This window comes from Cyanistes caeruleus, chromosome 16, assembly GCF_971803275.1.
Source record: "Cyanistes caeruleus chromosome 16, bCyaCae1.hap1.1, whole genome shotgun sequence".
Taxonomy (NCBI): Eukaryota; Metazoa; Chordata; class Aves; order Passeriformes; family Paridae; genus Cyanistes; species Cyanistes caeruleus.
The window spans coordinates 15,605,869-15,675,880 of record NC_141716.1 but is presented as its reverse complement, the minus strand read 5'-3'; the positions used below and the strand labels follow the sequence as shown (position 1 = coordinate 15,675,880).

At 50.6% G+C, this 70,012-nt stretch overlaps 1 protein-coding gene across 2 annotated transcripts; it reads right to left on the bottom strand.

Moving 5' to 3' along the window:
- Window positions 1–34,188: 34,188 nt before the first annotated feature.
- On the bottom strand, window positions 34,189–58,566 carry LOC111943896 (uncharacterized). Of its 2 annotated transcripts, XM_086853510.1 has the most exons (10): window positions 58,155–58,566; window positions 56,991–57,125; window positions 56,576–56,714; window positions 39,458–39,617; window positions 38,580–38,883; window positions 37,833–37,966; window positions 36,675–36,986; window positions 36,036–36,162; window positions 35,475–35,649; window positions 34,189–35,162 (listed from the first exon to the last, which is right to left on the bottom strand). In XM_086853510.1, exons 5-8 carry the CDS (start codon window positions 38,743–38,745, stop codon window positions 36,070–36,072), a joined length of 705 nt encoding a protein of 234 aa, XP_086709636.1. In that variant the 5' UTR covers window positions 38,746–38,883; window positions 39,458–39,617; window positions 56,576–56,714; window positions 56,991–57,125; window positions 58,155–58,566; the 3' UTR covers window positions 34,189–35,162; window positions 35,475–35,649; window positions 36,036–36,069. The 2 variants fall into 2 exon arrangements, with proteins under 2 accessions (XP_086709636.1, XP_086709635.1); XM_086853509.1 differs by lacking the exons at window positions 56,576–56,714; window positions 56,991–57,125; window positions 58,155–58,566 and having other exon boundaries at window positions 34,189–36,986; window positions 39,458–39,881.
- Window positions 58,567–70,012: the final 11,446 nt, after the last annotated feature.

Sequence of the window (70,012 nt, the reverse complement as noted above, 5' to 3'; positions counted from 1 at the left end):
TTTCTGTTAATCATTCATGTCTTTATTCAGGTATTTACACATCTCTCTTTGTTTAAATCTCCCCTCCCTCTCAGGAGTTGAAAGTGCCTGAATAGCGGGTGTGGTTAAAAATATAATGAGGTGCACAAAGTCTTGGCTTCCCTGAGGAGCAGCTGTGCAGGAGGAGGGGAGAACACTGGGATCTGGGGCTGTTGTGGTGGCCATGGATGGCAGAGGGGCTTTAGGAAAAGGATTTTCACTGGGGAGAGAAATCCTCAGTCTCTGTGTCCAGCTCAGTGTATCTGGCGAAAAAGCAATGAGAAGGATCTTACCCCATTTTTTCTGTAATTCCTTTGAAAATTAACATTTCTGTTTTTCCAAATAGGCCTCTTTATTTTTATGTTTTCTCCCCCCTTTTTGATACTGGTGTTTAAAATAAAACCAGGAGCTCACCCTCTCACGCTCATGGTGTGGTTCCCTGTTTGCTGGCAGCTCCCAGCAAGATTTTCAGGGGAAACCACCTTTTTCTGAAGCTCTGAGCCCTTCTGGTGTGGTGGAGGCTTTCAATGACAATGGAGGAGTCAAGACGTGAAAAGTCTGAATCCTTCTGAAAACCAGAGCTGTGTTTGAGCCACCTGAGCCCTGCTGCTGCTCTGCTCTTTCAGAGGTTGCAGAGCTTGTGAACAACACTTTTTGCAGCCCCAAGTACTTCCAAGTTGAAAACTAACCAGAGGATTTAAAAGAAGAGAGAATCCCTGTCCTTTTGGTACCTTCCTGGCGGTAAATGCACCTGAACTGTGTTTTTATGGTGTCACCAGCAGCAGCAACAGCTGCAAATGGGGGGAATCGTGAAGCGCAAAGTCTCTGGAAATCCTGTGGCTCCAGGAGCTTCCCCAAATGTGGAGACAGGATAAATCCAGGGTGCCTTGCACTAGATGGAGCTCCAGGACAGCTGGCTCTCCTCAGTGCCCAGCTCCTGCTCCTGCCCAGCACTGGACACAGGGAGCTGCTGGACGTGAACCTGCACATCAGTGACCACCCTGCCCATCCCAGCAAAACCCTCAGGATGCCTTTAGCTGATGTTGTTTGGTGCCTCCAGGCTGGCTTGGCTGCCTGCAAAACAAAAAAAAAGTCTCAAAAATGTGAAATACCAACTCCTCTTTTCCTCTTCCATCCCTTTGGTCAGCCCCATGCTTGAGGCAGGAGCATCCCATCCCATCCTCCTGGGAATGAGGACAGAGAAGTGCTAGCAGACCTTGCCCTCAGCTCTCCTGCTGCTGGCTGAATCTGGAGACATTTACTTGAGGGTAGAGACTTCTCTGCTTCTTTAAATAAAATTTGCTGGCAAATTCTTGTGGTTCATATTTCCCTTAAATCTGGCTTAGAAGACGCCTATGGAGGTTTAATTGGAGCTAAGAGGAAGGGCTGGGTTTGGTAATTAGGGGAGAATGAATGAAAATTCAAAATTTAAAATGCAGCAGGTGAATGGTTGTGGTGGAGCTTTTCAATACTTCTGAAGTTCTTGGGCTCTCAGTGAGATCCTGCTCTCCAGGCAGGAGTGGTTTACTACAAATTCCACTTATAAATGGTACTAAAGCCTCTGTTAAGACTCCAGAATATTGACTGTGATTATTTTTGTAGCTCTTCTGAGTACAGTGCTACTGAAGGGCTCTAGAAATGGAAGCATGATATATTAGGGAAAGGTGTTGGGCTGTACAGAGGCTGCCCAGATATCTGCTGCTGGAATGGGGAATCTCTCTGGTTTAAGGAGATACTGTCTGGTATTCAGTATGGCCCCTCAGCAGGAGAGCAGGGCTGGATAAAGCAGCTTTTGTTCTCTAATTGATCAGAGACTCCCCATGGGAATTCCACAGGGAATTGTGTCTCAACCAAAGCTCTGCTTCCAGGGAAGGCTCCAAGCCCAGCTCTGGGTTATTTTTTAGATGAAACTTTGCTGAGTTTGTGGCTGTTTTTGTGGGCCACTGAAAACTTTCATGGGAACTATGCCCTGGTTGAGGATGGGGGAGGAGGGAGCTGCTCTTTGGGGTGAGGGCTGGTCACCCCTGGAGCTGGCTCTGAGCAGGGGATGGTCCCTCCGGGTGATCTCCCTTTGGCTGCTGGGGAGCAAGAGACAGAGGGGTTTTTGAATTTGGACCAAAAGCTGAGTGCCTGGGCTGGGACTTTGGCTGAGGTCCTGCTGCTCAGATCCCATCCTGCTGCAGGTGGAGGTAGGGATGAGGGAGGGCTGGAGCACCTCTGATGTGTAGAGACAGACCTGGAGAGCTGGGGAGGTTCAGCCTGGAGAAGAGAAGGTTTTGGGGAGTCCTCAGAGCCACTTCCCATGCCTGAAGTGGCCTATGAAACAGAGGAAGAGAGGCTTTTCATATGGGCAGACAGTGTCAGGACAAGGGGAATGGTTCTAAACTGAAGGAGGACAAACTTAGATTGGATAATGGCAAAGAAATCTTTTACTCTGGGTGGGCAGGCCCTGGCACAGGGTGCCCAGAGCAGCTGGGGCTGCCCCTGGATCCCTGGAAGTGTCCAAGGCCAGTCTGGACAGGGCTTGGAGCAGCTGGGACAGTGGAAGGTGTCCCTGCCATGGCAGGGGTGGGACTGGGTAACCTTTAAGGTCCCTCCCAACCCAAACCAGTCTGAGATTCCAAGAGCAGTTTCTTAATTGTGAGCACATCTGCCTTTATTGAGCTTTTGCTGGGAATTAAGTGTGAAGCTTGGCTCTGTGTCCTAAATCATCCTAGGCTTCTCTAATCCCTCCCACCTTTCTCCCCCCAGATTTAGGTCTTCAGGGTCTGTTACAAAGAGCCCCCAGCTGTCTGCCCTGCCTGAGCTTTTCTGTTCATTCTCCTGCCCTCAGCTGGGAGGAGACAGCACCTTGCAAATGCCAGATGCCCAGGATTGTGCCCTTGTGCTTTCCCACAAGCACTAAAATCTCATAAGCAACCTGCTCAGACAGGATTGCCAGCCCTGCCTCACTCACCAGAGGGGAATGGAGATTTGCATCTATTTCAGAGAGGCAGCCATGATTTTGATTCTTTTTGTGAGATTAATTGAACCATGACGAGTTTTCTGCTTCACCAGCTCCAGAGCTGTGGCTGCAGGAATTCTTCCTCCTCACCTTCTTGGAAGCAGATGGTGATTCATTCCATAGTCATGTTGGGATAATGTGTGTTTCTTTGTGTTTGGATGGTCAATAGGGAGCACTCCATCTCCATGGGATTTTAAATATCTTGGAGGACCCAAAAGCACAGAGCTGCACGTGGGGACTTTGTGTAGATTTGTGATCCTCTTTAGAGGAGCTGAGGCCATATACTAGTGACTGAAATTCAGGGGGCCATAAATAGCATATTTCCATCTGTGGCAGCTCTGACTTGGCTTGACTGTTGTTCCTGTTACTTAGAGGGAATATGGACACTTTGGGTTATTTAAACAGTCTGGAAGCTCCAAGATGGGATGGAGGAAGGAGTTCTGATAATGGAATAAACTGCCCAGAGCTTGGAAAGCAGCTGAATGTCCTCTGGAAGAAAAATAAACAGTTATTTTTAGGCTTTTCTCGTGGTTTATTTATGGAGGGAGCTCCTGCACTCTGGAGTGGGGCTTGGTTGGTGGGAAGAGCATCTCTGCCTTCATGGGAAAGTCATGTGCCATGTTTTAATGATTTTTGGTGGCGGCTGTGGGTGAAAGTCAGGTTTTCCATAGTTCAGAGCTGGAAATCTGTTTTGTGTAGTCCCAGAGATGGGAAAGAGATGGAAATCATGGGGTGGGTCTAAGATAAGCCCAGCTTTAGCACTTCCTGCTCCTCAGCAAGGTCAGCTCTCCAGTTTGGGTTTTCCAGGAGTCAAATCATACATATGAATTACTTCTTGTACAAAGTTTTCGATTGTCAACAGAGTGATTTGTGAATAAATGTTTTCATTACTTGGCTGGCTCCATGGATGGATGAATAACATCCGTCAAATAAATTATTCATCCCTTTCTCTCCTTGCCATCATCAGATAAATTCCTTGTGATTTATATTTGTTCCTTATTCATCTGGCTACGAGGAGCAGACATATTAGAGATGGGTTAGGAGCTAAATCTGCTTTATGGAACCCAAGAAGGGAGCTCTGGTTGCTGTTGTTGGGGTCTGTATCCACACAAACCTCATCCCATGGAGTGCCAGTGCCCTCTGCATGCTTGGGGTGGCTCCATGGGGAGTCCCCAAGTGCTGAGCTGAGGGCAGAGCCCTCATTCCTGACAGAATCTGTGTTTAACAGAGGGGAGGGGGGTTTTGGCCAGTCTTCAGGGCAGTTTTTGCAGCATTTTACACAGCACAGAGGCTGCAGACCTTCCATCCTTTCCCAGGCTCCCACTTTGCACCTTCCTCAGACTGCTTTTACCCCTGACAAAGCCACACCAGCCTCCTGCAGAGCACTCCAGCAGGGATGGGAGAAGATTTTCCACCGGTGCCAGAAGGGGAGTGGAGGGGAAAGGAATTAGTTTGGCTCCTCTACAGAAAGAAGCAAAGAAAAGCATCACACAGAAGATGACTGAAGGGACAGAGATCAGCTGCTCCTGCTCAGAAGTGACCTGATTTATTAATCTGATTTTCAAGTGTTTCACTTGAAACTCTTGATTGTGGTTTTTTTTTTTTTTTAAACTGGTGTTATTCCAGTTCTGAAAAATGCATCTATGCTTATTTTCCTTTCAAATCACTGGGGAAAGCATCTTTCAATTCCCAAAAAAAACCCCAAAAAAGACACAATATTCTTCAAACCATTTTCCTTCTCAAACAGTTCAGGCAGACACAAACCACAGAAGGTTTCACCTTTAAATAGTAGAAGTTGGAAATGGAAAAGGAAAAGTTCCCTGGATGTGAAAAGCAGAGGTAAGAACAGATCTTGTTTGGAGCTTTAACTCGAGGATGCTGTGTCAGACCTGGCTGATCCCTGTGAGGATCCCTTTCCTAGAACACCAGGAAAGCTTTGATTTTTCATTCCCAGTATCAAATCCAAACACAAGCACTGGGATGCAGCTGAAGAGAAGGAATGACAATGGAGGGAAAAGCCCTGTGGCTCAGGGGATGAGGAAGGAGCATCCTCTGCAGGGAGGGAGGAGGAAGGAAAGTGGCTCAGGGGTTTCTCCCAGTGCTCCCCAGCCCTTGCTGGTGTTCTCAGTGTGTTGTGCTGCAGAAATGAGCCCAGAGATGCTCTGGAACGATCCCATCCCTCCCAGAACACCTCACAGCGATGCCCCACACACATTTTGTGTCTGTTATGTGCAGGATCCACTTAAATGATCCACTCAGCTGCTGCAATCCGTGTGTTCCCTAAAGAAAGCAAATCCCAAAGAAAGAGAATACAGCACCAAGCAGGGACCTTCCTGCCTGAAGGACGTATTGGAGTATAATTTGTGGAGTGATTGATGTATTTTATTTTTAGTAATATTTTCCCCCTCTTGTCAGCTTTCTCGTTCAGGGGACACAATCTTGGAGCCCTTTCCAATTGAGAGCTGTATTTCAGCAGGAATGGTTTGCCTTGCCCACCTGGCTGGGAGGGGGAAAGGGAAGGAGCAGGGTTTGCTCTGCTTGTTTTGTTTGGCTTTGGCCTTGGAATTCAGGGTGCCAGGGAATGCAGGAGTTCTCACTCAGCCTGTGAAGAGATCTTCCCTTTGCCCCCCAAAGTAAATCCAAGCTAGCTCTGTCGAATGGAGGGGTCAGGGAGATCCTTCGAGACCAAGAAAAGACCAAAAAGGTGCTGCTTCTCCCTCCGGGGGATCGCAGGATGTTTATTCTGGCTAGCTTCCAGAAGAGAGAAGAGGCTGGGTGCCTCTTTCCCGGACTCTTTCAAACCTCGGGAGAGGGGCGGGGGGACACACAACACCAAGCCATGGGATAACGTTTCAGGGACAGGGAGGGGAGGGGAAAGACACGTCACAGAGAAACAAAGTAACTCCCAGAAATATGCACCACCACAAGCCTGGTGGGGATCCTGATGGCTGATCCACTAAAACTTGGTGCTGGAGAGGCTGTGAGAGACTTTGGCACAAAACTGAGCCTATTTCAGTGTCCTTTTTAAAGCTCAGCAGGTTTTGGGAGGAATCATGGGGGACAAGAGTGTCCTGAGCCTCAGTCACATCAACCCTTGCTTGGACATCCTCAGGTTGGCTTTTATTCTTTTATTGTTTTTCTGCATTTTCCCCCTCTATCCATAGCAAAGAAAGCCCTTTGACAGCAAGAACTTGGAGTTCTGTGTAGGATGGAGGGGTGAGGAGTGTCCCAGTGGCTGCTGTGTGTCCAGGAGTGCCCATCTCACCAGCTGCAGTCATGGCAGGCCTGGCTGTGAGTGGCTGGACTTGGGGTTCTCTTTGTGCCGCCTCCCTGCTGCCCCAGATCCATTTGACAGCTGGGATTTGCTGGAGTTGAGGCACATCCCTGCTCTTCCCAGAGGCCACCGGAGCAGAGGTGTGTTGGGAGGGAGGGAAAGCACAGGTGAAACCAACACTGGTTGTGTTTGAGGTACCTGACGTGAGCACCCCTTCACAGAATCCCAGGATCACTGAGGCTGGAAAAGATCCCCAAGGTCACTGAGCCCAACCTGTGCCCAATGCCCACCTTGTCCCCAGCCCAGAGCTCTGAGTGCCACATCCAGACCTTCCTTGGACACCTCCAGGGATGGGGACTCCACCACTGCCCTGGGCAGCCCCTGCCAGTGCCTGACAATGAAGAAATCAATTTCTTCCATGAAGAAATCCTTCCAGATCTCCCCCCTGAGCCTCCCCTGGCCCAGCCTGAGGCCATTCCCTCTCCTCCTGTGGCTGTTCCCTGGGAGCAGAGCCCGACCTCCCCGGCTGTCCCCTCCTGGCAGGGATTGTGCAGAGCCAGAAGGGCCCCCTGAGCCTCCTTTGCTCCAGGCTGAGCCCCTTTCCAGCTCCCTCAGCCCCTCCTGGGGCTCCAGACCCTTCCCCAGTTCCATTCCCACCTCTGGACATTCCAGCCCCTCGGTGCCTTTCTCGTGAGGGGCCCAGAACTGGGCCCAGCTCTGGGGGTGCCCCAGCAGTGCCAGCACAGGGGACAATCACTGTCCTGCTGCTCCTGCTCACTCTGTTTTGGATACAAGCCAGGATTGTTCTCCTTGCCCACCTGGGCTCGTGTCCAGCATCCCAGGTCCCTTCCCAGCCACTGTGCAGGGGTGGTGGCCGAGGAGCAGGGACCCTTCCTGCTGTCCCTGTCAGCGATCCCACGCGGCAGAGCCGGGCAGACACCAGTGCCACGGAGCTGTGGTGGCTCCAGGAGCTCTGCTGTGTGCCCTGGAGCCGGGCACAGCCTGGGGACACGTGCAGGGCAGCACAGCTGGCGCTGCCTCCAGAGGTGCTGCTGCCTCCTGGCTCTGCTGGGCTCCATCACATCCCGGCTGGATCCTTGGGATGGGCTCAGCACACAGAGCTGGGGCTGGGATGGCAGCTGGGAGCCTGAATCCTGTTAGATCCACAAGGAAAAGGTGAGGAGGTGTGTCCCAGCCCTGCATAACCAGGGAGGCTTTTCCTGCAGGTCCTGCAGCACTGCAGGTTAAACTCACCCTGCTCAGAACCTGCCTGTGCACAGGAATGTGTACAGTAATTGCCATTGCTGTAACAAATCAACTTGTTCTGCAGAGCTGAATTGTTGTTGTTGTTGTTGTTTTTGGGTGAGGGGTTTTTGTTTGGTTGGGGTTTTTTTCGGTGGGGAATATCGAGTTCTCATCATTTTCAGTGTTTGTCCAAAACCATGGAAAATTCCATCCTCCCATGAAGTTGTGAGAGCACAGCACTCTGGCTTGTCCAGTATTTCCTAGAGCTGTCCTGGATTTTAGCAGGAGAGCTGCATCCTGCAGGCATTCCCTGCACTGAGCACATCCATTGTGATACCCTTGGGATATGTGATACACCCATTGTGTGGCCCTTGGGATACAGAGGTGGCACTGGGAAAATCACCATCTGCTCAGGGCTGCCTGCAGCCTTAGCCTGTGGCAGGGGTTTACTGGGATACATTTGATGCAAATCCCACTGCTCACCTCAAGTTAAGCAGCAGGCAGTTGCACTGCTGCATCTCCTGCACGTGTTTCAATGAGTCCTGTGGATGCAGGCTGGGAAGTGGGAGGATGGAGACTGCTAGGGCAGGTGTTCCATGTGTCCCTGCTGATGGAGAGGTGCAGATCTCTCTCCCCCAGAGAGCTGTGAGAGGGGCAGGGGTTGGTGTCTCTGGCAGAAGCAGGATTTTCCAGCCTGTTGCTTCCAGAGTCTCTTCACCTGCGAGTGCTTTGCAGGAATGTCACATCCCCTGTGTCAGAGCAAAGGGCATGATTGATATATTCCCTCTCCTGAAAGGGCAGCTGGTGTCTGGATGGGCTGGCTGGCCCTGGAAAGGTGACCTGGGGGCACTCAGACCTCCTGCTGCTGGCCCAGGCTGTAGGAATTGCCTTTGCACAGCTCTGGGTATGTGTGCAGGTCCTTAAACCAACAGATTGTTATTCCACCAGTCCTGTCCCCTCTCAGCAGCTCCCAGCCATCCCTTGGAGCCCTCCTGGCATGGAATTCCCCAGGGAAGCATGGATCTGGGGACAGCATGGATCTGGGGACAGCGTGGATCATGGGACAGCGTGGATCTGGGGACAGCATGGATCTGGGGACAGCGTGGATTTGGGGGCTGGCACCTCTCCCCATGGGGCTGGGGGGTGGCTGGGCAGCCCATGGAGATGTTTCTCATTGAGGTTTGCAAGGCACCGGGCAGAGCTGCTGGGGTCACCTGCCCAGGGCTGCTTGCTCTGCCTCTGGATTACAAGATTTATTTATTTTTTCCCCCAGGAAAGTGGCAGAGGCTGGACAGGCTGGTGGGGATGCTGAGGCAGCTTTCCCTCAGTCAGACCCCAGGGCTGCTCCTGGAAAAACATCATTTTCTTTTGGCTCCAAAGGGCTCTTCCCAAACGGAGAGCCCCACGGGGGCAGGGTCACTTTTACCAGGGATGCTTTGTCATTTTTCTTTTGCTAACAAGAGCTCCAGGAAGATTCTGCTGAGACTCCCCCTTCATGTGCAGCCCAGGTGTTTCCAGCTCAGCTGCTGGAGCTTCCAGTACCAGTTTCTCTAACACTTATTTCACCCAGAATATTCTGTAACTCGCTTAAAATGAAAAATGTAGGAGTTGGGTAAAACAAATTGTATTTAATATCAACTTAATTAGCCCAATGATATTGCACAGATGGCATTCTGGATTTTCATGTTTTATTCAAGAAACCTTTTGGGTTTGGGATAATATATCTGAAACTGGGACGGAATTCAACAGCCTCACCTTGGCATTTAAACCAAGTCTGCTGCAGAGCTCGGGAGGGCTGGGCTGGGCTCTCTGGTTTTGGGGTTCTGGTCTTGGGTGGGCAAGAGTAAATGTGGAGATTTCCAGCTGGACTCACAGGCAGGAATAAAGCTGGATGATGGAAGACAGCCTAATAGACAGCAAATGATAAACAGGCTTTGAAAGGGGAAAGAAAGGTGAAAAGCTGTGTTTCTTGGAGACCAGGCAGGAGCTCTGGGAGTTTCTGTGGGCAGAGCAACTGCTTGGGCCAGGAGAAATGAAGAGAAGGATCCAGGGAGAGCTCAGAGCCCCTTCCAGTGCTTAAAGGGGCTCCAGGAGAGCTGGAGAGGGACTGGGGACAAGGGATGGAGGGACAGGACACAGGGAATGGCTCCCAGTGCCAGAGAGTGGGTTGGATGGGGTATTGGGCAGGAATTGTTCCTTGGCAGGGTGGGCAGGCCCTGGCACAGGGTGCCCAGAGCAGCTGGGGCTGCCCCTGGATCCCTGGAAGTGTCCAAGGCCAGGCTGGACGGGGCTTGGAGCAGCCTGGGACAGTGGAAGGTGTCCCTGCCATGGCTGGGGGAGGAACAATACGAACTTTAAGGTCCCTTCCACCACAAACATTTCTGTGATAATTTTTCCTCTTCAGCCCCAGTTATTGTCAGTGTTGTTTTTTTAAGTGAAGACCAAGTGGACCAATTTCCAGAGCTCTGTTCCTTTCCTTCTCTGTGATGTCCCTAAAAAGTGATGCCTTAGAGGCTCCCAGTGGTCCTGAGCTCTGAGAGAAAATCTTGTCTCCCTTTTTTTCTGAGGACACACCATGAGCCCCAGCCCTGGCCCTGCCTCTCAGCTGCCCTCTGTTCTCTGAGCCTCCTTCATCCACTGCTGACTGTCCTTGAAGAGCTCCTCAGGAGCAGCAGTTTTCCTTTGGAGCCCAGGCTGAGGCTCCTGGGAGCATCACAGCGGGATCACACGGTGTGCAATTCCCAAATTCCCTGTGTAGCCCTTGCCTGGGGCAGAGGAGCTGCGTGGCTGTGTCAGGCTGTGTCAGGCTGTGTCCCACCTCCCTGTCCCAGCTTCACTGGGCAGTTTCCTGCCTCAGAACATTCCAGCCCCCTTTTCTTGGTGACCCTGCTCTGCTCCCAGCCTTAGCAGCCAGCCCAGTTTCAGGGCCAGTAGCAGACTTTTCCAAAATCCTTCTGCTTTATTGAGCCAGCACCCCCAGGGTCCCCAGGGAAGGGCTGTGCCCAGGGATTCTGCTTCCACTTCAGTGTTTTGTCCTTGTGTGACCTTCTGGACCCTGGTGAGGCCTGATCTGAAGCTCCTGGATGAAGGAGGTGTCCATCCCCAGTGCGAGGGTCTCCAGTGCTAATCCCTGGCAGAAGCAGGCTTGGCTGCCAAAATTTTCTCTTCAGTGTCAGAGTGTGCTTCTGTTTTGCAAAGGAGTGAAATTTCCATGTGGGCAAAGTCCTGGGCTGATTTGGGTCCAGGACAAATCCCATTTGGACCATCCCACGTGAGCAGGTGAAGCTCCCTCAGTTCCCAGCAGGCTGTGTCCTGGAGGACAGGAGAGCTGCTGGGTGGCCAGGCTTTGAGGAGTGCTGGCCAGGAGGTGTGGGGAGACAATCCTGATGCACAGGACGTGCTCCAGGAAGAGCCCTGCGGCTGAAGGGGTCAGTAAGAGACAGCCAAGGCAGCTGGAGGGAGAATCAAACTGTGCTGCTCCCCCAGGGAAAGCACTTCACTCACAGCCAGGAGGGCTGGCAAACACAGGCTGGGCTTGGGGTCTCCTGCAGCTGGGAAAAACCTTTCCTTGGAGCAGGCAGACTCCAGCCCTGCTCACCTGTGGCTCGGAGCTGGGAGGTTGTGATGTGCTGCTGGTGCTGGGAATCAGCTGGGAAGAGTGGGGCACCCTGCACCTCAGCAGATGTGACCAGAGGTGCCCAAACCCTTCACTGGTGTCCTCCTGTGTGCCTGAGGAGCGCTTGACAGACCTCAGCTTAGCCAGAAGTGGCTCATGGCCCTGCTGGGATGGATCTCTAAAGTTTACATAGGTGACAGGGGGTTCAGTATTTCCAGGGCCCTCTAGGCAGTACTGAATGTGACAAGCTAAAACTCCATTTTCATGCCTCAGTTACTCCACTTGTGCCCTTTCTCTCATCATTCCTGGTTGTTTTGAAGACTCCCTTGTTCTGTTTTTAGCTGTGGATCTTTTTCCAGAGACAGGAACAGGGAGAAAATGTGTGGGATTTTTGGTGGTGGTAGGTTTTTTAGCCTTTTGTAATAGAAATACACTTGTCTGACTCTGCACATGGTCATTTACCTGGGCAGGGATGGCACCAGCCCCCAGAGAGCCCATTTGTGCTGGTGTTGCTCTGCAGCCCCTGATTCCTGGTGGGATCTGTTCAGCCAGAGCACTTCAGCACGTCCTGTTCCACCTGGGGACACCTCTCCGTGTCAGTGCTGTGAGGAGGAGGAGGAGGAGGAGGAGGAGGCTGCAAGGAGCAGAAGAGCAGCTGTGACCTGCAGGGAGGCACAGGGTGAGGGGCAGGAACACAGATGGATACTCCAAGGCCCAGGAAAAGGGGATGTGCTGGTGCTGGAAGAGAAGGGAGCAGTTTGGGTGAACCCAGACAAGATCCTGCAGCCTCTGGCCCTGGCTTCTCCCAGGGCTGGGCTGGCATCTTGGGGACAACCCTGGGCTTGGTTTGGTGCCATGGAACCCTCAAAACTCTTCATTCTCAATGCCCAAACTCTTCAGGCCTGCAATTATCCTGTTAGATTAAGTCAAATCATCCTCTCTGTCCATGAAGGTCCATTTCTGCTGCTGACCCCATCCCCCAGCACAAAATGGTTCTGTTTTCATGCTCTGTCTAATTTGTAATTTTCATGGGTGTTTGAGCAGCCACTTCCACCTTTCTGGGTGCAGTGTGGAGTGCTGGAAGTCAGGAATGCCAGTGTGTATAACATTGTTAATTTTAGGCATTTCTCTAATCACTGCCTGCCTTTGCTGCTGCCGCCCCTCCAGAACCACAGCAAAAACATCTCTCAACATCCCTAAAGAGCAAACAAGATTTAAATTGTGCTTTGAATTCAGATATGTTCTCCTTCCAACACTCAGAGTGGCAGGGAAAGGGCTGATGAAACCCTGCAGCCACCCCTGCCACGTCCAGCCTCTTTCCTGGTGCTTCCTCAGTGTGTTGATCTGTGAGCTGCCAAATGTGGAGCAAGATTTGGGTGTAATCCTGATGGAAACCCCCAGCAATAACCAACTTTGGGGGTTTTACTGCTGCTTTGACACAGATGCTCAAACTGAAGCTGTGTCCTGTCCATGCCAACCCCCAGCTTATTCCAAGCTGCAGACTTACTTGGGAATCTTTGCCTTGGATTTGGTCCCTTGCTGCCTTCAGTGAATGAATCCCTTTGTGTGCTGGGTTCAGCTTCCAGCTGAAGCTGAGGCAGCTCCTGGGAGCAATTTGAATTATTTTTTATTTTGGCCACGACAGTGGAGAGAGGTGGTGACCCCAGAGGGCAGCAGGACTAATTTGGAGGTTGGAGAGAGCTCAGTGGTGTCCCCACAGCCCCCAGGAGCTCATGGGGACTGAGGGAGGTTGGGTGGGGAGAGGAAATCTGCATCATCCAACTTTGTGTACCTCCAGTGTCCTGAGCAAGTTATTCAGGCTTTCTTTGGAGCTGAGAGAGAGACACTGATTTTTCTGGAGTGCCATTCACCAGCCTGGGTTTCAATATCTGAAATGAGTGAGAATGGGTGTCCTGGAAAAGCCTTTTTTTAAAACATGGAACCTGCAAAAGCTGGCTTGGACAGAGCAGTTAACTACAAGAGTAGTTAATATCTAAATTCAGGCAACTTTAAATGTTTCTTCCCTGCCCAGGTATTTCCACCCAGCTAAGGCAGACCCAAGCTCACTGCTCTTTCCAGTTCTCTTTCCTCTGCCCCCAAACACGATGTGAAACACTGCTTTAGAATGTTTTACCCTGTAAAACAACATATTGCACTGTTCCCTGTTCACTTTCAATTTTATGCGACTTTCTCTGCTGGAATAGGCTCAGTGATCCCAGGAAATAATTGGTGAGCTTGTTAGACTAATGGGATTTTTTATTTTCAAGGCGATAGATCAAACAAGTATGCCTGAAAATTCATTATACATGCAGTGAGCACAAAATAATTATTCCTTCCCATGGAAGTGCCGGAGGAGAGACTGTGATAAGGTGGGGCTTTAAAAAAACCTGCTTGATTTATCATTTGAGGCAAAGTTCCTGTGAGATGCACGAATTCAGTATTGAGTGACAGTCACCTGGCTGGCCAGGGGGCAGGGGACAGCCTGGAAAGGATTTTGACTTTGCTTTTTTGACTTTATTTTTGGTCTGGAGCTAAGCAGCCCCTGAGTTGTGCTCGTCCTTTTCAGCAAACAGCCCCAGGTGTTGTTTGGAACAGCAGAATTTTGTGTTGCTCCCAGGTGGTGAAAAAGGGATGGTTTCCCACCTCCCTCTTCTCCAGGGCTTTGGTTTTCCATCTCCTTCCCCTCTGGGGAAGCCAAGGAAATCTCAGCCAGGAGAGAGGATTTGTTCAGTCCTGCAGGTGGACACGTGAGAAAGGGGATGTCAGCAGTGGAGGATCTAGGCCAGAATAAAATGCTGGATATTGACTGAGATGTGGGCTGTGCTGCCTCATGTTCAGCCTCACCATCCTGAGCATTTTGGGTCTAAATTGCAGTGTCTGGGGTTGTCCAGGTTTGGGGCTGCTGGGATCTTGCCCACGAGCTCAGCCTGAGCAGTTCCATCAGTTGTGTCCCACGAGGAACCAGGAGGAGATGCTGGCAAGGGAACTGGAGCTCCTTCCCTGTGGGGACAGGCTGGGAAAGCTGAACCTGGAGAAGAGAAGGTTGTGAGGAGACCTCAGAGCTCCTTCCCAGGGTGTGAAGGGGCTGCAGGGAAGTGGGAGAGTGACTCTTCCTCAGGAGCTGCAGAGACAGGACAAGGGGGAATGGGATCAAACTGAAAGAGGGGAAATTTAAGTCAGAAATACACAAGAAATTCTCCCCTGTGAGTATGGATGCTAAATCTGAACCAGAGTGCCTGTAGTTATTACAGGCCACATAGCTCTCAGGCCTGACTGAAGCCTAGCCTGAGAAATTCATGAGAAAGAATTAAAACAATTCTCAGAGATACTAAACAGCCTTGCAGGTGTTGTTTTGCAACCTGTTGTTTCTCCTTGCAGGAGACAGTCAGGGGGGGCAAGTGCCCCTGACCAATGATGGTGGTGTAGTACTTTGTTAACCAATAAGAGTTTCCTTTCTGTACTTTTCCACGTATCTGTCTATAAGACAGAGCTGAAGCAATAAACTAGGGAATTCTCCTGTCGTGACTCCCTTGAGAGTCCATTGTCGTTCTTTAAAGCCGTTCCCAATTGGAACAACACTGTGAGGGTGGGCAGGCCCTGGCACAGGGTGCCCAGAGCAGCTGTGGCTGCCCCTGGATCCCTGGAAGTGCCCAAGGCCAGGCTGGACAGGGTTTGGAGCAGCCTGGGATAGTGGGAGGTGTCCCTGCCCATGGCTGGGGGAGGAATGAGATGATCTCTAAGGTCCCTTCCAACCCAACCCATTCTGGGGGGGAATTTTACCTTCAGTGTATTTGCAAATTGCAATTTATTTTTGCATCTTTGTTTGAAAATTAATTTGTCTTAAAGATATTTTGTGTGTTTCTTGAGTTGTCCACATATTGCTGCTCTTCAATCAAGTATTTTCCATTTGCAGAGCTGGCCAAAGAATTAATTGTTCACTGAGAAGTTCCATAGAAAACCCCTTTATAAAAAAGCACAAGTGGATACTGTCTTTGTGGGGAAAATTGGTGAATGTTTGGGATATGACAGGAGAGACAAAAAAGGAAAAGAAGCAAAGACAAGTCATAAAAAGGCTCAAAAGCGCAAGCTGTGACATCTTGGAGAGAAAAATGCTTGCTATACCTTGGAAAAGCTCGAAAACAAATCTCCAACATAACTTAAAAATAGTTCTTCTCGTTCTGCAGGCACAAAGACTAATTGGAAGTGACACCATTTAAGAATGTCACTTCCAGTCGGTCTCATTGCCCTGGTGTTTGTGCCTCCCATCCTGTGCTGGGCTGGGATCGCTCCGTGAGCAGGGAGAGGGAATTTTGTCCCTCAGAAGAGACTGGGCTTGGTGGCCAGCTCCTTCTGGGCAAGCAGCTCCTGATCCCCATGGATGCACCCACAAGTGCAGGGATCTGGACTTGGCATCTCCAAGCCAGCATTTGCCTTTTTGATGGACACCTCTCACAGCCAGTGTGGTTGGGAAGGTGGTGACCTGACTATCCATTCTCTGGTGGTGGTCAAAAACTTATAAATACTGAGAGAATAAAGGACTCTGTTGCACCACACCTCGAGCTGTGTCCCTGTGACTCATTTTGTGTCCAGCAGTGACACCCATCCTGGTGCACTGAGTGAGGGGAGGATGGACAGGCCAGCAGCAGTTCTGCCTGGAGGATTCCTGCTGGGCTGAGGGCAGTGGCTGCGCCCATCCACTCAGGAAACATCAGTGTGTGTCCAACACCTCCTGAGGGAGCCCCTTAGGCACAGCTTCTGCCCAAGTTTTGCCAACATCTCCCTGGGCAAAGCATCCAGGGCAGTACTTGCAAAGGCAGCACCTTTGAGGAACCCACAGTTGACAGCAAATTGCACACAATTACTCTGCAGTGCATAAGCAGTAAGTAATCAAGCATGCTAATGACCAGCAGCGTTAATTACTGGCCACTTCCCCCAGCTGTTCCTCACCTCTGGTCCCAGCTGCAAAACCAGCTCACAGTGTGCAACAGCTGCATTTGGAGGCCCAGAACAGCCCTGGCCTTTGGCTGACTGTGTAAAAGTTGGATGACAATTTGTAGCTCCACGTGGGAATTTTGGAGCTTCCCCAATTAACCCCTGAGTGCTGTGGGATTCTCTGCTGGAGGATCTGAGTGTGACAAGCTGCTGATATTGCCTGAGTTGGTGCTGGGGCATCACAAAGGAGCCTGGACACCTTCCCCTATCCCAGGCTGCTCCAAGCCCCATCCAGCCTGGCCTTGGACATTTCCAGGCATCCAGGGGCAGCCACAGGAAACCTGTGCCAGGGCCTCAGCAGCCTCACAGGGAAGAATTGACATAATTAATGTAACTAACATAGTTCCTTCTGAAGGTCCAATGGTGAAAAGCATCTCTGTAGCTTCAGCTGATGAATTTCAACACTGAAAGGCACAAAAAACCCCAGAAGAAATGGAGCTCAAGCTGGCCAGGACGAACATTTCCTCTCCTGCTGCCAATTATGGGGCAAGGATTACATCACAACGTGTTAGTAGAATTAAATATCTATTTGAACTTTGCTTCTCGTGTACTTTTTAATTTTAATATTATTTATTCTTTGACTTTCAATAATTCATCGAGATGCGTCCATATCGGTAATTAAAACATGTACAGTAAGAAACAGAGCTCACATAAATTATTCCACGGCATTCATTATTTATTTGGCCACTTACAGCTGTGCAAAATTTACAGAGAAAATATGTACATTAATTAACATGTACATTACAATTTCATGAGTGCACTTTTTCGGTGAGTAAAGATACTCAGATATGGGTGGGGGAGCAGCTAGAGAGGTCTTGCTTGTGCCTTTTAAATTATTTTGGTTTAAGAAGAGTTCTGTGTTTGGAATCCAGGAAGAGCTGCTCGGGGGAAGACTTTCTGCTGGCCTTACACGTGTGGTGGCAAAGTGGTTTTTTCCAAAGCTGCCAGGATTCCTGAGCCAAGCTCAGGGATGGATGTTTGGCTGTGTTGTACAGCCACGGGCACTGAGTAGAGCAAGGGACAAGAGAAAATCTGATATTTCACACCCTCTGGTGTAATTTCCTGTGGTTGAGTCTATCAGGGAGTGCTGGTGCCATGGTGGTCCCACTGCATTTCTTGGCTGGCGTGTCCTGGAGGGTGAGGCTCAGGACAAGGCCCTGCAGAAGACTCTCAGAGGGGTTCTGGAGGCACCACTGTTGATTTTTACCCCCACAGATTCCAGCTGAGGCTGCTGCAAAGTGACTCCAGTTCTAAAACCAGCTCTGGAAAAGGTCCTGTGCATCAGCACTGAGGCACAGCTCAAACAAAGAGGAGTTTCTTTGTGCCAAGTGCATTAAAAATACCCAAACCAACCCAACCAAACAACTCACGGATTCTATCGTCGTCTGAATGGGAAAAGAAACATTTTTATTCAGTGCCACAAAATTTGCATCAATAACAAGTCCAGTAGCACACCAGGAAATTTCCACATGAGTAAACTCCACTCACTGCAAAAAGGCTTGTATCCACTCCTGGAATTTAATGGTTCAGCTGGCATGTGAAAGCTGTTATTTGGAGGTTTAATTATTACGATCAAATTAAATTTCAGCTATTGCAGCAATGAGCAGATGCCAGCTGAGGGATTCCTTGCTGGGGAATGCTGGAGAGGATTTTGGTGTATCCACATGGGAGCCTCCCTGCTAGGAGGATGCTCAGAAGGCATTGTGCCTTGGATAATGAACTATTCAGGAGTTCTGGGAGTCCCAGGGATGCCTTTTCCTGGTTATGAATTACTCCTGGTGAAATCTGGCTATGAACTGCCTCACGGTGACCTGTGGAGTTCCTGGTCAATGAGGGGCTGCTGGAATGAAGGGAATGCTCCACTTCATGGCTATGGAGCTTTTCCTTCCCCCAGCAGGAGCTCTGGCTGGGACTTGTAATGGAAAGTGTGAAGACTTGTGCAGATGAAGAACAAAGAGAACAAAGACCCTCCAAAACTCACTCTGTCTTTCCAACCAACCCCACAGAATTTGTCTGTGAGCTTTCATAGTTTTTGAATTGCCAGCCACAAAAAACTTTTAATTCTTTTTGGCCAGGCTGTGAGTGCACTCAGAGGGTGGAGCAGATGAGGAGACACAGGTTTGGGGAAGCAGAACACAGAACTATTTGCTTTCTGGAAGGCTGGAGTGAGGTCTTGGGGGAAATCTGCCTCACACAGAGACTTGACAAGAGCCATGAGGCTCTGGATCATCCTCCCCTGGACTGCCCAGGCATGGGAACTCCATCCCTCTGTCCCACAGGGCCAAACTGCAGACCCCCCAGCCTTCCCCAAACACCTGCATCCAGGGCATTTAGGAGCTGATTCCCCAGGGCAGGGCTGCCCTTGCCTCCACCCTGCCATCATTATTATTATTATTAATATTATTATTATTATTATTATTATTATTATTATTATTATTATTATTAACTATTATAATATTATGTTTATGTTTATGATGTTTATTTTTACACCCAGGCAATTCACTGTTTTGCAGGAAATGTCAAGATTTTCCACACAGGCACCTCTTTCCCCTGTGCACCCATCTTGAGAGAGAGAAAATGGTCATGTGCCACTTGACCAAAGCAGGGGCTTTGCAAAACTTTAGAAGGCATTATTCTGTGTATTCCCAACTTCATGGCCAGAGTTGAGGCTGGGTTTGAAAAATGTGGATTTACTTCTTTTATAGAGGAACATTTATTTTTTCACAGCAGAAGGAACTCTTTTGAGTTTCCTGCTTGAGACAGAGATTGAAAAATACACTGCCTTGTCTTTCAAAAATGTTCTGAGGAGCCACTGCAAGGTTTCAGATGAGGGCCACAGTTATGTTCTGGAGGTTGTCAGAAGGAAGGATGCTGCTCAGTCTTTCTCTGTTCTCTTTACTGGAGCTGGCATGAAAATGGATTATTCTAAACCATCTCTCTGTGTGGCTGTCCCATTTGTCAGCTTCCTGCAGGCACATTCCCTGCTTGATGTTTTCATAAACTCCACTCCTTTGCCTTGGCTTCTGGTGATAAATTGTAATGGCAAGTGAAAATATTCCAAAATAAATCTGTTTTCATGGCCCTCTGCAAAGTCCACTCTGAGAGCCCTGTGCAGATGTAGCACTTTGGGAGGAGGTGGGGCAGCACCAGGTGCACATCACACATCAGCCCTGTGGTGTCCACATTTTCAAACCCTGCCCCAACTCTGGCCATGAAGTTGGGAATGCACAGGAAATGCCTCTAAAGTTTTGCTCTGAGGATACAGGTGAGATGGACTCAATTTCTCCTCCTGTTTCCTTGAGAATACTTCCAACTTCCTGCTGTTATTTTGGTAGGGTCTGTATTTTCAAATAAGGAGCAAATTATTATTATTATTATTATTATTATTATTATTATTATTATTATTATTATTATTATTATTATTATTATTATTATTATTTGGTCCAGGAAACCAAAGGAACATAAGGAGAAATAACAGAAATTTTTAGGTTGGAAAAGATCCCAAGATCTAGGAGATTCTAAGATGCAATCCAACCATGAAGCCAACCTTTCCAGGCCTCCCAGTGATCCCATGGAGAGGGAGGTGCCAGCAGCAGCCCCAGAGCTGGGCTGTGACAGAGCAGGGATGAGGCCAAGTCCAGAACTGCTTCCCAATGACCCCCCCTCATCCCTGAATCCTCTACTCCTGGTACCAAGGCTGCTGTTTTCCCTGGAAATGTGTCTTTCCAGCCCAGAAACTCCTCTCCACTGGAGAAGCCCCAGCAGCAGAGTCCTTCTTGCGCTCTGTGGATGCTGCAGGGCAAAGCCTGTGGTGGCCCCTTGGTTTGGGCTCTGCAGCTCTCAGCACCCAGAAGAAGCTCTGCCAACACCTCCTGCTTCTGCTGCATCCTTGCACACTGTCTGATGATCTGAGAGCTTTTCCCAGCCCAAATGAGCTGCAGTGAGCACAGCAAGAGATGAAAATGAACTCCAGTGATGCCTTTTTCCTGCAGGAAAATGAGGATGGGCAAGTCCTTCCTCTGAGGTGCCCTTCAGCCCAACACTGGGACACTGCTGCCGAGCTGGGCTCAGCTTTGTTTTCTCTCCCAAAGTAAAAGACAGGCTGAAACTAGGACAAAACAACAAAGAGGGAGAGACAAAAAGGGAGAGCCTGGGTTTGAATTGACAGAAACCCCAGGAACCGGAGTGCAGCCCAGTAAATATTGGAATGACATTACCTGAGCTTGAGAAAAAATTGACAAATTGTTAGGCTGAATTCCTGTCTCTAGTGGAACTGGAGAGCAACCACCATGGAGATAACATTATTTTCTTTAATCATTTTCTTTGGCAAGAGAATCAGAAGGAAAAAGCTCCAGAGTGACTCTTATTATATTTTCCCTCCCTCTGCCTTTTCTTTCTGATTCCCTCCATCGTTCCCAGCTCTGTCAAGATTGTGACAAACTTAATTACCAGCAAACAGCAGGAATCCCAGATGACATATCCATGGTTTTTTCTTTCTTCTGACTTCATGAGATCTTTCTGGTCTTTAATGTAGAGTGAATGAGGACGGGGAGCAGATGGTGCTGGTGTCCAATACCAGCAGCATCTGAGCCCTTATCTCCTTGAGATCTTCAGTGTCAGGATGGGATGTGGATAACAAAACCTGAGTGATGAGATTCAGGGCTGGAGGTTCAGAAAACGGGATTGTGCATGACAGGCCCAGATCTGCCATTTGGGGGCTGTCATAGAAACCTGCACTCATTTCAGGGCTGCTCACAGCAGGGACTGCACAGCCCAGGCCTCTTGCTCCAAGCTCCTGGCACCAGGATAAGGCACCTTTGTGCCTCCTGCATCTGTAAATTTGATGCTCGTTGGCTATAAAACAAGAGCTGGGTGAAACATTGTCATTTGCAGGGAGTTTGCCCTAAAACCATGTTTCTAGGGCACGAAACAGCTCAGGGTGAGGTTCAGTGAATGGTTTTGAGCGAGAAAAAAGATTTAAAAGAAAAATGCCTAAAATACTTTGAGTATTTTTAAGTGGAGTTTTGCCCTTTGATCTTTTCAAAGGGAATTTTATTGTCTTGCTGTCTCAAAGATGTTTTGGCTGCAGGGGTCTGGAGAGGCTTTTCAGAGTCCTCACCAGTTCTACAGTTCAAGAAGCTTGTGGCTAGCCAGGTTTTGGCCACCTGTGCTCCCATTGCTGCAGAAGCAGGGAGCCCTTGCCTCCACCCTGCCATTACTATTACTATTATTATTATTATTATTATTATTATTATTATTATTATTATTATTATATTATGTTTATGTTTATGATGTTTATTTTTACACCCAGGCAATTCACTGTTTTGCAGGAAATGTCAAGATTTTCCACACAGGCACCTCTTTCCCCTGTGCACCCATCTTGAGAGAGAGAAAATGGTCATGTGCCACTTGACCAAAGCAGGGGCTTTGCAAACACACCAAACACTGGAAGTTTGGTAGAAAGAAGCAGCAAATCTCTTTTTTATCTTAGTTTTATCTTCACCAAACCTTCTCTGAACAACTCTGCACCTCCTTCTGCATTCATTTCCTCAAGCTGGGTGTCATGGAGTTACTTTACCTTTAAGGGAGTTGGAGTTGCTGGGAACTGCCTGGAGTCTTTTCTCCTGACCAATTATCGGTCATTGCTGAGAATTGACAGCAGTTTAGGCCATTGAAAAGTGGGATCAACTTGTGAACCCTACCTTAAAGTGTAAAAGCAGAGCTCTCTGGGTTCTCTTTGTTTCCTGGCTGGAAGGGTGGCGGAGCTCCAGGCCTCCCGTTCCCTGCCCAGGCCATGCGGCCGGGCGGGGCCGGGGCCGGGCCTGCCGCGTCTCCTGCCCGGGAGATGGGGGGGCCTGGGGAAGGTTTTCCTCGGGCCCGGGCCGGGCCAGGCCGATCTCTGGCTCGGCTGCAGGTTTTGCTGTAACTAAATTCACTAGAAACTGCTGAGTGAAGAAGGAGAGAGGCTCTGGACCTGCAGCAAGCAGAGACAGCGACCACACTCTCCAGAGCAGCTATGAAGAACTTCCCATCGCAGACGGCTCCAGCTCCTGTTCGGCAGAGATCACCGAACCATCTACAAAAGCCTGGGCAAGATTTTAACTCTTTCATTACCCAGATGAGACTTGCGGATTAATCTTTTTAACCAGAGAGAGAGAAAGAGAGTGATCAACATGAAAAGAGACTTTATAAACTACCAGTGACAGGAAAGAAAAGAAGCTTCAGAAGAGGTAGAGAATTAAGAAGATGCTTTCATTAAGCTGAAATATCTTTCTGTTAAAACTATGGAGATGGACAATGAAGTCCTGAAAAGAACTCCTTTAATTCATGATACAGTATCTAGGGAGGAATAATAGGGTTCAAAGTGTAAATTGGAGTAAAAAGTAGAGTAATTATGGTATAGTGAAGTGCTGGGAGATTTGAAGCCTTGAGAGGCAATGAGAAAACTGTTTTCTAGTGAAGCTCACAGAAACAGATGAAGAAGACTTTTTTGCCTTTGAATAATTTATCTTTAAAAATGCTATCCCTAGACTCATGGCCCATACACACTTCAGAGTGATGTGAAAATGGGAGGAGTGAGCTCTAATAATAGCAGCTCTGGGCAGCTAACATTAGGGCAATGGAAAACTATAACAAAAATAGTTTTCTTGTGAGAAACTCCATAAATTAACAGGAAGAAACTTCTGTTTCTCTACTACGACTGGTGAAAAGACTGTAGCAAGAATTGGGGCTGTTTTAACCATCAAAGTTCCAAAGTTTTTGTCTCTGTTGTCATGTGAACAAGGGAATAGTGGGTAGATAGGGGATGAAAATGTTTTTCTGGAAGTTTATTCTGGTGTTCTTATGTCATGGAGTTACTTTACCTTTAAGGGAGTTGGAGTTGCTGGGAAGTGCTTGGAGTCTTTTCTCCTGACCAATTATCGGTCATTGCTGAGAACTGACAGCAGTTTAGGCCATTGAAAAGTGGGATCAACTTGTGAACCCTACCTTAAAGTGTAAAAGCAGAGCTCTCTGGGCTCTCTTTGTTTTCTGGCTGTGGAGGGTGGCGGAGCTCCAGGCCTCCCGTCCCTGCCCAGGCCATGCGGCCGGGCGGGGCCGGGGCCGGGCCTGCCGCGTCTCCTGCCCGGGAGATGGGGGGGCCTGGGGAAGGTTTTCCTCGGGCCCGGGCCGGGCCAGGCCGATCTCTGGCTCGGCTGCAGGTTTTGCTGTAACTACATTCACTAGAAACTGCCCAGTGAAGAAAGAGGGAGGCCCTGGACTTGCAGCGGGTTGGAGCAGAGACTACACGCTCCAGAGCAGCCATGAGGAACTTCCCATCGCAGACGGCTCCAGCTCCTGTTCGGCAGAGATCTCCAAACCATCTACAAAAGCCTGGGCAAGATGTTAACTCTTTCATTACCCAGATGAGACTTGCGGATTAATCTTTTTATCCAGAGAGAGAGAGAGAGAGAGATCAACATGAAAAGAGACTTTATAAACTACCAGTGACAGGAAAGAAAAGAAGCTTCAGGAAAGGTAGAGAATTAAGAAGATGCTTTAATTAAGCTGAAATATCTCACTGTTAAAACTATGGAGATGGACAATGAAGTCCTGAAAAGAACTCCTTTAATTCATGATATAGGATCTAGAGAGGAATAGTGTTCAAAGTGTAAATTTGAGTAAAGAGTAATTATAGTATAGTGAAGTACTGGGAGATTAAAAGCCTTGAGAGGCCATGAGAAAAATGTTGGGAGATTTGAAGCCCTGAGAGGCCATGAGAAAACTGTTTTCTGGTGAAGCTCACAGAAACAGATGAAGAAGACTTTTTTTGCCTTTGAATAACTTATCCTTAAAAATGCTATCTCTAGACGCATGGCCCATACACACTTCAGAGTGATGTGAAAATGGGAGGAGTGAACTCTAATAATAGCAGCTCTGGACAGCTAACATTAGGGCAATAGAAAACTATAACAAAAATAGTTTTCTTGTGAGAATCTCCATAAATTAACAGGAAGAAACTTCTGTTTCTCTATAAAGACTGGTGAACATACTAGCAAGAATTGGGACTGTTTTAACCATCAGAGTTCCAGAGTTTTTGTCTCTGTTGTCATGTGAACAAGAGAATAGTGGGTGGATAGGGGATGGAAAGGTTTTTCTGGAAGTTTATTCTGGTGTTCTTATTATTGTAGTTTGTCAATAAACTTTCTTTTTTTTCCCTTTTAAGTTGTATGCCTGTTTTGCTCTTATTCTAATCCATATCTCACAGCAAGAAGTAAGTAATTTTCTTAGTTAGTGGTTTAAAACCACGACATCTTATTATTGTAGTTTGTCAATAAACGGGTTTTTTTTCCTTTTAAGTTTTATGCCTGTTTTGCTCTTGTTCTAATCCATATCTCACAGCAAGAAATAAGTAATTTTCTTAGTTATTGGATTAAAACCACGACATAGGACTTTTGTGGGCACAGGGAGGGTGTCAGAAATGCTGACAAGGATGAGAAAAATCTATTTAACGATTCATCTGGAGTATATCTGAAGAGGAACCCAGAGATGTCTTCTGGGCTGTGTTTTAAGTCACTTCCTGGGCAGCTGTGGCTCCCCAGGGCAGACAGTGGCCCAGGCAAGCAGCAGCCAAGTGCTCTGAGGGCGCGTGAGCCCATCCGTCTTTGCCTCTTGCCACACAGATGTTGCAGGCAAGTGTGAAACCCTCTGCTCTTTGCTTCTGTGCAGGTGCTGCAGGAAGAGCAGAATGAGAAGAGGGCTTTAACAGAGACACTGCTCCAAACTCGGGGACAGCTCAGCCAAGCGTGCCAGCAGGTCCAGCAGCTCAGGCAGGAGGTGAAAGAGCAGCAAGAGAAGGGACAGGTAAGTCTGAGTAGGCAGGGAATGGAGTGCAGGGCAGGGACAAGGGCACAAAAGGCAGCTCCTGGGAGTGAGGGGGCAAGGGCTGCCTCAGGCTGTGGGAGCCTGGTAAACTCCAGAGCTCAGGCCAGGAAGGAGGGCTTGCAGTGCAAGCAGAGCTGGGTTGAGAAGCCACAAGAAGTAGCTGAAGGAATGGGGTTTGGAGACAGCAAGTGCAAAAATCTGAGCCTGAGGGCAGGTCCCAGGAAGTCGCTCTGCATTTTGTTGCCAGACCATCAAGGCAAAGCTGCAAGCTGAGCTGCAGGAAGCTCACAATGAAATGCTGGCAGTGCAGAGGAGGCACAAGGAAGAACTTCAGGGCATCAGAGAGGAGATGAATGTCCTCCTTGAGCAGAGGGATGCTCTACAAAAGCAGGTGAGTGAAACAGCAGTGGCACTGCAGTCAGCCAGGGAGGACTCTGTGGCCTTCTTGCTTTTCCATGGCAGAGCAGCAGCTGATGGAGTGATCCCTGGGGCTACCTCATGCTCTGGGGGCTCCATGGCAGCTGCTCTGAAGGACACTCAGTGCTCTGCTGAATCTCAGCTGCTGCCCCCTGGACAGCTGGGCTAGTCCTCTGGGCTGTTGGCCAGCACCCATCAGCATGGACTCCTGCTGGCCTCTTCTTGCTAGCCTTGGTTTGGGAGGTGCTTTTTCAGGTGGGCCACTTAGAGACTTAACCAAGTTGTCCATCTCTATTGGGAATCTGCCAGTCCCAGGACAGGGAGAAAGGGAACGTTTTCCTTTCTCATTCCTAAGTGCCTCTACTGTGGCTGACAGTGGCAGGCTGTGGCTGAAGGCAGGAACTCCCTGTTCTTTCAGGAACAAAAAGCAGAGTGGGCACATGCTGGGCTGTGACTGCAGGGCGAACAAACAGCCAAGTTGTTTAGACAATCCTCATCGGACAAAGCAGTTTTCTCTGAGGTGGTGCAAGTCCTAGGAGTTTATAAAATGTGATGCCATTAGTAATGAGTTGCATGCTTCCTTTCTAGGCTGATTCTGTCTCTGGAGGAAAAGAGCATGGATCTCAGAATGCTGGAACAAAGGAACCAGGTGCTGAACAATGAGCTGTCTCAGTTTCATTCTGCTCTTCAGCAGGCCGAACAACTCTCTTCAATTTGTGCAGGACAACTGAAGCAGCTCAACACCCAGGTAAGCTGGGCACTCCATCCTCTTCTCCAGGGACACACAACACCACCTTTGGCATGCTAGTCCCAACCTCTTTCCCCTCCCAGCAGCATCCACATGTTCTTCCCAGGCCTGCTGCTGCTGCTGCACCCTCAGGCCAAGGCTGGATCTGGTGTCTGCTGCCAAAGTTTTCCCCCATTCTCTCCTGGGTCCCAGCAGGAAATGTGGGAGGAGAAGCAGCAGCACACTCCTCTGGAGCTTCTCTGTCCCTCTGTTAGCAGTGCTGTCCCTGACAGGATTGGTGCCTGTGCCAGGCACTGAGCAATGTGGGGACACAGACGTGGCTATGGCAGGCTGGGCAGGGCACTTCCACCACAGCCAGTTCAGCCCGTGTTCAGAGCTGCAGCCTCAAGGGTGCCCCTTGCCTCCCTTTCCCTGTTTTCTCTACCTTTGTCTCCACTGGAATCCTTGGTTCCACTGGAATGCCCTGGAATCCTGCACAGGTGTCCCAGCTGCTTTGTCTCTCTTGGATTGCTCACTCTGCACAAGGCCAAGAGCAAACACACTTTGCTATTCCTCCGAACCTTGCCCCTGCCATTCCAGCTTTTTTCTCTGCTTGGAAGATTCCTTCACTTCTGTCAGCTTTGGAAGATTTTGTGGGCTTAAGACCAGGCAAACCCAGTCAGGCAGAGAAGACAGTGCTGTTGTCACTTTGCAGAGCCTCCCTCATCTCAAGGAGGACATTCATCTCCTCTCTGACGCCTTGGAGTTCTTCCTTGTGCCTCCTCTGCACTGCCAGCATTTCATTGTGAGCTTCCTGCAGCTCAGCTTGCAGCTTTGCCTCGATGGTCTGGCAACAAAATGCAGAGTGACTTCCTGGGACCTGCCCTCAGGCTAAGATTTTTGCACTTGCTGTCTCCAAACCCCATTCCTTCAGCCACTTCTTGTGGCTTCTCAATGCAGCTCTGCTTGCACTGCAAGCCCTCCTTCCTGTGGCTGAGCTCTGGAGCTTACCAGGCTCTGTGCTCCCACAGCCTGAGGCAGCCCTTGCCCCCTCAGTCCCAGGAGCTGCCTTTTGTGCCCTTGTCCCTGCCCTGCACTCCATTCCCTGCCTACTCAGACTTACCTGTCCCTTCTCTTGCTGCTCTTTCACCTCCTGCCTGAGCTGCTGGACCTGCTGGCACGCTTGGCTGAGCTGTCCCCGAGTTTGGAGCAGTGTCTCTGTTAAAGCCCTCTTCTCATTCTGCTCTTCCTGCAGCACCTGCACAGAAGCAAAGAGCAGAGGGTTTCACACTTGCCTGCAACATCTGTGTGGCAAGAGGCAAAGACGGATGGGCTCACGCGCCCTCAGAGCACTTGGCTGCTGCTCGCCTGGGTCACTGTCTTCCCTGGGGAGCCACAGCTGCCCAGAAGTGACTTAAAACACAGCCCAGAAGACATCTCTGGGTTCCTCTTCAGAAATACTCCAGATGAGTCGTTAAATAGATTTTTCTCATCCTTGTCAGCATTTCTGCTTCACACTCCCTGTGCCCACAAAAGTCCTACAATCTCACTTTGGCACTGAACACCTACCAGCACACACCAGAAGGGGAGTGGTAAGAGAACAGTGAAGAAACTCTGAGGTATGTCTTAGAAAAACAGAACACAAGAGCAGCAAAAAAATCTCAACTTAAAGCTGATGTTTCTGCCTGGCTTCCTGTGAGAGGGCTCATTCCTGGTCCCAAAGACAGACCCGGTCACCTTTCACCTGCCCAAATTCAATGGAGAGGACATGGAGGACATGCTCCACACAGCCCCCATAGCCTGCCATCTCCACAGCTCCAGCCTTGCAAAAAATCACACCAGTTCTCCCTTCAGAACCATTATCTGTCGCTTGGCTTTTTCAAATCTAGTTTGTTCATCTTGTTAGACCTGCAGGGTGGCAACTTTCTGCCTCAGCTCAAGCAGCACCTTCTCTTGTTCCCGCTCTCTCTTTGCCTTCTCTTCTTGCCATTGTTCCAGCATCTCAGCACGGTGCCTTTCACATTCACTTGCCTGAGGAGGGGAGGAGAAATTTGCAAGATGAAGTCCCAGCAAGCTCCTTGCTGAAAAAAGTGAAGCTTCATCCATCCCACAAACCCCAGCCTGAAAAGACAACAGCACTGGCTTTCTGCACTCCAGAAACCATGTCCTGTCTGGGAATTTAAGAGGAGGCTCAGCAGCTGCAAGAATCACAGCCTCATGGAATCATTTCTGTTGGGAAAAACCTTCACAAGCATTGAGCCCAAGCACTCACAAAAGGAGGTGTCACCTTCCCCTCCCTGATGCCCCAGCCACAAGCACTGAAGGACCAGGGGCCTGTTCCATTGGCTTCCAGCCCAAACCTAATCCCTGTGTCAATCATGGAAGCACAGCAAGAAAGGACCCAAGTTCCCGCTCCTGCAGCCAGAAGCACTGATGGCATCTGCTCCATGTTGGCATCTGCTCCATGTTGGCATCTGCTGCATGATGGCATCTGCTCCGTGGCAGGAGAGACTCAGGGATGATCCTGCCCTGGGCTGTCACACTTTGGGTGGGCACTGCCCAACCTGCTCTGGAACTCCTCTTACGCCCTCACTGGAGCCATGGCTGCATTTGCTGTCCCAGCACCAGCCTGGGAGGCTTCACACACCTCCAAGTCTGAGATGCTGACTCTGCTGCCCAGCCCAGCAGCTGGAGGCCTCTGGCAGAGGATTGCTGCCCTTTCTCATCCTCAGGTTCTGCTTGAGCTGAACCTTCCCACAGGCCCAGCTCATACAATTCAGAAGCATATTGTCCCGTACCAGGTTGTGCAGGAGCTTGTTTACTTGTACTTGCTGAGGTGTTCCCTGAAGCCTGAGGCTTTCCTTATGCTTCTGCTCTGCCTGCATGAGCTGCTGAGCTCTCTCTTCCTGTTCCTTCCTCCTGAGAGCTCCCTCTGCTTCCAGCTCTCGTTGCAGGAATTTCACTTGTCCTGCAAACATCACCAACAGCAGGAGTCAGAGTCTTTACTGACTTTACTGACCTCAGGCCCTTTCAGGACCTCCAGCCCCACCACTCCTCAGAAGCCCTGTGGACAGAGGTGGCTTTACAGGGTGCTTAGCTTTTCTCGGCAGGGGCGGCACCACAAACAAAGCACACGAGGTCCTCACCTTCTACCACTGCCTTGGCCTGCGTGACTCTGAGCACTTGAGCCTCCAGATGGTTCCTGCTCATCTCCAGCTGAGATATCTGCTGCTGAGCAGCAGACAGGCTGGATTCCAGGCTCTCCTTTGCTGACCTACAAGTTGCAAATACAGAGAGACATGAGCTGCTTGCTCCTGACACCCACAGCTGGTTATTCCAGGACAACGAGGCTCAAGATCCCCACACATCACTATGGAAAATGGGTCACATGGAAACTCGTCCAGAGAAGGCACTTTTGTGCCATTTCCATAGCAAAGCAGGGCCCTCTGAGGGAGTGCCCTGGCCTTCCTTATGGCCTGGCACAGCACACACAGCCCAGCCCAACTTGACCTCAACAGCCAAAGCTTCACTTGCTGTTCCTGACCTATGACACTGGGGAGCTGTGCCCAGACAGGATGGGCTGACGAGCAAAGTCTCAGCCTCTGCTCACAGCCCTTCTGTCATCAGCACTTGCAAGCTGCTCTGCAGGGGGACAGGACAGACTCTTGTCCTGCCCAACTCCTGACTTTTTAATGCTCTTGAAAATGGACATAAAGTTACATCATTTTACAGACACCGTGTATTTAAGAGACTTCAGAGCTACTTGGCATGATGCAGAAAAATCTCAAGGACATGGCAGCACTTGTAAAAAATACCAACACCCTAAATGCAGAGACTGCTGTTTAAACTCTTGCAAGGTCAAGGAGTAGGCTTGCCACCTTTATTTTAGTGTTGTTGGCTAAGCAGGCAGTAGCCCAATTGGCTTGTCCTTCTTTACAGAGTGAGAGGGACCATGCAAAGGGACCTCGGTGGTTTGGCAGGTGGATGCCCATCAACAATTAGCAAGAATCCCCAGAGGTCATTGAGGATTCCATAGAGCTTTCCCTGCTGCTGTCTAACCAGCCCTAGCACCTGGCCCACACTTCTCAAGAGTGGGCTTGGAAGCAGAAAGCCTCAAGACTTTCAGCAGGAGCCTCTGGCTTCACCCACAATGGCAGCAAGCAACAAGGGAAAACATACAGGACTTCCCCTTCTAGAACAAAACACTCCCAATGTCCCCAGGTAAGAGCCTGGAATGCTCAAGATGGGGCTTCAGTTCTGAAGATCAAGATCATGTCAAGCTACTTGGTAACAAATGAGGGATGTTCAATGCCCAGAATAAGGAACCAAACCTAAGAGAAACATGAGGTTTCACTCAACCTCTGCATGCTTTAACTACTACTCAATTCAGGGCTGGGTGGCTTGCTTTTGACTTCCCACAGGAATGTGCTTGGCAGCACAAACAGGAGCCCAAGGCTCATGAGAGCTTTATTGGCTTTAGATGTCAGAAAAATAACCTTCATATTGTGACTTTTTTGTTTTTTGAGACACTTCTATTTTATGTCCGTGGAATGTAGAAACATCTGAAAGGCTCTGCTCCCTGCCTTTACCTGGTCTCTGCCAGCTGCTTGGAAAGCTCTTGTCGCTGCTGCTCCATAGCTGCCAGTCGTCCCTTAAGGGCAGCCTTCTCCTGGCCCAGCAGCTCCTTCTCTCTGTGCACCTGGGCCAGTGGTTGCCCTTGGCCAGAGGATTGCTGGCGCAGCTGCTCCAGAGCCCTGCTCGATGACTCTTGCTCCTGGGAAACCTGGAAACAGGACAAGGTACACCTTGAGCCCTTCCTCAATGATGGTGTGTGCCATTTTGAGGCAGCTGTCCACAGCAGTGTCCCTGTCTTCTTCTGCCAGAAACAGCATCTGGGCTGATCTGGCTGGCACAACTCCCACTCCCACAGGTGCTACCTAGCAATGAGGTGTCCAGAGCCATGGTGACATCATCCCTCCTTTGCTCCAGCAGATCCCTCTGAAGCTGCAATTCCTCCAGTGTCTGCCTCTTGACTTCCAGCTCGCTCTGCAATGAGGGGTCTTCTCCCTCCAGTGCAGCCTCCACTGTACAAGAAGGGCCAAGACAAGTTTTCAAGGGAAAGCCAGTCTCATTTCAAAAACCAACCTCCATCCTGTCCTGCTGCTGGGCCTTTTCCACCTGGGGTGATGTTTCCTTCTGCTGATCGGTGTTCCTTTGACGCAGCCACAAGGCTCCTGGCTCTGGGATTCCCATGCATTGCTGCAGCTTTTCCCTGGACTTCTCAATGTTTTCACAGCAACTGCAGAGACAAGGCTCAGTCAGAAGAACAAAGAGGCCTCAAGAGTCACCAATCCCATTTCCAGCACTCCAGGCTGGAGCAGGGGGCAGTGGGCTAAGGAAGACCTTGCTCTTTCCCTCCCAAGGAAATCCTCCAGAGGCAAAGGGAAAGGAAGGCAGGATTTTGCCTTCCTTCAGTGAGAAGCAGTGGCTGGGCAGAGGCACGCAAAGAACAGAATTCAGGGAAGCGGTATGGTGAGAAGAAGGAGTCTTCTATTCCAACATGGCTGTGCATCTCCCACACAGCCTTAGGAGTCACAGTAGAGCATGAAAAACCCTGACAGGACGATGCTCAAGAGCCACACATGGTAGGGCAGGTGATTTCTTCACCCAGGAACCTCTGAACTCCCAGACCTGGAAGCAGATTGCCTCTGGAATGCAAGGGGAGGAGGAGGAGGAGGAAATGTTCACCCTCTGATTTCTTCTATCAGATCCTCCATCTGCTGATAGCGGCTTGTGACCGTTTGGGTTTCCTCGTCCATTTGACCAATATGTTCCTGCAAGCGCCCACAATTCCCTGAGACTTCCCGAAGCAATGCAAAGGGATCCTGTTTATCCGTGGATGTCAGAGTTGAGAGGATGCTGCCAGGATTGTCAGTGCAGATAATGGAATGGGCCATGCTGTCACCGTCAACTGTCAGTGCCTGAAAGCCCACATCCAGCTGTTAGTCAGGCATTCTCTTCCTATTCCAAAGGACCACTGAGATGCCTCTTCTGATCCCACAAGAACCAGTGTCCATTCAGTTTCAAAATCCCAGCCAGCTCAGCACAGTTTACTCACCTCAGGGGCTCGGGAGGATTGTCCCTGGTGAGAAAGACCTTGAGCTCCCTGGAAGAGCACAGGGAAGAGCACACTCAGACTGCATGCCTGCCCAGTCGCATCTAAGTGCTTCCCAGCCTGTCCCAGAGCGCAGCAATTCCAGCTGAGCTCTTCCTCCCCTTCTTGGGAATATTTTCAGCCCACTAGTTTGACAGCAGCACAAACAAACATGCTGGAATGTGTCTCATCATTTGTAAGGACACCAAAACGGGAGTTGCCCAGAGACCCATCCAACCTGGCCTTGAACACTCCCAGGGATCCAGTGGCAGCCACAGCTTCCCTGGGCATCATATGTCAGGGCCCCAGCACCCTGACAGGGCAGAATTCCCTGCAAATATCCCATCCATCCCTGCCCTGTCTCAGTGGGAAGCCATTTTCCCTCGTCCTGTCCTTGCAGGCCCCTGCCTTAAGTTGCTGTCCAGCTCTCTTGCAGGCCCTTCCTTCATGCATTGATAGGGCCTCTAAGAGCACCCTGGAACCTTCTCCCACCTGGACAACCCCAACTCTTGCCTCCTTTGCCCTTGGCACAGGTGCTCCAGCCCTTGGAGCATCTTCCTGTTATCCCCATGGCCTCTCCTAGGCCACTGGGGATCATCTCAGAAATGTCTGAGAGAAACCCCAGTTTGTCTCTGGGAAGCGCTGAGGCTGCACTGTAAATTAGGCTGAGGGGAAGGTGATGACCCTTGTTTGTGCCCATGGCCCCTCCCGTTGGACAAGGATGGAGGAGGAGATGTGGCTGTGCTCTGGGATGGCCAGGTGCCCCCCATTCCCTCCCAGGCCTGTCTCCACAGCAAGTGTTATAGATTTTATTAATTAACAAGAGTCGAGAAAGCCAATCAAAGACTTATTAATTGGAACAAGCAAAACAAAGAGGCAATGCAGCGCTGGGCGACAGGGGAACTCCGTCCTTCCAACTGCCGCGCTGACTGGGGTTCCGGTCGGTCCTTTTAAGCCGCTCACGAGCCTATCGTTGCAATTTTTCCGGAGTAATCTGCGCATGCTTTAAGGTTGTTGCCAGGGCATCTTCTGTTTCTCTTGGTTTCTGGAAAGTACCACTCTGGAAAGTACCACTCATACAAACGTATTAACCTTTACAAAAAGCTAACCACGAACATTGAACAAACAGACTTTAATGAACAAACATTTCCATTATAGTAACCACATCCTACTCAACAAGCAACATACTTTAATGAACAAACATATTTTATTACAGCAAGCACCAAAGCTGGTGGAGCTCTGGAACAGCAACTGTTAAACCCTTGCTATTCCCAGAGGGAAGCCTTCCCTGAGGCACAGCCCAGGCCCACCCAGGCCCCTGCAGGGCTTGGCACAAGGAGAGCAGTGGCTTTCTCACTCACCCGTCGCGTGTCCATCCACTCCTTGGCACGAGCACTGTCCAAAGTGCAGTGTCCAAAGGCCCTTGGCCTTCGCAGGGTTTAACCCCAGTGTCCAAAGGCCCTTGGCCTTTGCCGGGTCCTAACCCAAATATTCAAACGTTCTTGGCCTTTGCAGGGTCACTAGCACACGATCAAAGTGCTGTTGGCCGTCACAAGGTCCAAGCCCAAGCTGGGCAGCTGGGCAGGGACCTGGCTCATAACATGAGTTCCAAGTTGCTGCTCCAGGCAGCACCAGTTTTAAGGCTCAGCATTCTCAAGACCCACATGCTCTTCTGGGATACGATTAGTTCCTGAGTCACAGGAATTCTCCTGTCTTCTCTGACCAAGGGGAGATGTAAGAAAAATCCTAAAAAGTTTCTTGGTGTTTATAAATATTCACGGAAAGTAAAGCTTTGCCTTTAGGACAGCCACCTGAGGAGGAAAAATGGTGTTTCAGGGACTTTTCAAATTCCTACACAGAAATGCCTAGAGCTGCAGTGTTTAAGGCTCATTGTTGTAGTATGTTTATTCAGTTCTGTTAAAATTGTTAGTATTTCGTCTGTTTGATATGTTCCTGGTTGTCTCCCATTTACTGCTTTGGTTGGTTCCATTTGTCTGTTATGTAAACCCCTCCCAGTTTTTCTGAATGTTCCCCGTCAATCACCTTTACCCTGCCCCAGCTCCCCATCCATCCCTGTAAACCCCACCTCTCCTTCCAGCTCCTTCCATGTATGTCATCCCTTCCTCAAAACACTATTGGTTGTTATGTTGTATTCCCGCCTTCTTTGTATCCCCATTGGTCCCTGGTATTGTAACCTCCTCCCCTTACCCCTCCCTCCGCGAGCTCCCATTGGACCCTGGGCACTGTGGAGCCAGCCCAGAGCTCCGGGGCGGCCAAGAGCAGCGTCAGCTCATAAAATGGATTAAGAATCCTGAGACAGCCACAAGTGCATGTTTTTCCTGCTCTGCTCTCTGTTTCCGAAAATATCACTAGGTCTTCTAGGCAGAAGAAAAGTCTTGCTGCTTACATCAAAGATTCCTCACTAGGAACAGACCTTTAAGAACCAAATGGGTCTGCTTGGAAGAGCTTTGGCAGGTGTTTTTTGCCCTCATCTTTGATAGTGTTTGTCTGTGTCCTAGGGAGGATTTCTGTGCCCCAGTTGACAGGAACTGCCTTCTGAGCAGGGCACAAATCCTCTGTGCACAAGAGCTGCACCTGCCTTCTCCAGAGCCTGTCTCTCCAGAGACTGATGGCCCAAGGATGTCCCTGCCAAGTTAAGATTCAGAGACTGATGCAGCTTCAAGTCTCTGCTTCCACAAGAGCAGCTTTGGGCTCCTTGAGCACAGCTGCAAAGGAGCAGGACAGCTCCTGGTGAAGGTCTGACAGCTCCTGGCTGGTCCTTGAACAGCTCTCAATGTAGTTCTGCTGGTGGTGCTGTCGGTCTCGGGCCAGCTGTGACTGCAGCAGGGACACCTGAAAGAGGCACAAGGCCCGGCTCAGACAAGCCCACGCTGGCAGCAGCATCCACAGCCCCACGGTACCGGCTGTCAGGGCAGACACAGCCTCCAACTGCAGCCCTCACCAACACTCTGCCCTCGGGGAAGGGGAAAGGAACAGGCTCCCAGACTGGCCCTGAACAGAGCTCAGATGATCAACAAGTCCAGTCCAAGGCTGCCAAACCCTTCCCACGTACATCCCTCAGCCCCCACAGGTCTAGCAGAGCAAGTTCCAACAGCAGTGAGGAACCCAACTCTCATTTCCAAAGGACACATTTGGGCCACTGACCCCTTTCTCCACAGGCTGTGCATCAGCAGGAGGGCTACTGCTGCTCCCCTGAGCTGCTGGAGCTTCTTTCAGAAGTTGACCTATTTTGCTGCTCAGACTTGGAGACACTGAACGTAAAGGACTCTGGGGGGAACGCTCTCCTAAAAGTTCTGATTCTTCTTCCTTCACGTTCCACCTGCACATTGGATGGGAGAAAGGTCACAGAAACCTGTCAGCAAACATGGAGCAAAAGAACCTCTGGACATCAATGCAAGATCTCTGCTCTGAGAGCCTGAATTGCACCAGACAACACTGGGAGCAAAAAGCTCTCGCTGGGGGCTGCGCAAGAGAGGCCAGGGTGTGTCCAGGGACACGGGGCCAGGGAGGGAGACAGTGCAGTGAAGGCACCTTTGAGAAAGCCATGGGCTGCCGCAAGAGACAGAACAAACAGAAGGCTGTGCCTGCAGCAGGGACAGGGAGAGGCAAGGAAACAAGCAGGGCACTGCAAAGCACTGCCTGGGCAAACGTGCTGTGCTCCAGAGGAGCCTGAGGCTCCGTGGAGGCACAGAAAGCCCATTTTACGTGCTCAAAAGTTCTCCTGGGCTCAGTGGTTCATTCAGGCATCATCTGCTGATGCAAGCGGTTGCTGAGGTTCCAGCCTGCTCTGTGAGACAAGTAACAGCTGCTCCTCTTGTGCTCCAACAGCCTGCTGGGGATTCAGAGGGGAGATGATTGCCTTATTTCAAACACCACAAGAGCTGTCCCTCAGAAATCTCCATCTTGGCAAGCATCCTCGAGGCACCAGCAGTGCAGCTGCTGCTGCTCACATCTCTTGGTACAAAACTCTGCTGGGTTTAGTCCATTGCCCTGCTCACCTGCTCCATTCCCTCCCACACCAAATCCAAATCCCCACGTGTTGCCATGATCTTGTGTGAGCACAGGAGAAGCAGCTCCCCATGCCCAGCATTTGGCCTGCAGCTGATCTGAGCAGCAAACTCCAGAGCTGTAGCAGTCATTCTGGGCATGCCAGGAAACAATCTGCCAGTCAATGGTCTCTGGCTGGGGCCAGGCAGACAGACAAGGCTGCCTGCCGCAGCCTGGGCTGCTTTGGCCAAGCAGGCCTGGACTCACAGGGATATAGAGTCCCACTTCTTTATGGGAAATATCACTGGAATCCTTCAGGGACATTGGAGTGGACTGAAGGTCAGTGCCTGTGCCTACCTGGAGATGAGACTGGCCCATGCCGTTGTCAGGAGATTTTCTCTGCAGGATTACAAAGTTTTTCTTCAGAGTCCCTTTGTCCATTTCACTCTTCCTCAGTGCAGCACTCAGGAGTTGAACATTCTCTGTCCCTTTGATTTCTTCTCTTCCTCTCTTCTTCAAGGCAGCAGCAGTCCCGTGGTCCAACTCTTCTTGCATGTCTTCCCTCTCCACTTCCAATTCCTGGGTTATCTTCTTCCCTCTTTGGATGTCAGGTGCACCCATGTTGTTTTCCACGTCTCTCAGCTGCTGGTGGTAAAATTCCCGTTCATGCTTCCAAAACAGGGAGAAGAAGACTCACTCATTGCCTCCCTTGGTTTGCTTCTCACACCAGATCTGGACTCCTGCTGCAGGGGCAGGCACGTGCTGCCCCCTCTCTCTCTGCCTCTCGGGCTGCTGCAGACCTTGGCTGGGTCCCCCCTTGACGCTGCCTCTTTCCCAGCTCGCTCAGCCCATCCCAGCTTCCTTTCTGCCCGTCCCCGACCTCTGGCAGCTCCACTCCCGTGTTCCTTTGGGCACGAGCTGCCAGAACTGCAGCCAGGATTTCAAGTCAATGCTAAGCAGGATTTAGGCAGTGCCATGAGGATGTGCTCTCCATCAGGAAGGAGGAGCAAACACCCTCAGCATTTCATTCCAAGGCCTTGGGGCAACAGGAGTGGTTTTCCAACACTCCTGTGTAGAGTTTCCATGGCAGCATCCCCGAGAGCCCCACTGCCCTCTCTTGCAGCACCAATGGCCAGATCAGTCATTCCCTGCTGCCACTCAGGACGAGTTCTCCCCTTGCAGGCACACGTCCTGATCTGCATCAGCACTTGGCTTTCCTCTCTTCTCTCCCCACTGTCCCCAATTTGGACACCAGAAATTGCCCAAACCATGCAATGTCAATGGAGACAGTGTGGACATGGAGAACTAAAGCTTCCAGGGCACAGAACTCCAGCATGGAGGAAAATCAGCAGCCTCAGTGCTAACTGGCTTTGACATGGCTACAACATCATTTCCTCCGTGTTCAGAAGAATGCAATTAGGAAAGTTAAACTGGAAAAAGGTGCTCCTTAGAACTGGTAACACAAGGTGCAAACATAGCTAGGAAATGGCCCTTTGTGGCATCTGCCATTCTCACCAGCACATCCTGCCTTTCCTTCTCCTGGCTCTCCAGTTTCCTCTGCAGTGATGCCACCTCCTGACGAACAGTCACAGCCTCTTCCTTCAAGGCAGTTTCTAGAGAGGTCTTCTGCTGTTCTGCCCTCCATATTGCTGCAGGAGGGAAGGGGAAAGAGAAGGGAGAAAGCAAAGCAAAGTAAACTGATGGGCACCCTGCAGAGACAACAGCACTGTCTTCTCTGCCTGCCGAGGTTTGCCAGGCCTTAAGCCCACAAGAGCTTCCAAAAGTGAGAGAAATGAAGGAAATTTCCAGGCAGAGAAAAAAGCAGGAATGGCAGGGGCAAGGTTCAGAGGAATAGCAAAGTGTGTTTGCTCTTGGCCTTGTGCTGAGTGAGCAATCCAAGAGAGACAAAGCAGCAGGGATGCCTGTGCAGCCCTGCTCCAGAGAGGCCAATAGCCTGGAGGCTTTGACAGGGCCTGAAATTTGGGGGAATTGAGCTGAGGCATCCAGCTTCAGCTGCTTAGCACAGACACAGCACCTGAAAGGCACCAGCTGTGTATGGGATCAGCCACAGCAGAGCCAGTTGGCACCGCCAGCCACAGCATCATCCTTGAGATAAACTTTGACTGGCGCCTGGATGGATAAGTCTCGTGCTGGTTGTTTTTCCTGTCTGCCATCTCTGGGCAAAGGCCTTTACCTCTGCATGGGATCAGAGATCCCCGCTGGTGGAACAGGATGGGGCAATGGATGGGAGAGAAGTTGTACCTTGCTGAGTTTCCTCCAACAGTGTCTGCAGCTCCTGATTGCAGGCCTTGATTTGGTTGTTGTCAGCCTGAGCCATCCTCAGCTCCATCTCCATGGCCTCACAGTGTGTGGCCATGGCCTCTGCTCTTTCCTCAGAGCTCTGGAGCCTCAGACGCAGCTCAGACATCTCAACCTGCAGCACATGCACAGCGTCCCTCAAGCTCTGTTCTCCTGCTTGGGACTTTTCCAGCTCCTGCAGCAGTTCCTTCTCTCGAGTGTCCTGCTGAGCTGCCTTCTCTGTCACTGCATCCTGCAGGGCCTGGATCTGGAAGATGGATGCAGAGAGCCTCAGGGACTGGGCTGCTCCTGAGGCAGCAGAGCGGGCAGTAGGGAGAGCATTGAAGGACAAAAGACTTCAGGTAGAAATACACCAGAAACAGAAGGTGCAGAACCAAGGATTCCAGTAGAGACAAAGGTAGAGAAAACAGGGGAAGGGAGGCAAGGGGCACCCTTGAGGCTGCAGCTCTGAACACAGGCTGAACTGGCTGTGGTGGAAGTGCCCTGCCCAGCCTGCCATAGCCACGTCTGTGTCCCCACATTGCTCAGTGCCTGGCACAGGCACCAATCCTGTCAGGGACAGCACTGCTAACAGAGGGACAGAGAAGCTCCAGAGGAGTGTGCTGCTGCTTCTCCTCCCACATTTCCTGCTGGGACCCAGGAAAGAATGGGGGAAAACTTTGGCAGCAGACACCAGATCCAGCCTTGGCCTGAGGGTGCAGCAGCAGCAGCAGGCCTGGGAAGAACATGTGGATGCTGCTGGGAGGGGAAAGAGGTTGGGACTAGCATGCCAAAGGTGGTGTTGTGTGTCCCTGGAAAAGAGGATGGAGTGCCCAGCTTACCTGGGTGTTGAGCTGCTTCAGTTGTCCTGCACAAATTGAAGAGAGTTGTTCGGCCTGCTGAAGAGCAGAATGAAACTGAGACAGCTCATTGTTCAGCACCTGGTTCCTTTCTTCCAGTGATCTGAGGCACAGGGTCTTTTCCTCCAGAGACAGAATCAGCCTAGAAAGGAAGCATGCAACTCATTACTATATGCGATCACATTTTATAAATTCTTAAGATTTGCTCCACCTCGGAGAAAACTGCTCTGTCCGATGAGGCTCTGCAAACTGATGCTGCCTGGTGCAGGAACTTGGAACTCATGAGCTGGGTCCCTGCCCAGCTGCCCAGCAGGGTTGTGTGGACATGGGGGAGGCAGGGCTGGTGCCTGGGCCAGCAGGGAGCAGGGATGAGGCGAGAGCCGGGGAGGGCCTCTCCAACAGTCCCTGCAATGTTGGGACTCAGACCGTGGCAACCGTCAACAGTCCATGAAATGTTGGGGGTTGCACCCTGGAAACAATCAACAGCTCTTGGCTATTTGGGTTTGGACCATGGAGCTGTCAACAGCTTGTGACCATTGGGGCTTGGACCTTGCAACGGCCAACAGCACTTTGATCGTGTTTGATCGCTATTGACCCTGCAAAGGCCAAGAACCTTTGGAGATTGGGGTTTGGACCCTGCAAAGGCCAAGGGCCTTTAGATACTGGGGTTTGGACCCTGCAAAGTCAAACTCCATTGGACATTGAGGTTTAGACTTTGCAAATGCCAAGGCCCTTTAGGCACTGAGAGTTAAACCCTGCGAAGGCCAAGGGTGTTTGAACATAAAGGGTTAAACCCTGCGAAGGCCAAGGGCCTTTGGACACTGCACTTTGGACAGTGCTCGTGCCAAGGAGCGGATGGACACGCGACGGGTGAGTGAGAAAGCCACTGCTCTCCTTGTGCCAAGCCCTGCAGGGGCCTGGGTGGGCCTGGGCTGTGCCTCAGGGAAGGCTTCCCTCTGGGAATAGCAAGGGTTTAACAGTTGCTGTTCCAGAGCTCCAGCAGCTTTGGTGCTTGCTGTGGGGACAGGCCTGGGAGGGAATGGGGGGCACCTGGCCATGACAGAGCACAGCCACATCTCCTCCTCCATCCTTGTCCAACCAGAGGCCATGGGCACAAACAAGGGTCATCACCTTCCCCTCAGCCTAATTTACAGTGCAGACTCAGCACTTCCCAGAGACAAACTGGGGTTTCTCTCAGACATTTCTGAGATGATCCCCAGTGGCCTAGGAGAGGCCATGGGGATAACAGGAAGATGCTCCAAGGGCTGGAGCACCTGTGCCAAGGGCAAAGGAGGCAAGAGTTGGGGTTGTCCAGGTGGGAGAAGGTTCCAGGGTGCTCTTAGAGGCCCTATCAATGCATGAAGGAAGGGCCTGCAAGAGAGCTGGACAGCAACTTAAGGCAGGGGCCTGCAAGGACAGGACGAGGGAAAATGGCTTCCCACTGAGACAGGGCAGGGATGGATGGGATATTTGCAGGGAATTCTGCCCTGTCAGGGTGCTGGGGCCCTGGCATAAGATGCCCAGGGAAGCTGTGGCTGCCACTGGATCCCTGGGAGTGTTCAAGGCCAGGTTGGATGGGTCTCTGGGCAACTCCTGTTTTGGTGTCCTTACAAATGATGAGACACATTCCAGCATGTTTGTTTGTGCTTCTGTCAAACTAGTGGGCTGAAAATATTCCCAAGAAGGGGAGGAAGAGCTCAGCTGGAATTGCTGCGCTCTGGGACAGGCTGGGAAGCACTTAGATGCGACTGGGCAGGCATGCAGTCTGAGTGTGCTCTTCCCTGTGCTCTTCCAGGGAGCTCGAGGTCTTTCTCACCAGGGACAATCCTCCCGAGCCCCTGAGGTGAGTAAACTGTGCTGAGCTGGCTGGGATTTTGAAACTGAATGGACACTGGTTCTTGTGGGATCAGAAGAGGCATCTCAGTGGTCCTTTGGAATAGGAAGAGAATGCCTGACTAACAGCTGGATGTGGACTTTCAGGCACTGACAGACGACAGTGACAGCATGGCCCATTCCATCGTCTGCACTGACAATCCTGGCAGCATCCTCTCAACTCTGACATCCACGGATAAACAGGATCCCTTTGCATTGCTTCGGGAAGTCTCAGGGAATTGTGGGCCCTTGCAGGAACGTATTGGTCAAATGGACGAGGAAACCCAAACGGTCACAAGCCGCTATCAGCAGATGGAAGATCTGATAGAAGAAATCAGAGGGTGAACATTTCCTCCTCCTCCTCCTCGTCCTCCTCTTGCATTCCAGATGCAATCTGCTTCCAGGTCTGGGAGTTCAGAGGTTCCTGGGTGAAGAAATCACCTGCCCTACCATGTGTGGCTCTTGAGCATAGTCCTGTCAGAGTTTTTCATGCTCTACTGTGACTCCTAAGGCTGTGTGGGAGATGCACAGCCATGTTGGAATAGAAGACTCCTTCTTCTCACCATACTGCTTCCCTGAATTCTGTTCTTTGCGTGCCCCTGCCCAGCCACTGCTTCTCACTGAAGGAAGGCAAAATCCTGCCTTCCTTTCCCTTTGCCTCTGGAGGATTTCCTTGGGAGGGAAAGAGCAAGGTCTTCCTTAGCCCACTGCCCCCTGCTCCAGCCTGGAGTGCTGGAAATGGGATTGGTGACTCTTGAGGCCTCTTTGTTCTTCTGACTGAGCCTTGTCTCTGCAGTTTCTGCGAAAACGTTGAGAAGTCCAGGGAAAAGCTGCAGCAATGCATGGGAATCCCAGAGCCAGGAGCCTTGTGGCTGCGTCAAAGGAACACCGAGCAGCAGAAGGAAACGTCACCCCAGGTGGAAAAGGCCCAGCAGCAGGACAGGATGGAGGTTGGTTTTGAAAATGAGACTGGCTTTCCCTTGAAAACTTGTCTTGGCCCTTCTTGTACAGTGGAGGCTGCACTGGAGGGAGAAGACCCCTCATTGCAGAGCAAGCTGGAAGTCAAGAGGCAGACACTGGAGGAATTGCAGCTTCAGAGGGATCTGCTGGAGCAAAGGAGGGATGATGTCACCATGGCTCTGGACACCTCATTGCTAGGTAGCACCTGTGGGAGTGGGAGTTGTGCCAGCCAGATCAGCCCAGATGCTGTTTCTGGCAGAAGAAGACAGGGACACTGCTGTGGACAGCTGCCTCAAAATGGCACACACCATCACTGAGGAAGGGCTCAAGGTGTACCTTGTCCTGTTTCCAGGTTTCCCAGGAGCAAGAGTCATCGAGCAGGGCTCTGGAGCAGCTGCGCCAGCAATCCTCTGGCCAAGGGCAACCACTGGCCCAGGTGCACAGAGAGAAGGAGCTGCTGGGCCAGGAGAAGGCTGCCCTTAAGGGACGACTGACAGCTATGGAGCAGCAGCGACAAGAGCTAGCAAGCAGATGGCAGAGACCAGGTAAAGGCAGCCTTTCAGATGTTTCTACATTCCACGGACATAAAATAGAAGTGTCTCAAAAAACAAAAAAGTCACAATATGAAGGTTATTTTTCTGACATCTAAAGCCAATAAAGCTCTCATGAGCCTTGGGCTCCTGTTTGTGCTGCCAAGCACATTCCTGTGGGAAGTCAAAAGCAAGCCACCCAGCCCTGAATTGAGTAGTAGTTAAAGCATGCAGAGGTTGAGTGAAACCTCATGTTTCTCTTAGGTTTGGTTCCTTATTCTGGGCATTGAACATCCCTCATTTGTTACCAAGTAGCTTGACATGATCTTGATCTTCAGAACTGAAGCCCCATCTTGAGCATTCCAGGCTCTTACCTGGGGACGTTGGGAGTGTTTTGTTCTAGAAGGGGAAGTCCTGTATGTTTTCCCTTGTTGCTTGCTGCCATTGTGGGTGAAGCCAGAGGCTCCTGCTGAAAGTCTTGAGGCTTTCTGCTTCCAAGCCCACTCTTGAGAAGTGTGGGCCAGGTGCTAGGGCTGGTTAGACAGCAGCAGGGAAAGCTCTATGGAATCCTCAATGACCTCTGGGGATTCTTGCTAATTGTTGATGGGCATCCACCTGCCAAACCACCGAGGTCCCTTTGCATGGTCCCTCTCACTCTGTAAAGAAGGACAAGCCAATTGGGCTACTGCCTGTTTAGCCAACAACACTAAAATAATGGTGGCAAGCCTACTCCTTGACCTTGCAAGAGTTTAAACAGCAGTCTCTGCATTTAGGGTGTTGGTATTTTTTACAAGTGCTGCCATGTCCTTGAGATTTTTCTGCATCATGCCAAGTAGCTCTGAAGTCTCTTAAATACACAGTGTCTGTAAAATGATGTAACTTTATGTCCATTTTCAAGAGCATTAAAAAGTCAGGAGTTGGGCAGGACAAGAGTCTGTCCTGTCCCCCTGCAGAGCAGCTTGCAAGTGCTGATGACAGAAGGGCTGTGAGCAGAGGCTGAGACTTTGCTCGTCAGCCCATCCTGTCTGGGCACAGCTCCCCAGTGTCATAGGTCAGGAACAGCAAGTGAAGCTTTGGCTGTTGAGGTCAAGTTGGGCTGGGCTGTGTGTGCTGTGCCAGGCCATAAGGAAGGCCAGGGCACTCCCTCAGAGGGCCCTGCTTTGCTATGGAAATGGCACAAAAGTGCCTTCTCTGGACGAGTTTCCATGTGACCCATTTTCCATAGTGATGTGTGGGGATCTTGAGCCTCGTTGTCCTGGAATAACCAGCTGTGGGTGTCAGGAGCAAGCAGCTCATGTCTCTCTGTATTTGCAACTTGTAGGTCAGCAAAGGAGAGCCTGGAATCCAGCCTGTCTGCTGCTCAGCAGCAGATATCTCAGCTGGAGATGAGCAGGGACCATCTGGAGGCTCAAGTGCTCAGAGTCACGCAGGCCAAGGCAGTGGTAGAAGGTGAGGACCTCGTGTGCTTTGTTTGTGGTGCCACCCCTGCTGAGAAAAGCTAAGCACCCTGTAAAGCCACCTCTGTCCACAGGGCTTCTGAGGAGTGGTGGGGCTGGAGGCACTGAAAGGGCCTGAGGTCAGTAAAGTCAGTAAAGACTCTGACTCCTGCTGTTGGTGATGTTTGCAGGACAAGTGAAATTCCTGCAACAAGAGCTGGAAGCAGAGAGAGCTGTCAGGACATTGTTTCTGGAGTGCAGAAACCTCCCCTCCTCAGGCAAGTGAACATGAAAGGCACCGTGCTGAGATGCTGGAACAATGGCAAGAAGAGAAGGCAAAGAGAGAGCGGGAACACGAGAAGGTGCTGCTTGAGCTGAGGCAGAAAGTTGCCACCCTGCAGGTCTAACAAGATGAACAAATTAGATTTGAAAAAGCCAAGCGACAGGTAATGGTTCTGAAGGGAGAACTGGTGATTTTTTGCAAGGCTGGAGCTGTGGAGATGGCAGGCTATGGGGGCTGTGTGGAGCATGTCCTCCATGTCCTCTCCATTGAATTTGGGCAGGTGAAAGGTGATCGGGTCTGTCTTTGGGACCAGGAATGAGCCCTCTCACAGGAAGCCAGGCAGAAACATCAGCTTTAAGTTGAGATTTTTTTGCTGCTCTTGTGTTCTGTTTTTCTAAGACATACCTCAGAGTTTCTTCACTGTTCTCTTACCACTCCCCTTCTGGTGTGTGCTGGTAGGTGTTCAGTGCCAAAGTGAGATTGTAGGACTTTTGTGGGCACAGGGAGTGTGAAGCAGAAATGCTGACAAGGATGAGAAAAATCTATTTAACGACTCATTCAGTATTTCTGAAGAGGAACCCAGAGATGTCTTCTGGGCTGTGTTTTAAGTCACTTCCTGGGCAGCTATGGCTCCCCGGGGCAGACAGTGGCCCAGGGGAGCAGCAGCCAAGTGCTCTGAGGGCGCGTGAGCCCATCCGTCTTTGCCTCTTGCCACACAGATGTTGCAGGCAAGTGTGAAACCCTCTGCTCTTTGCTTCTGTGCAGGTGCTGCAGGAAGAGCAGAATGAGAAGAGGGCTTTAACAGAGACACTGCTCCAAACTCGAGGAGAGCTCAGCCAAGCGTGCCAGCAGGTCCAGCAGCTCAGGCAGGAGGTGAAAGAGCAGCAAGAGAAGGGACAGGTAAGTCTGAGTAGGCAGGGGATGGAGTGCAGGGCAGGGACAAGGGCACAAAAGGCAGCTCCTGGGAGTGAGGAGGCAAGGGCTGCCTCAGGCTGTGGGAGCACAGAGCCTGGTAAGCTCCAGAGCTCAGGCCCAGGAAGGAGGGCTTGCAGTGCAAGCAGAGCTGGGTCGAGAAGCCACAAGAAGTGGCTGAAGGAATGGGATTTGGAGACAGCAAGTGCAAAAATCTGAGCCTGAGGGCAGGTCTCAGGAAGTCACTCTGCATTTTGTAGCCAGACCATCAAGGCAAAGCTGCAAGCTGAGCTGCAGGAAGCTCACAATGAAATGCTGGTAAGTGCAGAGGAGGCACAAGGAAGAACTTCAGGGCATCAGAGAGAGGACATGAATGTCCTCTTTGAGCAGAGGGATGCTCTACAAAAGCAGGTGAGTGAAACAGCAGTGGCACTGCAGTCAGCCAGGGAGGACTCTGTGGCCTTCTTGCTTTTCCATGGCAGAGCAGCAGCTGATGGAGTGATCCCTGGGGCTGCCTCATGCTGTGGGGGCTCCATGGCAGCTGCTCTGAAGGACACTCAGTGCTCTGCTGAATCTCAGCTGCTGCCCCCTGGACAGCTGGGCATGAAATGAAAAGTGGGATTAATTTGGCGGCTGTTTTGTCCTGCCTGGTTATTTCCTCGTCTTCGAGGAGGTCGCTTAGCGCAGCTGATGTTAAATTGGCCTCTTTTACTACCCAGCACTCAAATTAGCCTAATTCACCGAGGGCTTGAGCAGCGGCCAACCAAGGTAGAAAAACTGACACTGCTACCCGTTTTAGCTTGCTCCAATGGAAAATTTCCGAGTTGCAGTCTGGATCTAAGTCATCCAGGCTGCGCTTCCTGATGGTCGAATTATTCTTTTGACTCCAATTTTCAATTTGGGTTGTGTTGGGCGAAAACAGGGACAACCGGCCCAATGTGCACGGCCCTCCGAGAAGGCGAGAGGGGATGCCTGCCCATGCCCGATCTCCACAAATTAAGAACAAACCTTTGGGCAACCGAAGAGGGGTAGGATGGAGGGTTGAGGGCATCTTTACGTGAGCAATATGCTGGCACCACTTTGCCGCCTGGAATTGTTGGTTCACTTGCTCAACTTTGGGGTACGGTGCAGGGTCAGAAGGGTAATAACTAAAATGAATGCAAAACGATGCTGGGAAGGAATCTAAAAGATCAAACTCCTGGGACTCAACGGTCTCCCGCTCCAGCGTGGCCTGCCAGTCTCTCCAAAGGAGGAGGGGGTTCTTGACAGGCTTTTTAATTTTATACACTGGCGCAGAACGAACGACACGCTGAGCCGGCTTACCCGGTTGGCATCTTGAACTAAACTAGTAAGGGAGTCAGGAAATTCTTCAGGTTTCAAAGGGATCCCCACCAGGCATGTTGTCATTGGGTTTCCCGCTGCTCCGGTGGAAAGACACAGCTCATCCCGCTGCAGGGACTTTGCCAGCATTACCCATACATTTTGTTTGGGTTGAGGCACGATCCACCCCTCTGGCTGGGCCGCCATCAGCAAAACACCGAAGATGACTATGGTGATTTTCGGGGTTGTCATCTTTCCCCCGGGATGGCTCCCTCTGGAACAAAACATACGAAAAGCATAACTTTAACTGAAAAAGGTAGGTGGACATAACAAAAAGGGGTTTGGGTTGTTTCCTCCTCCTCTTCAGGATGGGGGATGGCTCATCCGGACGCGACGTCATTGACATCCTCGACCCTATCTGGTGGCCTGCTTGGATGTCTGGGGACATAAGGTTTCACCCATCTTTGTGGGATCCACCTTAGTCCCTGGGGCGAGGATACGCAAGCGTACCCCTGCCCCCAGGTCACCAGATCGAAAGGACCCAAGATCTTCTGGGTCTCAGGGTCCCGGACCAGCACTGGAGGGCGCTGCTGCAACTGGTAACTCTTGGTGGTCTTGAAATGCCGGGCCACTGGAGGGTTAGGGTCCTGCTCGGAACAGTTGAGAAAGTTTAGCGTGTAAAGGGCTTTGTACAACCGCTCTTGTGGCATGCAGCCCTTCACAGTCTCCCTTTGGTGAGAAAGGACACGCTTGAGCGACTGATGGGCTTGCTCAACGATTGCTTGGCCTGTGGGGGAGTGTGGGATGCCTCTCTTATGTTCCACTCCCCACTCCTGCAGGAATTCCTCCAGTTTCCTGGAGGTGTATGCTGGGCCATTGTCTGTTTTTATTTCTTTGGGGACCCCCAGTACAGAGAAAGCCTGCATTAGGTGCTTACAGACATGCTCGGCTTTCTCTCCTGTGTGGGCAGAAGTAAAGACAGCACCCGAGAAGGTATCGATGGAAAGGTGTACGAACCGAAACCTGCCAAACTCAGGGACGTGTGTTACGTCCATCTGCCACACTTCGCAGCTCCCCAGACCTCGAGGGTTGACCCCCGATCCCAGGGAGGGCATTGCGGTGGATTGGCAGTGTGGGCATGTGGCCACAATGGCTCTGGCTTGATCCCGCCACAGGTGGAATTGGCGGACTAAACCAGGCACATTTTGGTGAAACATTTGATGACTCAGCTTGGCTTGCTGGAACACGTCAGGTAGCTGAGCCATTGAAACGGGGGTAGCAAGGGAATCCGCTATTCTATTCCCCTCAGCTACCGGGCCAGGGAGTTCCGTGTGTGACCTCACATGCATTACAAAGAAAGGCTGCTTCCTGTGGGAAACAGTGTAAATTAGTTTCGAAAGCAGCTCAAACAGCTTTGGATTTGAGACCTCCTTAAGAGCTGCATGTTCAGCTCTTGCAACCACCCCTGCCACATAGGCCGAATCTGTAACCAAATTGAAAGGTTCAGAAAACCTCTCAAAGGCTCTAACGACTGCATCCAACTCAGCAACTTGCGGAGATCCCTCTACATATTTAACATCTGTTTCCCACTGCTGAGTTTGAGGATCCATCCAAGTCACAACTGACTTGTGGGATGCTCCAGATGCGTCGGTAAAAACAGTCAGAGCTTTGAGGGGCTTTCTGCTCCGAACTTCTTTCGGAATCACATTAAATTTTGCATTAAAAAATTTATGTGCAGGGGCGTGGACCGAAATCTGTCCACTATAACTATCTAATGCAATTTGGAGGGTCTCATTCTCCTGGAACAATTGGTGGAACATTTCCTTTGTCAGCTTATCTGGAGACGCTTCGTCCTGAGACAAGCTGACAGGCACCCGAATGCACGCGAAATCACACCCGGCCATCTCCCAAAGCCTAGCCCGAGCTCTCCTGATGAGCTGAGCCATCAGTTCTTGTGGCCGGGTGACACTTTTGGACCGCTGGTGGCTCAGGAAAACCCACTCTATGATCAAGAGCGGGTCCCTAGAACCCTGGTCCCATTGGAAGATGAGCCCGCACAAGTGTGGCAGTCTTCCTAAAACGAATTAGAAAGGCAGGCTTGGTTCATATCGATGCGCCTGTCTTTCGACCAAGGCATCTTGTACCTTCTCTAGTGTTTCCCTCGCCTCTGGGGTCAGGGTCCTGGGAGAACTAAGCTCCTTCTCCCCCTTCAAAAGTACGAAGAGGGGGGCTAGGTCTTCTGTGGTGAGGCCCAGCCAAGGCCTGACCCAGTTCAAGGTCCCGCACAGAGAGTGGAGGTCCGCCAAAGTCTTCGGATTGCTGTTGATGGCCAATTTTTGAGGCACAATGGTCCTCTCAGCGATCCGCAGACCCAGATACTTCCAGGGTGGCATCCTTTGAACTTTATCCTCCTGAAGTTGAAAACCTGCAGATGTTAAAACTTTAACCACTCGGTCAAGAGAGCGTGTAAGTAAATCGTCATGGGGGGCGCACACTAGGACATCATCCATGTAGTGATGGATGATGACCTCCCCCATTTTGGCACGTACGGGAGACAGCAATGAGGAGACATACCACTGGCAGATAGTCGGCAAGTTCTTCATGCCCTGGGGCAATACCCGCCAGTGGAACCTCCTCATTGGGGCTTCTCGGTTAAGGGTAGGCACCGAGAAGGCAAACCGTGGGGCATCTTCAGGGTGTAGAGGAATTTGAAAGAAGCAATCTTTGATGTCAATTATAGCCAAATTCCAATTTCGGGGGAGCATGGTTGGGGTAGGCATCCCTGGTTGAAGGGGCCCCATGTCTACAATGATTTTATTTATCGCACGTAGATCGTGGAGGAGTCGCCACTTGTCTTTCCCCGGCTTACGAATGACAAAAACCGGAGAATTCCAAGGGCTCGTTGTTTCTACAATGTTACCCTTCGCCAATTGCTCCTCCACGAGCTCATTGAGCACCCTTAATTTATCCTTTCTGAGCAGCCACTGATCAATCCAGACTGCTTCATCTGTGATCCAATCCAGCTTCTGGAAGGGGCGCTCTACAGTGGCTGCCACTAAAAATCCTGAGGGGTTTTCGGGATTTCAATTCTTGCCCCCCATTGGGACATGAGGTCCCTCCCCCACAAGGGAACCTGAAAGTCTGAAACGAATGGGCGCAAGTTTGCCAATTGCCCATCCGGTCCCGTAATTTGCACCACGCTCTTTGATACTCGAGCCAATTGGGTGCCCCCTATACCCTGTATTTTCCCTGCCACGGGTTGCAACTCCCAAAGTGACGGCCATCTCCTTTCGGGGATGATCGTCACATCCGCCCCCGTGTCAAGCAGACCCTTCATGTTTACAAATTCTGCACCCTGCTTGACGTTGCAATCTATGATTGGTTTGTCTTCACCCACCACCTCTGCCCAGTAGACGCCTGGTGCATGGTTGTCTACTGGGATCCGTTCTGGAACTGGAATAACTTGGGCAATAATCTGCCCCTTTGGTAGAAAGTATGGTGGGTGAATGCAGCGTGCCAGGAGAATGAGGTTCTCCGGACCACCTGGGAAGGTGATCGGAGAAATCTCAATCTCCGGGGGTGTGTATTTTGTGTCCCCGATGGCGATAAACTTACAGTCGTGTCCATTCTCTGGCTGGTTCTCCTCCAGTGGGTCCACAGCTACCACCATCCAGTGCTGGGACCGGAAGAGGATGTCTTTGACGGTGATAAGGTGTTGCGTCCGGTAAATTTGCCACGTCCGATGTTTCTTTCCCCCCGCCTCCGTGATACCTGCCCCATTTTTTGCATCACGCGGGGCAGGTTCGCGCCGCGCTCTCAGTTTTTTTGTTTTTTATTAGCTGTTCCCTCCAGTACCCTCTCCCCAGATCCATTTCCCACGAGCCCCTGGCGTGGGTGGGCGGTGGGGCAGTCCCTCGCCATGTGACCCAGTTGTCCACATCGGTAACACTGAGTGGTTCTCGCCGGTGGAAGGATGAACTGGCCCGATGGGTGTTGGGTCACTGCCGCTGTTGGTGTTCTCCTGGCCGCCTGTGGTGGTGGTGGTACCCTGGATGCCCCCACTAATGGAACTTTCTTCTCACAAGCATCAATGAGGACGTCCAAGGTTGGCGGTGGATACATGGGCAAACTAAAAATAACCTGTTTGCAGATGTCATTACAGTTTGCCTTAGCCATTTCTAAGACAAGCTGTTCTTGTAGCTCAGGTTTATCAACTTGTCTTTCTATTTGTTCCTGTAAACGGTTAACAAACACAGTAAATGGCTCATTGGGGAACTGCTTAATATTCGAGAAGTTGGTCAGGGGTTCCCCCCCTGGCAGGATGTTAAATACTTTCTCTGCAGCCTCCGTGATCTTAATTAAGACACGCCGGGGTAAAACCCTTGCCTGTTCTTCTGGCTTCCCCCAATTCCCTTCACCGCACAAGTGATCTATCGAGAGGGGGTTTTCGTCCGCGTCAACCGCGGACTCCTCGCTGCGCAACAGCTCAGGAAGGATGGCCTCTAACGACTTCTTCCACCTCTGTTACCACAGCCTATAATCAGTTGGGGAAAGGAGGCAGGCAAACAACTCTTTTAAATCGTGGGGGACCAACTCATTCGCGGAGAAGGTGGCCTTTAATAAACCCTTAAAATATTCACTTCTCCTGCCGAACTCTTTCTGGGCTTTGCACAGCTCCCTCTTTGTCTGGAAGGAGAAGGGTTCCCATTCTCGGTACCTCCCTCCCCTTCCTCTAAAACTGACCGGTGCGGCAAAGGGAATCACTACCTGTTCCGGGTTCTGGTCTTCAGGCCTGTCACTTCTGGTCCCCGAAGCGTGGGAACTGGATGGGACAGTGTGGGAACCAGGAGGAGGGGCGTGGGAACCAGAAGCCGGAAGAGGCGGGGCTGGAGGACCGACTGAGGAGGAGGGTTGGAGGGAGGAGCAGTAGCCGGAAGGGGTGGGGTTTTGGGAGGTCACACTTTGGGGACACGCCCCCGAGGAGGAGGAACCACCCAAGGAGAAGTGGGAGGAGTCAGGGTAGGATGGAAGGGAGGGGCTAGGGAGGAAGGGGTTGGTCATTGAGGGAAGAAAGGGGTTCTGGGAAGAAGGAGCACAAGGGGGGGGTCCGACCATGCGGTCCCTGCCATCTTGTGCCCCTTGGAGGCCATTTTGAGGGTCAGGCAGGGCACTGGGAGACATAGGGGAACACTGGGGATAAGGGAAAATAGGGGATCCAGGGTTCTGGGAAAGTAACTGGGGATCATTAGCTTTATTAAACTGGGGATTTACAACTTGGAAAGGGGATAACTTTGGATGGTCAACTGGGGAAGTAGGGGAATGGGTAAGAGCTCCGACAGCTTGGCCAGGGCTACCGGGGCAAGGGTTCTGAGGGAGGCTTGGGGAGCCAGGGAGACTGCTGCCGACTTCGGAGCCCTGCGTTCTACAGGTAGCTCCGCAAGTCTCCCCCAGCTTAGGAACGAGGGATGAGGAGCATGGGGATGGGGAAACAGGGGAAACTGAAGAAACTGGGGAAGGCTGCGTTGGCTGTCTCTGCATCCCCTTTTTTTCAATCAAGACAGTCCAGATTAAAATGAAAAGTGGGATTAATTTGGCGGCTGTTTTGTCCCCCTGAACCACTAAAGCCGTTAATTTAGACCCAACAGAATTCCAAAATGACACGGAGCTAACATTTTCACGGGACACATGGGGAAAATGCAGGAACAGCCAACGTACCAGCCTTTTAACCAACCCACGCGAAAAATTATGATTCCCACCCTCAAGGATTCCCACAACTTGGAGGAAAATCCCCCTCTGCGGAGCCGACAATCGCGCACCCATCTCTCACACCCCCGGCTCCGCAGTCTCACCACCCCCCAACGGCAAACGAGAACTTAAAGAACTAAAAATAAGGGTCTGGACCCAAACCACACACCTCCCCCCAGGGGAGTCACACCACACACAAAGGGGCTCACACACACGCCCCCCCCCCCCTTTTTCCCCCACCTGGGAAAACTTACCAGGTCCAGACACTGGCCGTGGGAGATGTCCAAAGCCCCAGGAGCGGTCCCTTGTGCGCTGAGAGATTGTCGCCTCTTTCCCCGGGAGCGCTGCCGGACAAAAACCGGCCTGCTGCAACCGAGGTAGCTGCCGCCCAAGAGTCTTTATAAATCCAGAAGGACACGACTCCTCCGGGGGTCTCCACGGGCTGTAGAGGCCCCACGTTGGGCGCCAGCTGACGCTGCCCGCTGCAGCCCTTCACACCTGGGCTAGCTCTGCTCACTGGCCACTGGCAGCGCCAGGAGTGGGGAACGGTCTGGGAGCTGTTTTCCCCAGACCGAACATTCAGAGCCTCTCTGCCACTCAAGACTCTGCGGGTCTTGGCGTCGTGGGCTTCAGTGAGGAGATGGAGGAGACTCAGAGTTCAAGCAGCTTTCCAGGAACAGGATTTATTGAGGGAAAGGAGCAGTGACAGGACGAGGGCTAGAAAGGCACACGAGGACCCAAGGACTCTGAGCCCCGAGCATTTCTGTGCGCTCCAATTTAAAGAGGGGAGGGTACAAACCAAGGACCAATGGGAATACAGTATGGGAGGAGTCGGGAAGAGGGTTCACAATACTAGGAGCCAATAGGGGTAACATTTGGGAGGGGCGGCAGTTGCAAAGCCAATGGGGCTTCAAGTAGGGGATGGAAGGCAGGGAACTTGCTGGAACAAAGGGTTGGGTTTACATTGAATGACAGGGACCAGGGGCAGACTAAAGGTGATGGGCAAGGAAGGTTCAGGAAAAAGGGGAGGGGTTTACAAAAACTGACAGGAGGGCAAAACCATTACAGAATCATAGGGGAATAACAACAGGAACAAACCATTTACCTGATAATCAGAACAGAATAAACAGACTGCAACAGTGGCACTGGAAAATTTTGAATTGCAGGCTTCCGTGAATGTCCTAGAGAGGGAAAGAGACAGGTAAATGAAAGCCTGTGGGACTCTGCAATGTGGTGAATGCATTCCCTCTTTGCCATCTTTGCACCTACCTGGGGCTCTGGCAGCATTTCCTAAGTGGCAGATTCTGAACTCTCCATGAAGACACATCTCATTATCTGTATGTTGTGTTCATTCTCTAATATTTTAAGCCTTCACTTGGAGTTTTTCTGAAGACAAAGGCTTTTGGGGTAGCTCTTTCCCTCTAGGGAGTGTTGTGCTGTTAGGTTAGGTTAGGTTAGGTTAGGTTAGGTTAGGTTAGGTTAGGTGGGTGTGTTAACAGTGCTGGAGCTGCAGTGTAAGGAGCTGGATACATCCATCAGCTCCACCTTGGCTGCTGTAACTTGAAGCCTTTGGGATCTGATCAGCCTGGCATCTGATGCCTTTGCTGGGCAGAACCTTCTTAAGGCCCTGAGTGCTGATCAAGCCCAGATTGCCCTGGGAGGCACCCAAGAAACAAGAATGTTTCTTGAAAGAAATTGGCCAGGAGACAAGACTCCTGTTTGATGCCTTTAATTAGGATTCAGCTCTTGGGGTGGGGGGCCCGAGGGCTTGTTTGCACCATGGCCGTTCCCACACTGGCAGCTCCAAGGAGGAGGCACAATTCAGCTTTGCAGCACACACTGCAGAGCTGGGGCTTCCGTCCTCATGAGAGTAGCCAGAAGGCCTGTTGTTCTGGCTCGTTGTCTAGGGGTGTCAGTCCTTTCCAGTCCTCATAGGTCATGGTGATGCAGGAAGATGGTTTCTAAGCAGCCTTAGGTGATGCAGGGAGATGATCTTAGCTTGCTAGAATATGTTTCCTTGTCCTTTTATTCCTCTGTTAGCTCATTGTTTTGGTGTCTTGCATGCCTTAGTTTGCGTATTACTTGGTTGCACAGCTTCCTGGGAGTTTCTTTGTTCTAGTGTGGCACAGCAACCATGGGAGTTGTCTCCTTCTGTGGCATACCTTTCTAATGGGTTGCTTTTGTTAGTTTAATTTAGCCCCCATGGGAGCAGCTCTGTTACAGTAGTAGCAGGGAAGGAAGGGAAAGGTACAGGAATGTCTCATAAGAACCTTTCAAACACTTCAGAACCTGGTACGTAATTAACATTACTAATAACCATCGGAGTAAACAAGGGGTACAAGGTTTACAAATGGGATAAGAACGTTAACTGTACGTAACTAAACACAGTATTTTAACTGGGATGGATTTCTTGAGAGATTTTATTCATGATATCTCTGGTGCATTGCTCCTGAAAAAATGCACCCCACCCCCCCCCCCGCCCCGGTGCCTGGAGGGGCTCAAGCAGGGTCCCTGCCACCCTCCACACTCACAGGTGTTACTGACTGTGCAAAGAATGCAAGAAACCAGAGCAGGGTTAGGGGGGCTCCTCCAGCTGATCAAGTCAAGCCAGTCTTCAGTGCCACAGGATTCTTCTTCCAAGAAGACAAAGGAAAGGCAGAGCACTCTTGCTTGCCTGGAGGTTTCTGCATCTTCCATCAGCTTGAGCTCCAAGCCTCTGTTGCCACTTCTGCCTTGGGCCTTTGTTCCTCCAGCTGAAAGTAGGATGGGTGCTGGTAAATCTCAGGGAACTTCCCAGACGTCCCCTGGCTGTAGGGTGCTGCTCCTCCCACCTGGACATACAAGATGGGGGAAGGAAATGTCTCTTCCATGTTGACCAAACCTCTTCCCCTTGGAGCCTGGTTAGTCAGAAGAAAATTCTTCCTCTCCCCTAATGTCTTCATTGCAGGACTTTGTTAGGTTTGTATTCACTTTCCCAGCTCAAATAGAAGGTAGGCCATGAAGGCAGGAACTCCCTGTTCATTCAGGAACAAAAGCAGAGTGGGCACATGCTGGGCTGTGACTGCAGGGGGAACAAACAGCCAAGTTGTTTAGACAATCCTCATCGGACAGAGCTGTTTTCTCAGAGGTGGTGCAAGTCCTAGGAGTTTATAAAATGTGATGCCATTAGTAATGAGTTGCATGCTTCCTTTCTAGGCTGATTCTGTCTCTGGAGGAAAAGAGCATGGATCTCAGAATGCTGGAACAAAGGAACCAGGTGCTGAACAATGAGCTGTCTCAGTTTCATTCTGCTCTTCAGCAGGCCGAACAACTCTCTTCAATTTGTGCAGGACAACTGAAGCAGCTCAACACCCAGGTAAGCTGGGCACTCCATCCTCTTCTCCAGGGACAGATAACACCACCTTTGGCATGCTAGTCCCAACCTCTTTCCCCTCCCAGCAGCATCCACATGTTCTTCCCAGGCCTGCTGCTGCTGCTGCACCCTCAGGCCAAGGCTGGATCTGGTGTCTGCTGCCAAAGTTTTCCCCCATTCTTTCCTGGGTCCCAGCAGGAAATCTGGGAGCAGAAGCAGCAGCACACTCCTCTGGAGCTTCTCTGTCCCTCTGTTAGCAGTGCTGTCCCTGACAGGATTGGTGCCTGTGCCAGGCACTGAGCAATGTGGGGACACAGACGTGGCTATGGCAGGCTGGGCAGGGCACTTCCACCACAGCCAGTTCAGCCCGTGTTCAGAGCTGCAGCCTCAAGGGTGCCCCTTGCCTCCCTTCCCCTGTTTTCTCTACCTTTGTCTCCACTGGAATCCTTGGTTCCACTGGAATGCCCTGGAATCCTGCACAGGCGTCCCAGCTGCTTTGTCTCTCTTGGATTGCTCACTCTGCACAAGGCCAAGAGCAAACACACTTTGCTATTCCTCCGAACCTTGCCCCTGCCATTCCTGCTTTTTTCTCTGCTTGGAAGATTCCTTCACTTCTGTCAGCTTTGGAAGATTTTGTGGGCTTAAGACCAGGCAAACCCAGTCAGGCAGAGAAGACAGTGCTGTTGTCACTTTGCAGAGCCTCCCTCATCTCAAGGAGGACATTCATCTCCTCTCTGATGCCTTGGAGTTCTTCCTTGTGCCTTCTATGCACTGTAAGCATTTCATTGTGGGCTTCCTGCAGCTCAGCTTGCAGCTTTGCCTTGATGGTCTGGCTACAAAATGCAGAGTGACTTCCTGGGACCTGCCCTCAGGCTCAGATTTTTGCACTTGCTGTCTCCAAATCCCATTCCTTCAGCCACTTCTTGTGGCTTCTCAATGCAGCTCTGCTTGCACTGCAAGGCCTCCTTCCTGGGCCTGAGCTCTGGGGCTTACCAGGCTCTGTGCTCCCACAGCCTGAGGCAGCCCTTGCCTCCTCACTCCCAGGAGCTGCCTTTTGTGCCCTTGTCCCTGCCCTGCACTCCATTCCCTGCCTACTCAGACTTACCTGTCCCTTCTCTTGCTGCTCTTTCACCTCCTGCCTGAGCTGCTGGACCTGCTGGCACGCTTGGCTGAGCTGTCCCCGAGTTTGGAGCAGTGTCTCTGTTAAAGCCCTCTTCTCATTCTGCTCTTCCTGCAGTACCTGCACAGAAGCAAAGAGCAGAGGGTTTCACACTTGCCTGCAACATCTGTGTGGCAAGAGGCAAGGACGGATGGGCTCACGCGCCCTCAGAGCACTTGGCTGCTGCTCCCCTGGGCCACTGTCTGCCCCGGGGAGCCACAGCTGCCCAGGAAGTGACTTAAAACACAGCCCAGAAGACATCTCTGGGTTCCTCTTCAGAAATACTCCAGATGAATCGTTAAATAGATTTTTCTCATCCTTGTCAGCATTTCTGCTTCACACTCCCTGTGCCCACAAAAGTCCTATGTCGTGGTTTTAATCCAATTACTAAGAAAATTACTTATTTCTTGCTGTGAGATATGGATTAGAACAAGAGCAAAACAGGCATAAAACTTAAAAGGAAAAAAAAAAAACGTTTATTGACAAACTACAATAATAAGAACACCAGAATAAACTTCCAGAAAAACCTTTTCATCCCCTATTCACCCACTATTCCCTTGTTCACATGACAACAGAGACAAAAACTTTGGAACTTTGATGGTTAAAACAGTCCCAATTCTTGCTACAGTCTTTTCACCAGTCGTAGTAGAGAAACAGAAGTTTCTTCCTGTTAATTTATGGAGTTTCTCACAAGAAAACTATTTTTGTTATAGTTTTCCATTGCCCTAATGTTAGCTGCCCAGAGCTGCTATTATTAGAGCTCACTCCTCCCATTTTCACATCACTCTGAAGTGTGTATGGGCCATGAGTCTAGGGATAGCATTTTTAAGGATAAGTTATTCAAAGGCAAAAAAGTCTTCTTCATCTGTTTCTGTGAGCTTCACTAGAAAACAGTTTTCTCATTGCCTCTCAAGGCTTCAAATCTCCCAGCACTTCACTATACCATAATTACTCTATATTTTACTCCAATTTACACTTTGAACCCTATTATTCCTCCCTAGATACTGTATCATGAATTAAAGGAGTTCTTTTCAGGACTTCATTGTCCATCTCCATAGTTTTAACAGAAAGATATTTCAGCTTAATGAAAGCATCTTCTTAATTCTCTACCTCTTCTGAAGCTTCTTTTCTTTCCTGTCACTGGTAGTTTATAAAGTCTCTTTTCATGTTGATCACTCTCTTTTTCTCTCTCTGGATAAAAAGATTAATCCGCAAGTCTCATCTGGGTAATGAAAGAGTTAAAATCTTGCCCAGGCTTTTGTAGATGGTTCGGTGATCTCTGCTGAACAGGAGCTGGAGCCGTCTGCGATGGGAAGTTCTTCATAGCTGCTCTGGAGAGTGTGGTCGCTGTCTCTGCTTGCTGCAGGTCCAGAGCCTCTCTCCTTCTTCACTCAGCAGTTTCTAGTGAATTTAGTTACAGCAAAACCTGCAGCCGAGCCAGAGATCGGCCTGGCCCGGCCCGGGCCCGAGGAAAACCTTCCCCAGGCCCCCCCATCTCCCGGGCAGGAGACGCGGCAGGCCCGGCCCCGGCCCCGCCCGGCCGCATGGCCTGGGCAGGGAACGGGAGGCCTGGAGCTCCGCCACCCTTCACAGCCAGGAAACAAAGAGAGCCCAGAGAGCTCTGCTTTTACACTTTAAGGTAGGGTTCACAAGTTGATCCCACTTTTCAATGGCCTAAACTGCTGTCAATTCTCAGCAATGACCGATAATTGGTCAGGAGAAAAGACTCCAGGCAGTTCCCAGCAACTCCAACTCCCTTAAAGGTAAAGTAACTCCATGACACCCAGCTTGAGGAAATGAATGCAGAAGGAGGTGCAGAGTTGTTCAGAGAAGGTTTGGTGAAGATAAAACTAAGATAAAAAAGAGATTTGCTGCTTCTTTCTACCAAACTTCCAGTGTTTGGTGTGTTTGCAAAGCCCCTGCTTTGGTCAAGTGGCACATGACCATTTTCTCTCTCTCAAGATGGGTGCACAGGGGAAAGAGGTGCCTGTGTGGAAAATCTTGACATTTCCTGCAAAACAGTGAATTGCCTGGGTGTAAAAATAAACATCATAAACATAAACATAATATTATAATAGTTAATAATAATAATAATAATAATAATAATAATAATCCTACTAATAATAATAATAATAATATTAATAATAATAATAATGATGGCAGGGTGGAGGCAAGGGCAGCCCTGCCCTGGGGAATCAGCTCCTAAATGCCCTGGATGCAGGTGTTTGGGGAAGGCTGGGGGGTCTGCAGTTTGGCCCTGTGGGACAGAGGGATGGAGTTCCCATGCCTGGGCAGTCCAGGGGAGGATGATCCAGAGCCTCATGGCTCTTGTCAAGTCTCTGTGTGAGGCAGATTTCCCCCAAGACCTCACTCCAGCCTTCCAGAAAGCAAATAGTTCTGTGTTCTGCTTCCCCAAACCTGTGTCTCCTCATCTGCTCCACCCTCTGAGTGCACTCACAGCCTGGCCAAAAAGAATTAAAAGTTTTTTGTGGCTGGCAATTCAAAAACTATGAAAGCTCACAGACAAATTCTGTGGGGTTGGTTGGAAAGACAGAGTGAGTTTTGGAGGGTCTTTGTTCTCTTTGCTCTTCATCTGCACAAGTCTTCACACTTTCCATTACAAGTCCCAGCCAGAGCTCCTGCTGGGGGAAGGAAAAGCTCCATAGCCATGAAGTGGAGCATTCCCTTCATTCCAGCAGCCCCTCATTGACCAGGAACTCCACAGGTCACCGTGAGGCAGTTCATAGCCAGATTTCACCAGGAGTAATTCATAACCAGGAAAAGGCATCCCTGGGACTCCCAGAACTCCTGAATAGTTCATTATCCAAGGCACAATGCCTTCTGAGCATCCTCCTAGCAGGGAGGCTCCCATGTGGATACACCAAAATCCTCTCCAGCATTCCCCAGCAAGGAATCCCTCAGCTGGCATCTGCTCATTGCTGCAATAGCTGAAATTTAATTTGATCGTAATAATTAAACCTCCAAATAACAGCTTTCACATGCCAGCTGAACCATTAAATTCCAGGAGTGGATACAAGCCTTTTTGCAGTGAGTGGAGTTTACTCATGTGGAAATTTCCTGGTGTGCTACTGGACTTGTTATTGATGCAAATTTTGTGGCACTGAATAAAAATGTTTCTTTTCCCTTTCAGACGACGATAGAATCCGTGAGTTGTTTGGTTGGGTTGGTTTGGGTATTTTTAATGCACTTGGCACAAAGAAACTCCTCTTTGTTTGAGCTGTGCCTCAGTGCTGATGCACAGGACCTTTTCCAGAGCTGGTTTTAGAACTGGAGTCACTTTGCAGCAGCCTCAGCTGGAATCTGTGGGGGTAAAAATCAACAGTGGTGCCTCCAGAACCCCTCTGAGAGTCTTCTGCAGGGCCTTGTCCTGAGCCTCACCCTCCAGGACACACCAGCCAAGAAATGCAGTGGGACCACCATGGCACCAGCGCTCCCTGATAGACTCAACCACAGGAAATTACACCAGAGGGTGTGAAATATCAGATTTTCTCTTGTCCCTTGCTCTACTCAGTGCCCGTGGCTGTACAACACAGCCAAACATCCATCCCTGAGCTTGGCTCAGGAATCCTGGCAGCTTTGGAAAAAACCACTTTGCCACCACACGTGTAAGGCCAGCAGAAAGGCTTCCCCCGAGCAGCTCCTCCTGGATTCCAACCACAGACCTCTTCTTAAACCTAAATAATTTAAAAGGCACAAGCAAGACCTCTGTAGCTGCTCCCCCACCCATATCTGAGTATCTTTACTCACCGAAAAAGTGCACTCATGAAATTGTAATGTACATGTTAATTAATGTACATATTTTCTCTGTAAATTTTGCACAGCTGTAAGTGGCCAAATAAATAATGAATGCCGTGGAATAATTTATGTGAGCTCTGTTTCTTACTGTACATGTTTTAATTACCGATATGGACGCATCTCGATGAATTATTGAAAGTCAAAGAATAAATAATATTAAAATTAAAAAGTACACGAGAAGCAAAGTTCAAATAGATATTTAATTCTACTAACACGCTGTGATGTAATCCTTGCCCCATAATTGGCAGCAGGAGAGGAAATGTTCGTCCTGGCCAGCTTGAGCTCCATTTCTTCTGGGGTTTTTTGTGCCTTTCAGTGTTGAAATTCATCAGCTGAAGCTACAGAGATGCTTTTCACCATTGGACCTTCAGAAGGAACTATGTTAGTTACATTAATTATGTCAATTCTTCCCTGTGAGGCTGCTGAGGCCCTGGCACAGGTTTCCTGTGGCTGCCCCTGGATGCCTGGAAATGTCCAAGGCCAGGCTGGATGGGGCTTGGAGCAGCCTGGGATAGGGGAAGGTGTCCAGGCTCCTTTGTGATGCCCCAGCACCAACTCAGGCAATATCAGCAGCTTGTCACACTCAGATCCTCCAGCAGAGAATCCCACAGCACTCAGGGGTTAATTGGGGAAGCTCCAAAATTCCCACGTGGAGCTACAAATTGTCATCCAACTTTTACACAGTCAGCCAAAGGCCAGGGCTGTTCTGGGCCTCCAAATGCAGCTGTTGCACACTGTGAGCTGGTTTTGCAGCTGGGACCAGAGGTGAGGAACAGCTGGGGGAAGTGGCCAGTAATTAACGCTGCTGGTCATTAGCATGCTTGATTACTTACTGCTTATGCACTGCAGAGTAATTGTGTGCAATTTGCTGTCAACTGTGGGTTCCTCAAAGGTGCTGCCTTTGCAAGAACTGCCCTGGATGCTTTGCCCAGGGAGATGTTGGCAAAACTTGGGCAGAAGCTGTGCCTAAGGGGCTCCCTCAGGAGGTGTTGGACACACACTGATGTTTCCTGTGTGGATGGGCGCAGCCACTGCCCTCAGCCCAGCAGGAATCCTCCAGCCAGAACTGCTGCTGGCCTGTCCATCCTCCCCTCACTCAGTGCACCAGGATGGGTGTCACTGCTGGACACAAAATGAGTCACAGGGACACAGCTCGAGGTGTGGTGCAACAGAGTCCTTTATTCTCTCAGTATTTATAAGTTTTTGACCACCACCAGAGAATGGATAGTCAGGTCACCACCTTCCCAACCACACTGGCTGTGAGAGGTGTCCATCAAAAAGGCAAATGCTGGCTTGGAGATGCCAAGTCCAGATCCCTGCACTTGTGGGTGCATCCATGGGGATCAGGAGCTGCTTGCCCAGAAGGAGCTGGCCACCAAGCCCAGTCTCTTCTGAGGGACAAAATTCCCTCTCCCTGCTCACGGAGCGATCCCAGCCCAGCACAGGATGGGAGGCACAAACACCAGGGCAATGAGACCGACTGGAAGTGACATTCTTAAATGGTGTCACTTCCAATTAGTCTTTGTGCCTGCAGAACGAGAAGAACTATTTTTAAGTTAAGTTGGAGATTTGTTTTCGAGCTTTTCCAAGGTATAGCAAGCATTTTTCTCTCCAAGATGTCACAGCTTGCGCTTTTGAGCCTTTTTATGACTTGTCTTTGCTTCTTTTCCTTTTTTCTCTCTCCTGTCATATCCCAAACATTCACCAATTTTCCCCACAAAGACAGTATCCACTTGTGCTTTTTTATAAAGGGGTTTTCTATGGAACTTCTCAGTGAACAATTAATTCTTTGGCCAGCTCTGCAAATGGAAAATACTTGATTGAAGGGCAGCAATATGTGGACAACTCAAGAAACACACAAAATATCTTTAAGACAAATTAATTTTCAAACAAAGATGCAAAAATAAATTGCAATTTGCAAATACACTGAAGGTAAAATTCCCCCCCAGAATGGGTTGGGTTGGAAGGGACCTTAGAGATCATCTCATTCCTCCCCCAGCCATGGGCAGGGACACCTCCCACTATCCCAGGCTGCTCCAAACCCTGTCCAGCCTGGCCTTGGGCACTTCCAGGGATCCAGGGGCAGCCACAGCTGCTCTGGGCACCCTGTGCCAGGGCCTGCCCACCCTCACAGTGTTGTTCCAATTGGGAACGGCTTTAAAGAACGACAATGGACTCTCAAGGGAGTCACGACAGGAGAATTCCCTAGTTTATTGCTTCAGCTCTGTCTTATAGACAGATACGTGGAAAAGTACAGAAAGGAAACTCTTATTGGTTAACAAAGTACTACACCACCATCATTGGTCAGGGGCACTTGCCCCCCCTGACTGTCTCCTGCAAGGAGAAACAACAGGTTGCAAAACAACACCTGCAAGGCTGTTTAGTATCTCTGAGAATTGTTTTAATTCTTTCTCATGAATTTCTCAGGCTAGGCTTCAGTCAGGCCTGAGAGCTATGTGGCCTGTAATAACTACAGGCACTCTGGTTCAGATTTAGCATCCATACTCACAGGGGAGAATTTCTTGTGTATTTCTGACTTAAATTTCCCCTCTTTCAGTTTGATCCCATTCCCCCTTGTCCTGTCTCTGCAGCTCCTGAGGAAGAGTCACTCTCCCACTTCCCTGCAGCCCCTTCACACCCTGGGAAGGAGCTCTGAGGTCTCCTCACAACCTTCTCTTCTCCAGGTTCAGCTTTCCCAGCCTGTCCCCACAGGGAAGGAGCTCCAGTTCCCTTGCCAGCATCTCCTCCTGGTTCCTCGTGGGACACAACTGATGGAACTGCTCAGGCTGAGCTCGTGGGCAAGATCCCAGCAGCCCCAAACCTGGACAACCCCAGACACTGCAATTTAGACCCAAAATGCTCAGGATGGTGAGGCTGAACATGAGGCAGCACAGCCCACATCTCAGTCAATATCCAGCATTTTATTCTGGCCTAGATCCTCCACTGCTGACATCCCCTTTCTCACGTGTCCACCTGCAGGACTGAACAAATCCTCTCTCCTGGCTGAGATTTCCTTGGCTTCCCCAGAGGGGAAGGAGATGGCAAACCAAAGCCCTGGAGAAGAGGGAGGTGGGAAACCATCCCTTTTTCACCACCTGGGAGCAACACAAAATTCTGCTGTTCCAAACAACACCTGGGGCTGTTTGCTGAAAAGGACGAGCACAACTCAGGGGCTGCTTAGCTCCAGACCAAAAATAAAGTCAAAAAAGCAAAGTCAAAATCCTTTCCAGGCTGTCCCCTGCCCCCTGGCCAGCCAGGTGACTGTCACTCAATACTGAATTCGTGCATCTCACAGGAACTTTGCCTCAAATGATAAATCAAGCAGGTTTTTTTAAAGCCCCACCTTATCACAGTCTCTCCTCCGGCACTTCCATGGGAAGGAATAATTATTTTGTGCTCACTGCATGTATAATGAATTTTCAGGCATACTTGTTTGATCTATAGCCTTGAAAATAAAAAATCCCATTAGTCTAACAAGCTCACCAATTATTTCCTGGGATCACTGAGCCTATTCCAGCAGAGAAAGTTGCATAAAATTGAAAGTGAACAGGGAACAGTGCAATATGTTGTTTTACAGGGTAAAACATTCTAAAGCAGTGTTTCACATCGTGTTTGGGGGCAGAGGAAAGAGAACTGGAAAGAGCAGTGAGCTTGGGTCTGCCTTAGCTGGGTGGAAATACCTGGGCAGGGAAGAAACATTTAAAGTTGCCTGAATTTAGATATTAACTACTCTTGTAGTTAACTGCTCTGTCCAAGCCAGCTTTTGCAGGTTCCATGTTTTAAAAAAAGGCTTTTCCAGGACACCCATTCTCACTCATTTCAGATATTGAAACCCAGGCTGGTGAATGGCACTCCAGAAAAATCAGTGTCTCTCTCTCAGCTCCAAAGAAAGCCTGAATAACTTGCTCAGACACTGGAGGTACACAAAGTTGGATGATGCAGATTTCCTCTCCCCACCCAACCTCCCTCAGTCCCCATGAGCTCCTGGGGGCTGTGGGGACACCACTGAGCTCTCTCCAACCTCCAAATTAGTCCTGCTGCCCTCTGGGGTCACCACCTCTCTCCACTGTCGTGGCCAAAATAAAAAATAATTCAAATTGCTCCCAGGAGCTGCCTCAGCTTCAGCTGGAAGCTGAACCCAGCACACAAAGGGATTCATTCACTGAAGGCAGCAAGGGACCAAATCCAAGGCAAAGATTCCCAAGTAAGTCTGCAGCTTGGAATAAGCTGGGGGTTGGCATGGACAGGACACAGCTTCAGTTTGAGCATCTGTGTCAAAGCAGCAGTAAAACCCCCAAAGTTGGTTATTGCTGGGGGTTTCCATCAGGATTACACCCAAATCTTGCTCCACATTTGGCAGCTCACAGATCAACACACTGAGGAAGCACCAGGAAAGAGGCTGGACGTGGCAGGGGTGGCTGCAGGGTTTCATCAGCCCTTTCCCTGCCACTCTGAGTGTTGGAAGGAGAACATATCTGAATTCAAAGCACAATTTAAATCTTGTTTGCTCTTTAGGGATGTTGAGAGATGTTTTTGCTGTGGTTCTGGAGGGGCGGCAGCAGCAAAGGCAGGCAGTGATTAGAGAAATGCCTAAAATTAACAATGTTATACACACTGGCATTCCTGACTTCCAGCACTCCACACTGCACCCAGAAAGGTGGAAGTGGCTGCTCAAACACCCATGAAAATTACAAATTAGACAGAGCATGAAAACAGAACCATTTTGTGCTGGGGGATGGGGTCAGCAGCAAAAATGGACCTTCATGGACAGAGAGGATGATTTGACTTAATCTAACAGGATAATTGCAGGCCTGAAGAGTTTGGGCATTGAGAATGAAGAGTTTTGAGGGTTCCATGGCACCAAATCAAGCCCAGGGTTGTCCCCAAGATGCCAGCCCAGCCCTGGGAGAAGCCAGGGCCAGAGGCTGCAGGATCTTGTCTGGGTTCACCCAAACTGCTCCCTTCTCTTCCAGCACCAGCACATCCCCTTTTCCTGGGCCTTGGAGTATCCATCTGTGTTCCTGCCCCTCACCCTGTGCCTCCCTGCAGGTCACAGCTGCTCTTCTGCTCCTTGCAGCCTCCTCCTCCTCCTCCTCCTCCTCCTCACAGCACTGACACGGAGAGGTGTCCCCAGGTGGAACAGGACGTGCTGAAGTGCTCTGGCTGAACAGATCCCACCAGGAATCAGGGGCTGCAGAGCAACACCAGCACAAATGGGCTCTCTGGGGGCTGGTGCCATCCCTGCCCAGGTAAATGACCATGTGCAGAGTCAGACAAGTGTATTTCTATTACAAAAGGCTAAAAAACCTACCACCACCAAAAATCCCACACATTTTCTCCCTGTTCCTGTCTCTGGAAAAAGATCCACAGCTAAAAACAGAACAAGGGAGTCTTCAAAACAACCAGGAATGATGAGAGAAAGGGCACAAGTGGAGTAACTGAGGCATGAAAATGGAGTTTTAGCTTGTCACATTCAGTACTGCCTAGAGGGCCCTGGAAATACTGAACCCCCTGTCACCTATGTAAACTTTAGAGATCCATCCCAGCAGGGCCATGAGCCACTTCTGGCTAAGCTGAGGTCTGTCAAGCGCTCCTCAGGCACACAGGAGGACACCAGTGAAGGGTTTGGGCACCTCTGGTCACATCTGCTGAGGTGCAGGGTGCCCCACTCTTCCCAGCTGATTCCCAGCACCAGCAGCACATCACAACCTCCCAGCTCCGAGCCACAGGTGAGCAGGGCTGGAGTCTGCCTGCTCCAAGGAAAGGTTTTTCCCAGCTGCAGGAGACCCCAAGCCCAGCCTGTGTTTGCCAGCCCTCCTGGCCGTGAGTGAAGTGCTTTCCCTGGGGGAGCAGCACAGTTTGATTCTCCCTCCAGCTGCCTTGGCTGTCTCTTACTGACCCCTTCAGCCGCAGGGCTCTTCCTGGAGCACGTCCTGTGCATCAGGATTGTCTCCCCACACCTCCTGGCCAGCACTCCTCAAAGCCTGGCCACCCAGCAGCTCTCCTGTCCTCCAGGACACAGCCTGCTGGGAACTGAGGGAGCTTCACCTGCTCACGTGGGATGGTCCAAATGGGATTTGTCCTGGACCCAAATCAGCCCAGGACTTTGCCCACATGGAAATTTCACTCCTTTGCAAAACAGAAGCACACTCTGACACTGAAGAGAAAATTTTGGCAGCCAAGCCTGCTTCTGCCAGGGATTAGCACTGGAGACCCTCGCACTGGGGATGGACACCTCCTTCATCCAGGAGCTTCAGATCAGGCCTCACCAGGGTCCAGAAGGTCACACAAGGACAAAACACTGAAGTGGAAGCAGAATCCCTGGGCACAGCCCTTCCCTGGGGACCCTGGGGGTGCTGGCTCAATAAAGCAGAAGGATTTTGGAAAAGTCTGCTACTGGCCCTGAAACTGGGCTGGCTGCTAAGGCTGGGAGCAGAGCAGGGTCACCAAGAAAAGGGGGCTGGAATGTTCTGAGGCAGGAAACTGCCCAGTGAAGCTGGGACAGGGAGGTGGGACACAGCCTGACACAGCCTGACACAGCCACGCAGCTCCTCTGCCCCAGGCAAGGGCTACACAGGGAATTTGGGAATTGCACACCGTGTGATCCCGCTGTGATGCTCCCAGGAGCCTCAGCCTGGGCTCCAAAGGAAAACTGCTGCTCCTGAGGAGCTCTTCAAGGACAGTCAGCAGTGGATGAAGGAGGCTCAGAGAACAGAGGGCAGCTGAGAGGCAGGGCCAGGGCTGGGGCTCATGGTGTGTCCTCAGAAAAAAAGGGAGACAAGATTTTCTCTCAGAGCTCAGGACCACTGGGAGCCTCTAAGGCATCACTTTTTAGGGACATCACAGAGAAGGAAAGGAACAGAGCTCTGGAAATTGGTCCACTTGGTCTTCACTTAAAAAAACAACACTGACAATAACTGGGGCTGAAGAGGAAAAATTATCACAGAAATGTTTGTGGTGGAAGGGACCTTAAAGTTCGTATTGTTCCTCCCCCAGCCATGGCAGGGACACCTTCCACTGTCCCAGGCTGCTCCAAGCCCCGTCCAGCCTGGCCTTGGACACTTCCAGGGATCCAGGGGCAGCCCCAGCTGCTCTGGGCACCCTGTGCCAGGGCCTGCCCACCCTGCCAAGGAACAATTCCTGCCCAATACCCCATCCAACCCACTCTCTGGCACTGGGAGCCATTCCCTGTGTCCTGTCCCTCCATCCCTTGTCCCCAGTCCCTCTCCAGCTCTCCTGGAGCCCCTTTAAGCACTGGAAGGGGCTCTGAGCTCTCCCTGGATCCTTCTCTTCATTTCTCCTGGCCCAAGCAGTTGCTCTGCCCACAGAAACTCCCAGAGCTCCTGCCTGGTCTCCAAGAAACACAGCTTTTCACCTTTCTTTCCCCTTTCAAAGCCTGTTTATCATTTGCTGTCTATTAGGCTGTCTTCCATCATCCAGCTTTATTCCTGCCTGTGAGTCCAGCTGGAAATCTCCACATTTACTCTTGCCCACCCAAGACCAGAACCCCAAAACCAGAGAGCCCAGCCCAGCCCTCCCGAGCTCTGCAGCAGACTTGGTTTAAATGCCAAGGTGAGGCTGTTGAATTCCGTCCCAGTTTCAGATATATTATCCCAAACCCAAAAGGTTTCTTGAATAAAACATGAAAATCCAGAATGCCATCTGTGCAATATCATTGGGCTAATTAAGTTGATATTAAATACAATTTGTTTTACCCAACTCCTACATTTTTCATTTTAAGCGAGTTACAGAATATTCTGGGTGAAATAAGTGTTAGAGAAACTGGTACTGGAAGCTCCAGCAGCTGAGCTGGAAACACCTGGGCTGCACATGAAGGGGGAGTCTCAGCAGAATCTTCCTGGAGCTCTTGTTAGCAAAAGAAAAATGACAAAGCATCCCTGGTAAAAGTGACCCTGCCCCCGTGGGGCTCTGTTTGGGAAGAGCCCTTTGGAGCCAAAAGAAAATGATGTTTTTCCAGGAGCAGCCCTGGGGTCTGACAGAGGGAAAGCTGCCTCAGCATCCCCACCAGCCTGTCCAGCCTCTGCCACTTTCCTGGGGGAAAAAATAAATAAATCTTGTAATCCAGAGGCAGAGCAAGCAGCCCTGGGCAGGTGACCCCAGCAGCTCTGCCCTGTGCCTTGCAAACCTCAATGAGAAACATCTCCATGGGCTGCCCAGCCACCCCCCAGCCCCATGGGGAGAGGTGCCAGCCCCCAGATCCACGCTGTCCCCAGATCCACGCTGTCCCCAGATCCACGCTGTCCCCAGATCCATGCTGTCCCCAGATCCACGCTGTCCCCAGATCCATGCTGTCCCCAGATCCACGCTGTCCCCAGATCCATGCTGTCCCCAGATCCACGCTGTCCACAGATCCATGCTGTCCCCAGATCCATGCTGCCCTGGGGAATTCCGTGCCAGGAGGGCACCAAGGGATGGCTGGGAGCTGCTGAGAGGGGACAGGACTGGTGGAATAACAATCTGTTGGTTTAAGGACCTGCACACATACCCAGAGCTGTGCAAAGGCAATTCCTACAGCCTGGGCCAGCAGCAGGAGGTCTGAGTGCCCCCAGGTCACCTTTCCAGGGCCAGCCAGCCCATCCAGACACCAGCTGCCCTTTCAGGAGAGGGAATATATCAATCATGCCCTTTGCTCTGACACAGGGGATGTGACATTCCTGCAAAGCACTCGCAGGTGAAGAGACTCTGGAAGCAACAGGCTGGAAAATCCTGCTTCTGCCAGAGACACCAACCCCTGCCCCTCTCACAGCTCTCTGGGGGAGAGAGATCTGCACCTCTCCATCAGCAGGGACACATGGAACACCTGCCCTAGCAGTCTCCATCCTCCCACTTCCCAGCCTGCATCCACAGGACTCATTGAAACACGTGCAGGAGATGCAGCAGTGCAACTGCCTGCTGCTTAACTTGAGGTGAGCAGTGGGATTTGCATCAAATGTATCCCAGTAAACCCCTGCCACAGGCTAAGGCTGCAGGCAGCCCTGAGCAGATGGTGATTTTCCCAGTGCCACCTCTGTATCCCAAGGGCCACACAATGGGTGTATCACATATCCCAAGGGTATCACAATGGATGTGCTCAGTGCAGGGAATGCCTGCAGGATGCAGCTCTCCTGCTAAAATCCAGGACAGCTCTAGGA

Bases quoted from the DNA above. Each gene is read 5' to 3' on its own strand.
- LOC111943896 (XM_086853509.1), bottom strand. From the start codon at position 38,745: ATGTCTGAGCTGCGTCTGAGGCTCCAGAGCTCTGAGGAAAGAGCAGAG. The intron at 37,967-38,579 runs GTACAACTTCTC...TCCCTCCTGCAG, and splicing joins GTTGGAGGAAACTCAGCAAG to CAATATGGAGGGCAGAACAG. The intron at 36,987-37,832 runs GTGAGAATGGCA...CTGTTTTGGAAG, and splicing joins AGGAAAGGCAGGATGTGCTG to CATGAACGGGAATTTTACCA.